Source organism: Triticum aestivum, chromosome 7D (genome assembly GCF_018294505.1).
Source record: "Triticum aestivum cultivar Chinese Spring chromosome 7D, IWGSC CS RefSeq v2.1, whole genome shotgun sequence".
Classification (NCBI taxonomy): domain Eukaryota; kingdom Viridiplantae; phylum Streptophyta; class Magnoliopsida; order Poales; family Poaceae; genus Triticum; species Triticum aestivum.
In genome coordinates this window covers 536,315,770-536,387,858 of record NC_057814.1, presented here as the reverse complement: position 1 = coordinate 536,387,858, position 72,089 = coordinate 536,315,770, and the positions used below count along the sequence as shown (strand labels likewise).

Sequence of the window (72,089 nt, the reverse complement as noted above, 5' to 3'; positions counted from 1 at the left end):
TATAATAAAGTGTGGCATTGCTAGGCCTAAAACCAAATAACCCCTGTGTCTGCCATAAAAAATGTGGCTAACAAAATGGGCACCACAAGTGTGGCAAGATTTGGCAAGAAGTTGAGTCTATGACATGTGCACCATGTATCTAGAAAAGTGTGGCAAGCCACAAGTGTAGCAATGAACCAAACACATGCCTAAGATATTGTGGCACGCCTAAGCTTAGGCATGGCAACCTTAGGCTGCAAACCAAACATCTATATATCTATACCCCTATATAGTGTGTGAATAACTTTGAAAGTTGGTCGTTGGATGAAGCCAATCCGACGGTACAAAGATGGCAAATCCGAGCACTACTTGCCGTTGGATATGATCTACATTCCACCAGATTTTGCCACATGTAGAATCTAGAAAACTCCACATGTAGAAGCATAATGCACAAACCACCAGAATCTCATGCGTGTCTGTGGTAGAAAGTTGATGGTCGCCGCAGTTCAGCTAGCCCGCATGTCACGCACACAAAGGCAGAGGAGCGGCGGGGCCGAGAGGGATGAGGCACACGTCGGGGGGGTGAGGATCCCCTGACACGAACAATCCTACCAGTCTCTCACTGACATGTGGGACCGCCAAGCGTGGGTCCCACCTGTCAGCGAAGGAAAGGCAGGGCAAGGCAGTGATAGCCATGTCAGAGGATCCATGTGCACGTCGGGGGACGTCGTGCTGTGGGTTGGAGCGGCCTCGTGGGAATCGCGTGTGGGTGTGGCAGTGGTAGAAACAAGAAATGTGATGGTCGCCGTGGTTCAACTTCCATGGACAAGCTGTCATGTCTGCTGACACATGTATTTAAAAACTAGAGTGTTTATATTTCAAGCACGTGAACAAGTATTATTCTACTCCCTCCGTCCCAAAATAAGTGTCTCAACGTTAGTACAACTTTGTATTAGAGTTATTATAAAGTCGAGACACTTATTTTGGGACGGAGGGAGTACTACTTTGGATCCATTGCAACGCACGGGCCAGCACATTGGTAGTAGTAGTGTCTATCTGTATCTCTAGAGGCCTACCCTCGTTCATCCTTTTCTCTCACAAGATAAACTACTCATACAAATGCATCTTGATGTTCCATGGAACGCACGAGGGTGTTTCCTTGGGGGTCTCTCCAGCGCGGTGTGGCCGTAGTTGCAAGTTGACGCCGCTTGAGATGCCGATGTTGAGGGGCACTCGGATTTCCTCCCATGAGCAGGTAAGATGAGTTTGATCACGTAGGAAATGCATTCTAAAGACTACTTCCGTGTCCATTTCCTAATTCTCCCCCTGCCCACTATTTCACGGGTTAGGCTCGGTGCGAGTGGAGTGAAGATTGGCCTGCATATCTACGGGAGGGTACCAACATCATTTTGCACAACATTTACAATGGTGACACCGTTCCCGTAGAACCTTTGTCCAACATTGGGATCAGCCATGCAACGGGCCACCGCATGAATTGGTACGATGGAACCACGGTGAGATTGAATAAGATAGCACGAACCTTGCACATGGTGGTCAAAGGCGGACCATGCTGTCTGCGGCCGATTTGTTGCCATACGAATACGAAGACGCTGTGCTCCTTTCTAACCGCATCTTCGCGGTGACAAACCAGGGGACTTATTTCGTATGGGACACATCCTACGATATACTCCCTCTCTCCCGGTTTATTTGTTTTGAATCTTCTCATTTTATAAGTTTCAAATTCAAATTTAGAGCTCCCCATCACATGTTGAGATTACAATGTTCATTAAAACGTTGCGTGCATGTAGAGTAAAGAAACAAATCTCGAGTTTGGCACAAGTTCATGCAGCGGTAGCACCACAGGGCCTGGCGCAGGAGTTACATTTCCCTCTCAGGGCCGTCGGGACTGAGCTTCAGCGCCTTACTACACCTGCCTTTAAGTCAATAACATGTGGACCCGATAGGTGACTAGTCCACGTGTAATGCTCCCAAAGGCAGAGGGGCATTGGGGCTGAGAGGGGTGAGCCGCAGGTCGGGGGACGTGTGGTGTCATGGGTTCGAGCGGCGTCGTGGGAATCGCGTGTGGCTGTGGTAGAAACTTGATGCTCGCCGCATTTTAGGTGGCCCACATGTCATGCACACAAAGGCAGAGGGGCGGTGCGGCCGAGAGGGGTGAGGCGCACGTCGGGGGACGTGGTGTTGTGGGTTGCAGTGGCGTCGTGGGAATTGCGAGTGGCAGTGGATGAGACATGATGGTCGCCGTAGTTGAACTTCCATAGACAAGCTGTCATGGCTATCGACACATGCACTGCATACCGATCAGTGGAAGGAGTAGCAGAGAAAGCTATATATGCGGATAAATAGTTCCTTATAGTCAAGCGGACCCACGCTACTAGTACTTTGTTCCAAAGACATGCACACCATCGAAATAGTCCATCTATATCAATATACACCGAGAGGGAATAATTTTTTTTACAAGAGAGGAAATAGTTCATCCATCCAGAATGCTCTCCTGCTGGTTCATCCATCCTACACTGATTTTGGCAAGGGAGTACAATAGTGATCTAGGAGTAGATCACTGGACAGCGGTCAAAATTATCCTTAGTGGAATAAGGAAATGTTTCTCGATTATGGAAGTGACAAAAGGTTCGTCGTAAAGGGTTACGTCGATGCAAGTTTTGACACTAAATCTAGATGACTCTAAAGTCTCGGTCTAGATACATATTGAAAGTGGGAGCAATTAGCTAGAGTAGCTCCGTACAGAGCATTGTAGACATAGAAATTTGCAAAATCCTTACGGATCTGAATGTGACAGACCCGTTGACTAAAATTATCTCACAATCAAAACATGATCACACCTTAGTACTCTTTGGGTGTTAATCACATAGCGATGTGAACTAGATTATTGACTCTAGTAAACCCTTTGAGTGTTGGTCACATAGAGATGTGAACTATGGGTGTTAATCACATGGTGATGTGAATTATTGATGTTAAATCGCATGGCGATGTGAACTAGATTATTGACTCTAGTGCAAGTGGGAGACTGAAGGAAATATGCCCTAGAGGCAATAATAAAGTATTATATATTTCCTTATATCATGCTAAATGTTTATTATTCATGCTAGAATTGTATTAACCGGAAACATAATACATGTGTGAATACATAGACAAACAAGAGTGTCACTAGTATGCCTCTACTTGACTAGCTCGTTAATCAAAGATGGTTATGTTTCCTAGCCATAGACATGAGTTGTCATTTGATTAACGGGATCACCTCATTAGGATAATGACGTGATTGACTTGACCCATTCCGTTAGCTTAGCACCCGATCGTTTAGTATGTTGCTATTGCTTTCTTCATGACTTATACATGTTCCTATGACTATGAGATTATGCAACTCCCGTTTACCGGAGGAACACTTTGTGTGCTACCAAACGTCACAACGTAAATGCGTGATTATAAAGGTGCTCTACAGGTGTCTCCAAAGGTACTTGTTGGGTTGGCGTATTTCGAGATTATGATTTGTCACTCCGATTGTCGGAGAGGTATCTCTGGGCCCACTCGGTAATGCACATCACTATAAGCCTTGCAAGCATTGTGACTAATGAGTTAGTTGCGGGATGATGTGTTACGGAACGAGTAAAGAGACTTGCCGGTAACGAGATTGAACTAGGTATCGAGATACCGACGATCAAATCTCGGGCAAGTAACATACCGGTGACAAAGGGAACAACGTATGTTGTTATGCGGTCTGACCGATAAAGATCTTCGTAGAATATGTGGGAGCCAATATGAGCATCCAGGTTCCGCTATTGGTTATTGACCGGAGAGGTGTCTCGGTCATGTCTACATAGTTCTCGAACCCGTAGGGTCCGCACGCTTAAACGTTACGATGGCAGTTATATTATGAGTTTATATGTTTTGATGTACCGAAGGATTTCGGAGTCCCGGATGAGATCGGGGATATGACGAGGAGTCTCGAAATGGTCGAGACATAAAAATCGATATATTGGACGACTATATTCGGACTTCGGAAAGGTTCTGAGTGATTCGGGTATTTTTCGGAGTACCGGAGAGTTACGGGAATTCGTATTGGGCCTTAATGGGCCATACGGGAAAGGAGAGAAAGGCCTCAAAAGGTGGCCGCACCCCTCCCCATGGTCTGGTCCGAATTGGACTAGGGAAGGGGGCGCACCCTTCCTTCTTTCTCCTTCCCCCTTCCCTTCTCCTACTCCCACAAGGAAAGGAGGAGTCCTACTCCCGGTGGGAGTAGGACTCCCCCCTATGGCGCGCCTCTCCCCTTGGCCGGCTGCCTCCCCCTTGCTCCTTTATATACGGGGGCAGAGGGGCACCCCAGAAACACAACAATTGATCCTTGAGATCTCTTAGCCGTGTGCGGTGCCCCCCTCCACCATATTACACCTCGATAATACCGTTGTGGAGCTTAGGCGAAGCCCTGCGTCGGTGGAACATCATCATCGTCACCACGCCGTCGTGCTGACGAAACTCTCCCTCAACACTCGACTGGATCGGAGTTCGAGGGACGTCATCGAGCTGAACGTGTGTAGAACTCGGAGGTGCCGTACGTTCGGTACTTGGTCGGTCGGATCGTGAAGACGTACGACTACATCAACTGCGTTGTGATAACGCTTCCGCTGTCGGTCTACGAGGGTACGTGGACAACACTCTCCCCTCTCGTTGCTATGCATCACCATGATCTTGCGTGTGTGTAGGAATTTTTTTGAAATTACTACGTTCCCCAACATGTATGTCACATGGGGCCTTAGTGTGGCTTGCCTAAGGTGTGGCTTGAACCAAACACTCACCTAAGTTAGTCAAACTTGCCTAACCTTACGTGTGGCAATCTTTGGCAATCTTAGTGGCTGTTTGGTTCCTAGCCACACCTTGCCACACTTTGCTACACCTAACCTTAGGCAAGTTTGACCAAGTTAGGTAGATGTTTGGTTCTAGCCACACCTAAGGCAAATATTTTTTTATGAGCAGTGAGCCCCACATGTCATAGACACAAAGGGGCTGTTTGGTTCTAGGCCTAGCATTGCCACACTTTGCCACACATTTTTGCCAAGCTTGCCTAAGGTTAGTTCATCAAAATGAGAGCCACAAGTTGGCAAACCTAAGGGAATCTTGCCACATTTTTTATGTGTATGCCATGTGGGGCCCAAGTGGGGCTTGCCTAAGATGTGGCTTGAACCAAACACTCACCTAAGTTGGTCAAACTTGCCTAACTTTAGGTTTGGCAATCTTTGGCAAAGTTAGTCACAAACCAAATAGGCCAATAACTATGTGGCAAGATTCCCTTAGGCAAGCCGAAGTGTGGCTAACAAAGCAACTCAACTAAGGCAAGTGTGACAAAAATCATGTGGCGATATATGGCAAAGATAGTCACAATTCAAACAGCCCTACTAACCAAACATCGCCTAACCTTAGGCAAGTTTGGGAACATTGTATAATAAAGTGTGGCATTGCTAGGCCTAAAACCAAATAACCCCTGTGTCTGCCATAAAAAATGTGGCTAACAAAATGGGCACCACAAGTGTGGCAAGATTTGGCAAGAAGTTGAGTCTATGACATGTGGACCATGTATCTAGAAAAGTGTGGCAAGCCACAAGTGTAGCAATGAACCAAACACATGCCTAAGATATTGTGGCACGCCTAAGCTTAGGCATGGCAACCTTAGGCTGCAAACCAAACATCTATATATCTATACCCCTATATAGTGTGTGAATAACTTTGAAAGTTGGTCGTTGGATGAAGCCAATCCGACGGTACAAAGATGGCAAATCCGAGCACTACTTGCCGTTGGATATGATCTACATTCCACCAGATTTTGCCACATGTAGAATCTAGAAAACTCCACATGTAGAAGCATAATGCACAAACCACCAGAATCTCATGCGTGTCTGTGGTAGAAAGTTGATGGTCGCCGCAGTTCAGCTAGCCCGCATGTCACGCACACAAAGGCAGAGGAGCGGCGGGGCCGAGAGGGATGAGGCACACGTCGGGGGGGTGAGGATCCCCTGACACGAACAATCCTACCAGTCTCTCACTGACATGTGGGACCGCCAAGCGTGGGTCCCACCTGTCAGCGAAGGAAAGGCAGGGCAAGGCAGTGATAGCCATGTCAGAGGATCCATGTGCACGTCGGGGGACGTCGTGCTGTGGGTTGGAGCGGCCTCGTGGGAATCGCGTGTGGGTGTGGCAGTGGTAGAAACAAGAAATGTGATGGTCGCCGTGGTTCAACTTCCATGGACAAGCTGTCATGTCTGCTGACACATGTATTTAAAAACTAGAGTGTTTATATTTCAAGCACGTGAACAAGTATTATTCTACTCCCTCCGTCCCAAAATAAGTGTCTCAACGTTAGTACAACTTTGTATTAGAGTTATTATAAAGTCGAGACACTTATTTTGGGACGGAGGGAGTACTACTTTGGATCCATTGCAACGCACGGGCCAGCACATTGGTAGTAGTAGTGTCTATCTGTATCTCTAGAGGCCTACCCTCGTTCATCCTTTTCTCTCACAAGATAAACTACTCATACAAATGCATCTTGATGTTCCATGGAACGCACGAGGGTGTTTCCTTGGGGGTCTCTCCAGCGCGGTGTGGCCGTAGTTGCAAGTTGACGCCGCTTGAGATGCCGATGTTGAGGGGCACTCGGATTTCCTCCCATGAGCAGGTAAGATGAGTTTGATCACGTAGGAAATGCATTCTAAAGACTACTTCCGTGTCCATTTCCTAATTCTCCCCCTGCCCACTATTTCACGGGTTAGGCTCGGTGCGAGTGGAGTGAAGATTGGCCTGCATATCTACGGGAGGGTACCAACATCATTTTGCACAACATTTACAATGGTGACACCGTTCCCGTAGAACCTTTGTCCAACATTGGGATCAGCCATGCAACGGGCCACCGCATGAATTGGTACGATGGAACCACGGTGAGATTGAATAAGATAGCACGAACCTTGCACATGGTGGTCAAAGGCGGACCATGCTGTCTGCGGCCGATTTGTTGCCATACGAATACGAAGACGCTGTGCTCCTTTCTAACCGCATCTTCGCGGTGACAAACCAGGGGACTTATTTCGTATGGGACACATCCTACGATATACTCCCTCTCTCCCGGTTTATTTGTTTTGAATCTTCTCATTTTATAAGTTTCAAATTCAAATTTAGAGCTCCCAATCACATGTTGAGATTACAATGTCCATTAAAACGTTGCGTGCATGTAGAGTAAAGAAACAAATCTCGAGTTTGGCACAAGTTCATGCAGCGGTAGCACCACAGGGCCTGGCGCAGGAGTTACATTTCCCTCTCAGGGCCGTCGGGACTGAGCTTCAGCGCCTTACTACACCTGCCTTTAAGTCAATAACATGTGGACCCGATAGGTGACTAGTCCACGTGTAATGCTCCCAAAGGCAGAGGGGCATTGGGGCTGAGAGGGGTGAGCCGCAGGTCGGGGGACGTGTGGTGTCATGGGTTCGAGCGGCGTCGTGGGAATCGCGTGTGGCTGTGGTAGAAACTTGATGCTCGCCACATTTTAGGTGGCCCACATGTCATGCACACAAAGGCAGAGGGGCGGTGCGGCCGAGAGGGGTGAGGCGCACGTCGGGGGACGTGGTGTTGTGGGTTGCAGTGGCGTCGTGGGAATTGCGAGTGGCAGTGGATGAGACATGATGGTCGCCGTAGTTGAACTTCCATAGACAAGCTGTCATGTCTATGGACACATGCACTGCATACCGATCACTGGAAGGAGTAGCAGAGAAAGCTATATATGCGGATAAATAGTTCCTTATAGTCAAGCGGACCCACGCTACTAGTACTTTGTTCCAAAGACATGCACACCATCGAAATAGTCCATCTATATCAATATACACCGAGAGGGAATAATTTTTTTTACAAGAGAGGAAATAGTTCATCCATCCAGAATGCTCTCCTGCTGGTTCATCCATCCTACACTGATTTTGGCAAGGGAGTACAATAGTGATCTAGGAGTAGATCACTGGACAGCGGTCAAAATTATCCTTAGTGGAATAAGGAAATGTTTCTCGATTATGGAAGTGACAAAAGGTTCGTCGTAAAGGGTTACGTCGATGCAAGTTTTGACACTAAATCTAGATGACTCTAAAGTCTCGGTCTAGATACATATTGAAAGTGGGAGCAATTAGCTAGAGTAGCTCCGTACAGAGCATTGTAGACATAGAAATTTGCAAAATCCTTACGGATCTGAATGTGACAGACCCGTTGACTAAAATTATCTCACAATCAAAACATGATCACACCTTAGTACTCTTTGGGTGTTAATCACATAGCGATGTGAACTAGATTATTGACTCTAGTAAACCCTTTGAGTGTTGGTCACATAGAGATGTGAACTATGGGTGTTAATCACATGGTGATGTGAATTATTGATGTTAAATCACATGGCGATGTGAACTAGATTATTGACTCTAGTGCAAGTGGGAGACTGAAGGAAATATGCCCTAGAGGCAATAATAAAGTATTATATATTTCCTTATATCATGCTAAATGTTTATTATTCATGCTAGAATTGTATTAACCGGAAACATAATAGATGTGTGAATACATAGACAAACAAGAGTGTCACTAGTATGCCTCTACTTGACTAGCTCGTTAATCAAAGATGGTTATGTTTCCTAGCCATAGACATGAGTTGTCATTTGATTAACGGGATCACCTCATTAGGATAATGACGTGATTGACTTGACCCATTCCGTTAGCTTAGCACCCGATCGTTTAGTATGTTGCTATTGCTTTCTTCATGACTTATACATGTTCCTATGACTATGAGATTATGCAACTCCCGTTTACCGGAGGAACACTTTGTGTGCTACCAAACGTCACAACGTAAATGCGTGATTATAAAGGTGCTCTACAGGTGTCTCCAAAGGTACTTGTTGGGTTGGCGTATTTCGAGATTATGATTTGTCACTCCGATTGTCGGAGAGGTATCTCTGGGCCCACTCGGTAATGCACATCACTATAAGCCTTGCAAGCATTGTGACTAATGAGTTAGTTGCGGGATGATGTGTTACGGAACGAGTAAAGAGACTTGCCGGTAACGAGATTGAACTAGGTATCGAGATACCGACGATCAAATCTCGGGCAAGTAACATACCGGTGACAAAGGGAACAACGTATGTTGTTATGCGGTCTGACCGATAAAGATCTTCGTAGAATATGTGGGAGCCATATGAGCATCCAGGTTCCGCTATTGGTTATTGACCGGAGACGTGTCTCGGTCATGTCTACATAGTTCTCGAACCCGTAGGGTCCGCACGCTTAAACGTTACGATGGCAGTTATATTATGAGTTTATATGTTTTGATGTACCGAAGGAGTTCGGAGTCCCGGATGAGATCAGGGATATGACGAGGTGTCTCGAAATGGTCGAGACGTAAAAATCGATATATTGGACGACTATATTCGGACTTCGGAAAGGTTCCGAGTGATTCGGGTATTTTTCAGAGTACCGGAGAGTTACGGGAATTCGTATTGGGCCTTAATGGGCCATACGGGAAAGGAGAGAAAGGCCTCAAAAGGTGGCCGCACCCCTCCCCATGGTCTGGTCGGAATTGGACTAGGGAAGGGGGTGCACCCTTCCTTCTTTCTCCTTCCCCCTTCCCTTCTCCTACTCCCACAAGGAAAGGAGGAGTCCTACTCCCGGTGGGAGTAGGACTCCCCCCTATGGCGCGCCTCTCCCCTTGGCCGGCTGCCTCCCCCTTGCTCCTTTATATACGGGGGCAGGGGGGCACCCCAGAAACACAACAATTGATCCTTGAGATCTCTTAGCCGTGTGTGGTGCTCCCCTCCACCATATTACACCTCGATAATACCATTGTGGACCTTAGGCGAAGCCCTGCGTCGGTGGAACATCATCATCGTCACCACGCCGTCATGCTGACGAAACTCTCCCTCAACACTCGGCTGGATCGGAGTTCGAGGGACGAGTTCGAGGGACGTCATCGAGCTGAACGTGTGTAGAACTCGGAGGTGCCGTACATTCGGTACTTGATCGGTCGGATCGTGAAGACGTACGACTACATCAACTGCGTTGTGATAACGCTTCCGCTGTCGGTCTACGAGGGTACGTGGACAACACTCTCCCCTCTCGTTGCTATGCATCACCATGATCTTGCGTGTGCGTAGGATTTTTTTTTGAAATTACTGCGTTCCCCAACAGTGGCATCCGAGCCTGGTTTTATGCGTTGATGCTATGCACGAGTAGAACACAAGTGAGTTGTGGGCGATATAAGTCATACTGCTTACCAGCATGTCATACTTTGGTTCAACGGTATTGTGAGATGAAGTGGCCCGGACCGACATTACGCGTACGCTTACGCGAGACTGGTTTCACCGTTGCGAGCACTCGTTGCTTAAAGGTGACTGGCGGGTGTCTGTCTCTCTTACTTTAGTTGAACCGAGTGTGGCTACGCCCGGTCCTTGCGAAGGTTAAAACAGCACCAACTTGACAAACTATCGTTGTGGTTTTGATGCGTAGGTAAGAACGTTTTCTTGCTAAGCCTGTTGCAGCCACGTAAAACTTGCAACAACAAAGTAGAATACGTCTAACTTGTTTTTGCAGGGCATGTTGTGATGTGATATGGTCAAGACATGATGTGATATAATTTGTTGTATGAGATGATCATGCTTTGTAACCGAGTTATCGGCAACTGGCAGGAGCCATATGGTTGTCGTTTTATTGTATGCAATGCAATCGCCATGTAATGCTTTACTTTATCACTAAGCGGTAGCGATAGTCGTAGAAACATAAGATTGACGAGACGACAACGATGCTACGATGGAGATCAAGGTGTCGCGCCGGTGACGATGGTGATCATGACGGTGCTTCGGAGATGGAGATCACAAGCACAAGATGATGATGGCCATATCATATCACTTATATTGATTGCATGTGATGTTAATCCTTTATGCATCTTATCTTGCTTTGTTTGACGGTAGCATTATAAGATGATCCTTCACTAAATTATCAAAGTATAAGTGTTCTCCCTGAGTATGCACCGTTGCGAAAGTTCTTCGTGCTGAGACACCACGTGATGCTCGGGTGTGATAGGCTCTACGTTCAAATACAACGGGTGCAAAACAGTTGCACACGCAGAATACTCAGGTTAAACTTGACGAGCCTAGCATATAATAGATATGGCCTCGGAACACAGAGACCGAAAGGTCGAGCGTGAATCATATAGTAGATATGATCAACATAGTGATGTTCACCGTTGAAACTACTCCATCTCACGTGATGATCGGACATGGTTTAGTTGATATGGATCACGTGATCACTTAGAGGATTAGAGGGATGTCTATCTAAGTGGGAGTTCTTAAGTAATTTGATTAATTGAACTTAAATTTACCATGAACTTAGTACCTGATAGTATTTTGCAAATTATGTTGTAGATCAATAGCTCGCGTTGTTGCTTCCCTGTGTTTATTTTTGCTATGTTCCTAGAGAAAAATTATGTTGAAAGATGTTAGTAGCAAAGATGCGGATTGGATCCGTGATCTAAGGATTATCCTCATTGCTGCACAGAAAAATTATGTACTTGATGCACCGCTAGGTGACAGACCTATTGCAGGAGCAGATGCAGACGTTATGAATGTTTGGCTAGCTCAATATGATGACTACTTGATAGTTTAGTGCACCATGCCTAACGGCTTAGAATCGGGACTTCAAAGACGTTTTGAACGTCATGGACCATATGAGATGTTCCAGGAGTTGAAGTTAATATTTCAAGCAAATACCCGAGTTGTGAGATATGAAGTCTCCAACAAGTTCTATAGCTAAAAGATGGAGGAGAATCGCTCAACTAGTGAGCATGTGCTCAGATTGTCTGGGTATTACAATCGCTTGAATCAAGTGGGAGTTAATCTTCCAGATAAAATAGTGATTGACAGAATTCTCTAGTCACCATCACCAAGTTAGTAGAACTTCGTGATGAACTATAGTATGCAAGGGATGACGAAAGTAATTCCCGAGCTCTTCGTGATGCTGAAATCGACGAAGGTAGAAATCAAGAAAAACATCAAGTGTTGATGGTTGACGAGACCACTAGTTTCAAGAAAAGGGCAAAGGGAAGAAGGGGAACTTCAAGAAGAACGGCAAGCAAGTTGCTGCTCAAGTGAAGAAGCCTAAATCTGGTCCTAAGCCTGAGACTAAGTGCTTCTACTGCAAAGGGACTGGTCACTAGAAGCGGAACTACCCCAACTATTTGGTGGATAAGAAGGATGGCAAAGTGAACAAAGGTATATTTGATATACAGATTATTGATGTGTACTTTACTAGTGTTTATAGCAACCCCTCAGTAATTGATACTGGTTCAGTTGCTAAGAGTAGTAACTCGAAACGGGAGTTGCAGAATAAACAGAGACTAGTAAAAGTGAACAAAGGTATATTTGATATACAGATTATTGATGTGTACTTTACTAGTGTTTATAGCAACCCCTCGGTAATTGATACTGGTTCAGTTACTAAAGAGTAGTGACTCGAAAACGGGAGTTGCAGAATAAACAGAGACTAGTAAAAGGCGAGGTGACAATGTGTGTTGGAAGTAGTTCCAAGATTGATATGATCATCATCGCACACTCCCTGTACTTTCGGGATTAGTGTTAAAACTAAATAAGTGTTATTTGGTGTTTGCGTTGAGCATGAATATGATTTGATCATGTTTATTGCAATACGGTTATTCATTTAAATTAGAGAACAATTGTTGTTCTGTTTACATGAATAAAACCTTCTATGGTCATACACACCAACGAAAATGGTTTGTTGGATCTCGATCGTAGTGATACACATATTCATAATATTGAAGCCAAAAGATGCAAAGTTAATAATGATAGTGCAACTTATTTGTGGCACTGCCGTTTTGGTCATATTGGTGTAAAGCGCATGAAGAAACTCCATACTGATGGGATTTTGGAATCACTTGATTATGAATCACTTGATGCTTGCGAACCATGCCTCATGGGCAAGATGACTAAAACGCCGTTCTCCGGAACTATGGAGAGAGCAACAGATTTGTTGGAAATCATACATACAGATGTATGTGGTCCGATGAATATTGAGGCTCGTAGCAGGTATCATTATTTTCTTACCTTCACAGATAATTTGAGCAGATATGGGTATATCTACTTAATGAAACAAGAGTCTGAAACATTTGAAAAGTTCATATAATTTCAGAGTGAAGCAGAAAATCATCGTAACAAGAAAATAAAGTTTCTACGATCTGATCGTGGAGAAGAGTATTTAAGTTACGAGTTTGGCCTTCAGTTAAAACAATGTGGAATAGTTTCACAAATTCATGCCACCTGGAACACCACAGCATAATGGTGTGTCCGAACGTCATAACCGTACTTTATTGGATATAGTGCAATCTATGATGTCTCTTACCAATTTACCACTAATCGTTTTGGGGGTTATGCATTAGAGACAGCTGCATTCACGTTAAATAGGGCACCATCAAAATCCGTTGAGACGACGCCCTATGAACTGTGGTTTGGCAAGAAACCAAAGTTGTCGTTTCTTAAAATTTTGGGGTTGCGATGCTTATGTGAAAAAGTTTCATCCTGATAAGCTCAAACCCAAATCGGAGAAATGTGTCTTCATAGGATACCCAAAGGAGACAGTTGGGTATACCTTCTATCACAGATCCGAAGGCAAGACATTCGTTGCTAAGTATGGATCCTTTCTAGAGAAGGAGTTTCTCTCGAAAGATGTGAGTGGGAGGAAAGTAGAACTTGATTAGGTAATTGTACCTGCTCCCTTATTGGATCACAGAAATCTGTTCCTGTGACTTCTACACCAATTAGTGAGGAAGTTAATGATGATGATCATGTAACTCTAGATCAATTTACTACCAAACCTCGTAGGTAAACCAGAGTAAGATCCGCACCAGAGTGGTATGGTAATCCTGTTCTGGAGGTTATGTTACTAGACCATGACGAACCTACAAACTATGAAGAAGCGATGGTGAGCCCAGATTCCGCAAAATGGCTTGAAGCCATGAAATCTGAGATGAGATCCATGTATGAAGAACAAAGTATGGACTTTGGTTGACTTGCCCGATGATCGGCGAGCCATTGAGATTAAATGGATCTTCAAGAGGAAGACGGACGCTGATAGTAGTGTTACTATCTACAAAGCTAGAATTGTCGCAAAAGGTTTTCGACAAGTTTAAGGTGTTGACTACGATGAGAGTTTCTCACTCGTATCTATGCTTAAGTCTGTCCGAATCATGTTAGCAATTGCCGCATTTTATGAAATCTGGCAAAGGGATAAACAAAACTGCATTCCTTGATGGATTTATTAAAGAAGAGTTGTATATGATACAACCAGAAGGTTTTGTCAATCCTAAAGGTGCTAACAAAATATGCAAGCTCCAGCGATCCATCAATGGACTGGTGCAAGCATCTCGGAGTTGGAATATACGCTTTGATAAGTTGATCAAAGCACATAGTTGTATACAGACTTGCGGTGAAGCCTGTATTTACAAGAAAGTGAGTGGGAGCACTACATCATTTCTGATAAGTATATGTGAATGACATATTGTTGATCGGAAATAATGTAGAATTATTCTGCAAAGCATAAAGGAGTGTTTGAAAGGAGTTTTTCAAAAGAAAGACCTCGGTGAAGCTGCTTACATATTGAGCATCAAGATCTATAGAGATAGATGAAGACGCTTGATAAGTTTCTCAATGAGTACATACCTTAACAAGATTTTGAAGTAGTTCAAAATAGAACAGTCAAAGAAAGAGTTCTTGCCTGTGTTACAAGGTGTGAAATTGATTAAAGACTCAAAGCCCGACCACGGCAAAAGATAGAAAGAGAATGAAAGTCATTCCCTATGCCTTGGCCATAGGTTCTATAAAGTATGCCATGTTGTGTACCAGATCTATTGTATACCCTACACTGATTTTGGCAAGGGAGTACAATAGTGATCTAGGAGTAGATCACTGGACAGCGGTCAAAATTATCCTTAGTGGAATAAGGAAATGTTTCTCGATTATGGAAGTGACAAAAGGTTCGTCGTAAAGGGTTACGTCGATGCAAGTTTTGACACTAAATCTAGATGACTCTAAAGTCTCGGTCTAGATACATATTGAAAGTGGGAGCAATTAGCTAGAGTAGCTCCGTACAGAGCATTGTATACATAGAAATTTGCAAAATCCTTACGGATCTGAATGTGACAGACCCGTTGACTAAAATTATCTCACAATCAAAACATGATCACACCTTAGTACTCTTTGGGTGTTAATCACATAGCGATGTGAACTAGATTATTGACTCTAGTAAACCCTTTGAGTGTTGGTCACATAGAGATGTGAACTATGGGTGTTAATCACATGGTGATGTGAATTATTGATGTTAAATCACATGGCGATGTGAACTAGATTATTGACTCTAGTGCAAGTGGGAGACTGAAGGAAATATGCCCTAGAGGCAATAATAAAGTATTATATATTTCCTTATATCATGATAAATGTTTATTATTCATGGTAGAATTGTATTAACCGGAAACATAATACATGTGTGAATACATAGACGAACAAGAGTGTCACTAGTATGCCTCTACTTGACTAGCTCGTTAATCAAAGATGGTTATGTTTCCTAGCCATAGACATGAGTTGTCACTTGATTAACGGGATCACCTCATTAGGATAATGACGTGATTGACTTGACCCATTCCGTTAGCTTAGCACCCGATCGTTTAGTATGTTGCTATTGCTTTCTTCATGACTTATACATGTTCCTATGACTATGAGATTATGCAACTCCCGTTTACCGGAGGAACACTTTGTGTGCTACCAAACGTCACAACGTAAATGGGTGATTATAAAGGTGCTCTACAGGTGTCTCCAAAGGTACTTGTTGGGTTGGCGTATTTCGAGATTAGGATTTGTCACTCCGATTGTCGGAGAGGTATCTCTGGGCCCACTCGGTAATGCACATCACTATAAGCCTTGCAAGCATTGTGACTAATGAGTTAGTTGCGGGATGATGTGTTACAGAACGAGTAAAGAGACTTGCCGGTAACGAGATTGAACTAGGTATCGAGATACCGACGACCAAATCTCGGGCAAGTAACATACCGGTGACAAAGGGAACAACGTATGTTGTTATGCGGTCTGACCGATAAAGATCTTTGTAGAATATGTGGGAGCCAATATGAGCATCCAGGTTCCGCTATTGGTTATTGACCGGAGAGGTGTCTCGGTCATGTCTACATAGTTCTCGAACCCGTAGGGTCCGCACGCTTAAACGTTACGATGGCAGTTATATTATGAGTTTATATGTTTTGATGTACCGAAGGAGTTCGGAGTCCCGGATGAGATCGCGGATATGACAAGGAGTCTCGAAATGGTCGAGACATAAAAGTCGATATATTGGACGACTATATTCGGACTTCGGAAAGGTTCTGAGTGATTCAGGTATTTTTCGGAGTACCGGAGAGTTACGGGAATTCGTATTGGGCCTTAATGGGCCATACGGGAAAGGAGAGAAAGGCCTCAAAAGGTGGCCGCACCCCTCCCCATGGTCTGGTCCGAATTGGACTAGGCAAGGGGGGCGCACCCTTCCTTCTTTCTCCTTCCCCCTTCCCTTCTCCTACTCCCACAAGGAAAGGAGGAGTCCTACTCCCGGTGGGAGTAGGACTCCCCCCTATGGCGCGCCTCTCCCCTTGGCCGGCTGCCTCCCCCTTGCTCCTTTATATACGGGGGCAGGGGGGCCACCCAGAAACACAACAATTGATCCTTGAGATCTCTTAGCCGTGTGCGGTGCCCCCCTCCACCATATTACACCTCGATAATACCGTTGCGGAGCTTAGGCGAAGCCCTGCGTCGGTGGAACATCATCATCGTCACCGCGCCGTCGTACTGACGAAACTCTCCCTCAACACTCGACTGGATCGGAGTTCGAGGGACGTCATCGAGCTGAACGTGTGTACAACTCGGAGGTGCCGTACGTTCGGTACTTGATCGGTCGGATCGTGAAGACGTACGACTACATCAACTGCGTTGTGATAACGCTTCCGCTGTCGGTCTACGAGGGTACGTGGACAACACTCTCCCCTCTCGTTGCTATGCATCACCATGATCTTGCGTGTGCGTAGGAAATTTTTTGAAATTACTACGTTCCCCAACATGTATGTCACATGGGGCCTTAGTGTGGCTTGCCTAAGGTGTGGCTTGAACCAAACACTCACCTAAGTTAGTCAAACTTGCCTAACCTTACGTGTGGCAATCTTTGGCAATCTTAGTGGTTGTTTGGTTCCTAGCCACACCTTGCCACACTTTGCTACACCTAACCTTAGGCAAGTTTGACCAAGTTAGGTAGGTGTTTGGTTCTAGCCACACCTAAGGCAAATATTTTTTTATGAGCAGTGAGCCCCACATGTCATAGACACAAAGGGGCTGTTTGGTTCTAGGCCTAGCATTGCCACACTTTGCCACACATTTTTGCCAAGCTTGCCTAAGGTTAGTTCATCAAAATGAGAGCCACAAGTTGGCAAGCCTAAGGGAATCTTGCCACATTTTTTATGTGTATGCCATGTGGGGCCCAAGTGGGGCTTGCCTAAGATGTGGCTTGAACCAAACACTCACCTAAGTTGGTCAAACTTGCCTAACTTTAGGTGTGGCAATCTTTGGCAAAGTTAGTCACAAACCAAATAGGCCAATAACGGTGTGGCAATATTCCCTTAGGCAAGCCAAAGTGTGGCTAACAAAGCAACTCAACTAAGGCAAGTGTGACAAAAATCATGTGGCGATATATGGCAAAGATAGTCACAATTCAAACAGCCCTACTAACCAAATATCGCCTAACCTTAGGCAAGTTTGGGAACATTGTATAATAAAGTGTGGCATTGCTAGGCCTAAAACCAAATAACCCCTGTGTCTGCCATAAAAAATGTGGCTAACAAAATGGGCACCACAAGTGTGGCAAGATTTGGCAAGAAGTTGAGTCTATGACATGTGGACCATGTATCTAGAAAAGTGTGGCAAGCCACAAGTGTAGCAATGAACCAAACACATGCCTAAGATATTGTGGCACGCCTAAGCTTAGGCATGGCAACCTTAGGCTGCAAACCAAACATCTATATATCTATACCCCTATATAGTGTGTGAATAACTTTGAAAGTTGGTCGTTGGATGAAGCCAATCCGACGGTACAAAGATGGCAAATCCGAGCACTACTTGCCGTTGGATATGATCTACATTCCACCAGATTTTGCCACATGTAGAATCTAGAACACTCCACATGTAGAAGCATAATGCACAAACCACCAGAATCTCATGCGTGTCTGTGGTAGAAAGTTGATGGTCCCCGCAGTTCAGCTAGCCCGCATGTCACGCACACAAAGGCAGAGGAGCGGCGGGGCCGAGAGGGATGAGGCACACGTCGGGGGGGTGAGGATCCCCTGACACGAACAATCCTACCAGTCTCTCACTGACATGTGGGACCGCCAAGCGTGGGTCCCACCTGTCAGCGAAGGAAAGGCAGGGCAAGGCAGTGATAGCCATGTCAGAGGATCCATGTGCACGTCAGGGGACGTCGTGCTGTGGGTTGGAGCGGCCTCGTGGGAATCGCGTGTGGGTGTGGCAGTGGTAGAAACAAGAAATGTGATGGTCGCCGTGGTTCAACTTCCATGGACAAGCTGTCATGTCTGCTGACACATGTATTTAAAAACTAGAGTGTTTATATTTCAAGCACGTGAACAAGTATTATTCTACTCCCTCCGTCCCAAAATAAGTGTATCAACGTTAGTACAACTTTGTATTAGAGTTATTATAAAGTCGAGACACTTATTTTGGGACGGAGGGAGTACTACTTTGGATCCATTGCAACGCACGGGCCAGCACATTGGTAGTAGTAGTGTCTATCTGTATCTCTAGAGGCCTACCCTCGTTCATCCTTTTCTCTCACAAGATAAACTACTCATACAAATGCATCTTGATGTTCCATGGAACGCACGAGGGTGTTTCCTTGGGGGTCTCTCCAGCGCGGTGTGGCCGTAGTTGCAAGTTGACGCCGCTTGAGATGCCGATGTTGAGGGGCACTCGGATTTCCTCCCATGAGCAGGTAAGATGAGTTTGATCACGTAGTAAATGCATTCTAAAGACTACTTCCGTGTCCATTTCCTAATTCTCCCCCTGCCCACTGTTTCATGGGTTAGGCTCGGTGCGAGTGGAGTGGAGATTGGCCTGCATATCTACGGGAGGGTACCAACATCATTTTGCACAACATTTACAATGGTGACACCGTTCCCGTAGAACCTTTGTCCAACATTGGGATCAGCCATGCAACGGGCCACCGCATGAATTGGTACGATGGAACCACGGTGAGATTGAATAAGATAGCACGAACCTTGCACATGGCGGTCAAAGGCGGACCATGCTGTCTGCGGCCGATTTGTTGCCATACGAATACGAAGACATTGTGCTCCTTTCTAACCGCATCTTCGCGGTGACAAACCAGGGGACTTATTTCGTATGGGACACATCCTACGATATACTCCCTCTCTCCCGGTTTATTTGTTTTGAATATTCTCATTTTATAAGTTTCAAATTCAAATTTAGAGCTCCCCATCACATGTTGAGATTACAGTGTCCATTAAAACGTTGCGTGCATGTATAGTAAAGAAACAAATCTCGAGTTTGGCACAAGTTCATGCAGCGGTAGCACCACAGGGCCTGGCGCAGGAGTTACATTTCCCTCTCAGGGCCGTCGGGACTGAGCTTCAGCGCCTTACTACACCTGCCTTTAAGTCAATAACATGTGGACCCGATAGGTGACTGGTCCACATGTAATGCTCCCAAAGGCAGAGGGGCATTGGGGCTGAGAGGGGTGAGCCGCAGGTCGGGGGACGTGTGGTGTCATGGGTTCGAGCTGCGTCGTGGGAATCGCGTGTGGCTGTGGTAGAAACTTGATGCTCGCCGCATTTTAGGTGGCCCACATGTCATGCACACAAAGGCAGAGGGGCGGTGCGGCCGAGAGGGGTGAGGCGCACGTCGGGGGACGTGGTGTTGTGGGTTGGAGTGGCGTCGTGGGAATTGCGAGTGGCAGTGGATGAGACATGATGGTCGCCGTAGTTGAACTTCCATAGACAAGCTGTCATGTCTATGGACACATGCACTGCATACCGATCACTGGAAGGAGTAGCAGAGAAAGCTATATATGCGGATAAATAGTTCCTTATAGTCAAGCGGACCCACGCTACTAGTACTTTGTTCCAAAGACATGCACACCATCGAAATAGTCCATCTATATCAATATACACCGAGAGGGAATATTTTTTTTTACAAGAGAGGAAATAGTTCATCCATCCATTATGCTCTCCTGCTGGTGCAGCCTTTTCTTCTTCTTCTTCTTCTTCTTCTTCTTCTTCTTGTTCTCATTTTCTGTGGGAGACGGCTTCGCAACAAGCTCTTTGGACCTTGCAGCTATCTCGAAACTCACACGGGCATCGAGGGCAGCATATTTTATCCGCAAATACGTCAAGGGATAATTCTCCCATCCAGACGACCTTAATGCCACCGTCTCGTCACCCTTCTGTAGATTTGTACCGAGCACAAAATTTGCTACGTCGAATAGGGATGGTGTCTGTTTATCACAATCTTCTACAGGAATTTTGATTCTGGTTTGTAGGTCAGCGATGCTTTTCAAATCAAGGTTGTACGGCCCCAGCTTCTGTTTTTCCCCTTCGATGGCTGCCCCACAGAAGTATACGTCCTCCTGAGACAAGAAATCATGAAGCTCACCTGGTATGGAGGGCGAGTGTATGATGTGGTACACCAAAACATCATCTTCGAGGCACAGCTGAAGGACGGCGGCGCATTGGATCTTCCCAGTGACACGCTCCGTGTACTCCGCGTCGAGACCGATGACCCTCATCTCTACCTTTTCGCGGGAGTTGGATACATTGTTGATCCACTACCGAACAACCCTTGGGTGGACGGTGACGGTGGCAACTATGATCAACGAGCCTTCGACGAGGACATGTTGGACGCTAAAAACCTGCATCTCGATCTTTCGCCATTTGGAACCGCTGGAACGGAGGGCTATGGTTTGGAGAATTAGGATTAGATGGCTAGTCTAACTGAAGTAGTAGATGATTATTTAAAGAGGTTAAAACAATGTGAACGCAGTGGGGTTTGGATGCAAATGAAGACGAAGGGGAGATGAAGAAGCCGAGGAAAATCGGTTCCCGATGGAGAAGTAAATGGGAGAAGTGGCGTGCAGGCAGTTGATTAGATGGCTAGGTAGACTAAACGAAAAGTCTATGCGGGTAGACTGACGAGTCATACCTGTTCGTGTACGTGCCCATCCTTCCTGATAGGTGGGACCTATGCAAACAGATAAAAATGTGTCGTAGCTGGTTCAGATGGATATTGGCGCATGAGTGGGAGACACAACATTCTCTGGTTAAGGAATACTCCCTCCGTTTAGGTGAGTAAGTCACCTTATGAAAATCAGGTTTTCCCAAAACCATTAGGCGTGGAGCATTAACTTCCTGCTTGATCCCCTGCCAGCCTCGTTAGCCAGCGTTCTCTTCCTCTGCTGCCGCGTTCTACCTTTCCATTTTTCCTCTTCTCAAATGTGGAACGATCTGCATGCCGTCCTTGATGCACCAGAACGACCACTGCATGCATCGCGGCAGGGCGTTGATTGGGCCTGCTTGGAGAGCTGAAAAGGCATCCCTATAACTACGTATTAATTGTTGATTTTGCTTCCATTTGTAATAGTGACGTGGTTGGAAGTTTTGCTCGTCCCGGTGCTCTTTCTCGTCCAATCTACAGCCACCTAGGTTGCGCTCACCTAGACGGAGGGAGTACACGGTTATCCTCATCAAAGGCCCATCTTCGTGCTTCCGCATGCACGAGAATTTGGTTCTGCTCGCAATATGGATGATACCTGGAGGATGAAGTGAACAGGCATGCTAGCACGGGAAACCTATTTCCGCTATACAATACTGGAGTACTCATGTTCCTACTACTACTAGTAGTAGTAGTAGTACAACTGTGGTACACTTGATGGTCAAAATACTATTCATCCGGTCCTCACAGTGAAGTGACAACACCCTGCCTGACACTAGTCCAGGCGGAGTGTTCGGGTTACCAAAGTCAGCCTCACCCTATGCACTGTGCATTCTGTTACCGCTGCTGTACAGCACATTGGCGCCTCGCCTCGCCTCCATCTCCAATTCTCCATCTCCTTCTCCGTCTCCGTCTCCATCTCACTGTGCCCCCGTGTACCGTCGCCTCGCTCGCCTCCCCAGTACCACTATTCCCTCGCTAGCCGCTCCAGCACCGACAGCCTTCTCCCCCATAAATCAAGCCCCCAAAAAACCCCACCTTCCAAACTCCACCATGGCCGAACGCGAACCGTGCAGCATCCATATGAGCCGCGATTGGAGCAATCTCCCCAGTGACATCCTCGACCTCTGTTGTTCGTGTATGGATATGTTGAGCGCCTTGCGGCTGGCTGCATGCTCGAGGGACATGCACACGGCCATCGTCAAAGCGAGGCCTAAGCTTTTCAAGACACCCTGCTTGCTGCTATCTGGTCTTGCGAGATTGGCTCACCATGCTACGGAGGCGTACATGATGCCCCTCGACTTCAATCCGATCTCCATTAGCCGAAACTTCTTTGCAGGTATGTAGTGGGTCGCCGTACATCATTTCCCTCGACTTTGATCCGATCACCATCGCCCAAAACTTCTTGGCAGGTATGTACTGGGTCGGCATGAACTCCCACTGGATGTCTGCCTTCAGAGAAAACGGTAAAAAGTTGGTGCTCGTGAACTTCCAGACCTCCCATGAAATTATCCTTCCTCCGTTGGATTATATAGAGTTTTACCATCGCGGTCCAAGTCATCTAGATTACCATGTCAGTTGGACGGACCTTGTTTTGCAGAAGATTGTAATCTGCCAAGTGCCCACACGACATGCGAATTACGCAGACTTCAAGCTAATTGCCTTGTTCGACCGCGGACTCGCCTATCTTTACGCCGGTGCCTTCTTTAGCTGGAGACAACTCAGCTCGCAGTGGATCATCGTCAAAGCTGATACACACTTCTGTGATGCTATTGAACACAATGGCATCATCTACGCGATCGACAAAGCAGATGGCACCACGTATTGCTGGGACGGCGCGTGTAAGTTGTTTCCATCTCATGTTAATGATGACGCCATGACACTGTTTGAACTTTTTGTGATGATTGGCATATCCCTGTTTGAGCAGAATTTGAGTAGAACTATGGCAATGTATTAGAGACGCCGTAAATCAGCTATATTTGGAATGAGTTAATTCATGCGATTGTGACCATGTCATTACAGCCAATTTGTACCCCTGAATAATCAAACGGTTAGGAATATATGGATATTATCCTTATTTTACAGTAATCTATATACTACTACTAAATATGAGTGTGTATCAATGGCCATGTTAGTTTCCACATATCAATGGTCATGTTAGTTTCCTCATTTTCATGATGTAGAAACATGCACCACACTGTTGGTTTCATCTAACCATACATTAGGGAAGTAAATGTGCATATGGAGAACTCTATATTTGGAAGTAGTGAAATCCTGCAATGCTTACCATGTGTACATACCTATATTCTCCCTTCAGTAATCAATGGCTAGAATAATATCCTCATAAAAAATTTGCCCACCGAACACGAGTATATAACAATGCATGGTCTGTTAGTTACCTTGAAGAATTTGTTTGTGAGGACAGAACATGATTACATAACATGCATGACATGGTAGTTTCGTGTGAAGAATCGATTGCGAGATAACATGAGTATAACCATGCATGGCACTTCTATATTTTCGAACCCAATATACATTTCCCTCTATTTTCCTCCCAGTTCCAACAGGGACATATCAATGTTGTTTCTTGCATTATCCTACTCATACTCTGAACAATGTTGATCTTACATTAACAATGCCTGTCCTTTTTGATATGATGCAGTGTGCCTACAGTTACTGCCCTTTGTAATCACACCACCTTTGCCAAAAACAGGGAAGCACAACTGGTTCCTCGCTCGATCAGAGGACGGCAGAAGACTGATGATCATTCGGACACATGAGCCGGAAAACTTATATTGCAAAAAACCCACTGTACACAAGCACCGTGAAATACGTGAGTATCCGGAGTGGCTGTTACGTCTATGAGCAGGATACCAGCTTGTTGGGGCCTTCAAGATTTTTTAGTTGGAGGCGGGTAAACAACATTGCTCACACTCCCTGTTTCTCAGACTCAATTATCCGATTAACCAGGTGATCACCGTTGGCAAGGACCTTGATGGCAGAGAGGCTCTGTTTGCTATGGAAAACTATATCTACACGGCGAGCCCTAGGAGTTCGGGAGCAAACTCCCCTGATTTTCAACGATACAGCCTGCAGCCAAAAGAAGGTGAGAATGACAAAGGCATCCGGATTAACTTTGATCCTTGGATGTCTCAATTACGACATGCAGTGATGTGCTTCAAGCCTTCAGGTTGATAGGTAATTGGGCTGTTGCATCAAAAGGGTGGAGTACTGGTGTCTCCGGATCACTGGTCGCTGAAGCGAGGCTGCAAATTATGATGGTGTTGGATATCTCTTCGAATGACTTTGTTGTCTTTGCTGCTGGTTCTGGATGGGTAGTTCTTTCTTTTGTTATGCATATTCCTTGTCATTTGGTCATCCTCGTCTATGTCACTCTTACTATGTAATAGTTGCCTCTGTTTAGAATGTCATTCTCGTCTGGATCACGAGAGTCTGAGCGCTGCAGATGGGTGCGTTCTGGTGGTGTAGCAAGACTTCTTATGAACTATCATGTCTTGCTGTTTATGTTAGTAGTAGTCACTAGTCAGTGTTTGAATGTTGTATATATCGTTGTTTCGAACTGTTTATTGTCTCGAACTACTGGTGGGCTAAATGAGGGCATCACCATTCTCCAGTGTTCAGAGTATATATCCTTTTTCAAGTTATATAATTTGAGCTCAGTGTCTTTTCGATGATGTACACTTGTTTGGGCCAGTGAGGTGTCGTTGAATATGGGCCGAGTAGTAACGCAATGCCAAACAGGTCAATTATGACTCTCAGGCCGGGCTCTCAAAAGATCCTAAAAAAGGCCGGGCTCTCCAAAAAAGAAAGAATAAGGACTCTTAGGCCGACATGTGGGCGCCACCGGTGTTTTCGTGCGCTTGCGCGCCGAGAGCATATTGGCGCGTGCTCGAAATTCATGCTACCTTTTCATCCCCAATCTCCCGCCCCTCCCCCACCTCTGGAATCTCGATTCCTACTCCAGTTCCCCCAAATCCCCCTCCTGTACTCCCTGTACTCAAGCGCACTATCATGTCGCCGGTCAACGCGGATCTCCGAGCCGGATATCCTGAGGTCCGTCCTGCCTTCGGTCGCTGCATGCTGTCGCTCAATAGTGGCATGGCGGCGCTTGACGACCAGTTTGCCAGCAAAGTGCTGATGGTAACCATCAACGGCGACCGGCCTCCCGTCTCGCCGGACGACCTTGTCAAAGCTCTTGGCATTGCGCATGGCATCCAAATAAGTGCTTGCTCGTCGAAGTCTGTCCGCCACCGGCTGATTTCTTCGTCAGGTTCCGGACAACTTTCGACTGCAGTCGTGTGTTCGAATCTTCCCGGCGTTTGTTCTGCGATGGCGCGCTGGTGAGCTTTGATCAGTGGCACCCAGGATGGGGCTCGGTGCCCTTTCAGCTTGAGTTTTTAACAAAGCTTACCTTCCAAGGCATGCCTCGACGTGCTTGGAACAGCGAGTCCATGAATGAGCTTATCAACGACCTTGGAGGTGAGCTCGTAAGTATGTTTGTTCCTCCAGACAGCTGGGCTCTGACGGTTATGGCATGGATGAAGAAGCCGTCCACCATACCGAAGGTGATTGGTGTTGAGATACCGATGCAGGAACCGGGGTTGTACTATTCGTCGCCACCAAGGCCGCCGCGGACCACGTTAGGGATGTACCTGTATCAAGTGTTCGTGCATGTCGAAGAAGTGGTCAATCCATCAATCGAAGTCCTGCCGCCGACGCTGGTGCCAGGGTCTGTCGACGACGTCCATTACAGGAGTCAACGTCAGACTTTCCCCGTGTTGCTCGGAACGATGGATGGCATAGGGCCTACTCCATCGCGCGGCGGAGGCCACTGCTTCTTTGGGAGAAGAGGCGGGGCTGGCTACCTGTATGTGCTCTAATTTGAGGTAACAACTGAATCTTGTTAGATACTAGTTAAATCCGAGCTATGGGTGTGAAGCACTGATATGCTAGTACATTTGATTGTGACATGTTCTAATTTTGTACCTGAACTTTTTTTAGAAAGGGTTGTACGTCAACTTAATGTGCTAGCAGAACTTATTGTGTTGTCTGTTTGTTTTCTTTGCACAGCATTCAAGATATTTCCCCGTCATTGATAAAGACGATGAACCGTTATGTACGACTTCATTGGTTTCAACATAGCCCTACCCGTAGCGATCCACTGCTTCCATCCTGATTGTGCCGCCTGCGTGAAATTTTTGTATGCAAGTTCTGTGTCCTATGATGTTCTATATGATTGTGTCAACTATATAAGTTTTTACTGAGCATTAGCAACGCATATGGCTGAAAGATGTATTTACGAGCATCGGCCGATGGGTCTCTATCTCTCTCTCTCTCTCACACACACACACACGCACAAGTGGGACCCGTTGAATTATTTATTTGCTCGTGACAACTTTTAATTAGGTTCCAATGTAATCTAACTTTTTTCTTAAGTTATTAATTGAGCTCAGTGACTTCAAAAAGTTGTACATAAGCCTTGTTTGGGCCTTTCCGGCGTCGCTGAATGTGGGCTGAGTAGCCATGTTAGGTTGTACTGTACTACACAGGCCTTTTTTGTTCAACATCAGCAATGCAACTGGGCCGACAATTGTACACAATATCCGGGTCAACTTGTTATTCTCCGCCCCGCTGGGCTGCAAACTTTCCTAGGAGGTATGCATTAGGCTTAACAAGAAAATGGACTTTAAGAAATAATAAATGGGATGTAATTATAATAACTGGGTAGTAACTATGCACCAAACGCGTAATTAGTTTAAAAAATATATTATTTTTGGAATTTGAAAATTTTAATTTCATTACTTGTTGCGCGCGCAATATTTCGTTGGATTTTAACGTAATACAACTTTATTTTGAAATTATATTTAACCTGACTAGAAATTTCGGATAAAAATGTTTTGGATCCCATCAAAATGTGAGAATTTTTTTTTGAATTCTGTTTTGAGCGGTTGTTTGAAACTATTAATCGTTGTCCTAGCTAGAAGTTGGGCTGTACTTTTAACAAACTGTAAATGGGCTGTAGTAAATTCCATTAGAATTAAAAAATGGGCTGTACATTCTTACAAATCGCAAATGGGCTATATGTTCTCTGCCAAATCCGAGCCGTGGGCCTACTAATTTGACGCGTACCAAGGGCTTTGTCAACTTAGTCAATATAAACGATTCTAGCTGCAGTGACCGTACGATGTCCATTCAACGGCCGTAGTGCTTCTTCAACCTCTGGTCTTCTTGCTCCAGCCGCCCAAAGCAGCGCCGGTCGTGCCGCGTGATCCTGCCTCCCATGGCCGGCTGTGATGCCACGGAGGCCTCACCGCCCCGTACTACTCCCACCGCTGGCCAGGCCATCCCTCTACTCACCCACACCCCCTGTTATTCTGCGGCGACGACAGCCTCACACCGCAGCCGAACCAGTGAACCCTCGTACTCCTTTCCGCGCGGGCTTCCACTGCTGCGTCTTCCCCGGCTCCGCGTCGTCCCCTTCCTAGGCCTCGTCGTCGTCCACCGCCCTGGTGCTCTCAGCGCGGTGTGGTCAACGACCGACTTCCATCGGAAGAGTACTGTACGTGGAGAGGCTGACAGCTGGGTCCACGGCGGCCGCAAAGAAGTGCCTCCTTATTACGCGCAAAATAATTATTCCTCCACCTGACAGCAGGGACCCACCGGATGGGCCACCTTATTTCACGAAAAAAACACGTCCCCCTGACTACTGGGACCCACCGGACGGGCCACCGTATTTTGCGAGAAAAACGTTCCCCCCGCTGTCAGCTCGGACCCACCGGAAGTGCCTCCTTATTACGCACAAAAAAATGAATACTCTCCCTGCTAGCTGGGACCCACCTTGGTGGGAGGCTGACTTGTGGGCCTCCTAAGTTGACGGGGACGGAGGGCGTTGTCAACTTAGTCAATATGAACGATTCTAGCTCTAGTGACCGTACGATGTCCATCCAACGGCCGTAGTGCTTCTTCAACCTCTGGTCTTCTTGCTCCAGCCGCCCAAAGCAGTGCCGGTCGTGCCGCATGCTCCTGCCTCCCGTGGCCGGCTGTGCTGCCGCGGAGGCCTCACCGCCCCCTACTATTCCCACCGCTGGCCAGGCCCTGCGGCGACGGCGGCCTCACACCGCAGCCGAACCAGTGAACCCTCATACTCCTCTCCTCGCGGGCTTCCACTGCCGCGTCTTCCCCGGCTCTGCGTCGTCCCCTTCCTAGGCCTCGCCGTCGTCCACCGCCCTGATGCTCTCGGCGCGGCGTGGTCAACGTGGTCAAGGAACGACTTCCATCGGACGTGGACTGTACGTTGAGAGGCTGACAGCTGGGTCCACGGCCGCAACAAGGAAGTGCCTCCTTATTACACGGAAAATAATGATTTCTCCACCTGACAGAAGGGACCCATCGGACGGGCCACCGTATTTCCCGAAAAAAATGTTTCCCCCCTGACTGCTGGGACCCACCAGCTACATCTTCGCACGCAAGGAAGTGCGTCCGGGCAAAAAAAACGATTCGCCCCCTGACTGCTGGGACCCACCAGCTACATCTTTGCACACAAGGAAGTGTCTGACAGTCGGGACCCACCTGGTCGGAGCGTACGTAGCGTTGTCATTCTGGTCACGAACGTGTACGTACATATATATTGGTCGATGTAGAGGCGTGCACGTAGCATGTACATGTACATACAATGGACAGGGTGCAAGAAAGAAAATACGGCCATGTACGTACATACGGGCGGGGTCTCGAACGCCTACTCGCGCATACGTACGGCCAGGGCTCGTGTACATGGCTGGGTCGGAACGGAGAAATAGTGTCGTCGTCGTGTTCATGGGGAGGCAACGGAATGCGTCGTGTTCATGGGGAGGCAACGGAATGCGTCGTGTTCATCGGGAGGCAACGGAACGCGTGGGAGCCAACCGGCTTGGACGGAACAGGCGATGGAAACGAGGCCTGGCGTACCGCAGAACGGAGGAAACGGCCTTGTGTTCGACCGGCCACGGTGGAAACGGGATCCTGTTCATCGGGAGGGGTCTGGCATACCGCAAAACGGAGGAAACGGACTTGTGTTGGACCTCCTACGATCGAAACGGGGTCCTATTGATCGGGAGGGGTGTGGCATACCGCAAAACGGAGGAAACGGACTTGTGTTGGAGCGCTACGGTCGAAACGGGGGTCCTGTTCATCGGGAGGGGTGTGGCGTACCGCAAAACGGGACTCCACGGGCTACTGTTCATCTCCACCGTCGACCTCCTCCAGCCTCCACGGGCTACTGTTCATCCACCGTCGACCTCCTCCAGCCTCCACCAGCGACTGTTCATCCACGGGATCCTGTTCATCCAGCCTCCACCACGCGCTACTCCACCGGCTACTGTTCAACCACCCCTCTCCACGGGCTCCTGTTCAACCAGCCCTCCACGGGCTACTGTTCATCCACCCCTCCACCATCTACTGTTCATCCAGCCCTCCACGCGGTCGTCCTGTTCATCCAGCCCTCCACGGGGTCCTGTTCGTCCAGCCCCAACCGGCTCGATCGATTGGGGTCCTGTTCATCTAGAGGCAACGCCACAGGGTCCTTTTCATCCACCCCCACCGCTCACTGTTCATCCAACCCCCCCCCCCCACAACGCTCACTGTTCATCCAGAGGCAGCATCGATCGGCTTCAGTTAGCAGCAGTAGCGAAGGAATCGCTCAATCGGGTTCAGTTAACAGCCATCGATCGATCGCTCGGGTTCAGTAACGTGTAGCCTACAGTGCAATCGCTCGGGTTCAGTTAGGGCCCAACGCCTCGCTCGGGTTCAGTTAGAGCCAACGCCTCGCACACATGCGCGTACATGTACGAGAGAAACGCGCATCGCTCGGCCCCGACCACCCACTATGACCGGGAACTCCCCGAAATTTTCCTCGCCCTCGCTTCTACCACGGTTTTTCCGTCATGGACAGCCCAAAGAATGTCATGCAGCTGCGTCTCCCGCCCGCCCAGGACGAAAAGCCCGTTTATCTGTCATGATTTTTTGTCATAGAAGTAGGAGCCCACCACATCTATGATGATACCGGGTTTTGTCACAATTATCGTCATAGAAGTGTCATAAGTATGACAGAAAAAATTTCGTTCGTCCCAAAATGTCAGGGATGTGTCTTTTTTTTGTAGTGCATGGTTCTCTTTCTTTACCGTACTTCCTAGCAACAAAGTCTCTTTGATCATAATGTTTATTCTTTGATTGTGGGTTATCAAGATCAACAGCAGGTTCATTCTCTACATCATTATTATTGCTAGGTTGAGCATCAACATGAACATTATCATTAACATTGTCACTAGGTTCATGTTCATCACCAGATTGTGTTTCAGCATCAGAAATAGAAATATCATTGGGATTCTCAGGTGTGTCTACAACAGGTTCACTAGAGGCTTGCAAAGTCCTATCATTTTTCTTTTTCTTCTTTTTAGAAGGACTAGGTGCATCTAAATTATTTCTCTGAGAATCTTGCTCAATTCTCTTAGGGTGGCCTTCAGGATACAAAGGTTCCTGAGTCATTTTACCAGTTCTAGTAACCACTCTAACAGCAAAATCCTGTTTATTATTTAATTCATCGAGCAAATCACTTTGAGCTTTAAGTACTTGTTCTGCTTGAGTGGTAACCATAGAAGCATATTTGCTAATGAGTTTAAGTTCACCTTTAACTCTAGCCATATAATCACTCAAGCGTCCAATCATGTAAGCATTACTCTTTAATTCTCTACCAACATAAGCATTGAAATTTTCTTGTCTAGCCATAAAATCATCAAATTCATCCAAGCATTGGCTAGCAAACTTAGTAGACAGGATTTCAACTTTATCATATCTATAGAGAGAATTTACCTTTACTACCGGTGACGGGTTATCAAGACCATGTGTTTCTTTGATAGGTGGTAGATTAAGATCATGTATTTCTTCAATAGGAGGTAAATTCTTAACATCTTCAGCTTTAATAACTTTTTCTTTCATTGATTTCTTTGCCTCTTGCATATCTTCAGGACTGAGAAATAGAACTCCCCTTTTCTTCGGAGTTGGTTTAGGAATAGGCTCGGGAATTGGCTCAGGAGTTGGTTCAGGAAGTGTCCAATTATTTTCATTAGTCAACATATTATTCAATAGCAATTTAGCTTGATCGACTGTTCTTTCCCTGAAAACACAACCAGCACAACTATCCAAGTAGTCCTTGGAAGCATCAGTTAGTCCATTATAAAAGATATCAAGTATTTCATTCTTCTTAAGAGGATGACCAGGCAAAGCATTAAGTAATCGGAGAAGCCTCCCCCAAGCTTGTGGGAGACTCTCTTCTTCAATTTGCACAAAATTATATATTTCCCTCAAGGTAGCTTCTTTCTTATGAGCAGGGAAATATTTAGCAGAGAAGTAATAAATCATATCCTGGGGACTACGCGCACAACCAGGATCAAGAGAATTAAACCAAGTTTTAGCATCACCCTTTAATGAGAACGGAAATGTCTTAAGGATATAATAGTAGCGAGATTTCTCATCATTAGTGAACAGGGTGGCTATATCATTTAACTTAGTAAGATGTGCCACAACAGTTTCAGATTCATAGCCATAAAAAGGGTCAGATTCAACCAAAGTAATTATCTCAGGATCGACAGGGAATTCATAATCCTTATCAGTAACAAAGATAGGTGAAGTAGCAAAAGCAGAGTCATATTTCATTCTAGCATTTAGAGATTTCTGTTTAAGTTTAACTAATAACTTCTTAAGATTAGATCTATCATTGCAAGCAAGAATATCTCTAGTAGTTTCTTCATCCATAACATAACCCTCAGGAACAACAGGCAATTCATACTTAGGGGGAGAACCTTCATCATCACTATCTTCAATAATTTCATCTTCAATAATTTCATTCTCTCTAACCCTAGCAAGTTGTTCATCAAGAAATTCACCTAATGGCACAGTAGTATCAAGCACAGAAGTAGTTTCATCATAAGTATCATGCATAGTAGAAGTGGCATCATCAATAACATGCAACATATCAGAATTCATAGCAGTAGCAGGTTTAGGTGTCGCAAGCTTACTCATAACAGAAGGAGAATCAAGTGCAGAGCTAGATGGCAGTTCCTTACCTCCCCTCGTAGTTGAGGGATAAATCTTAGTTCTTTCGTCTTTCAAGTTCTTCATAGTGACCAGCAGATATTAATCCCAAGTGACTCAAATAATAGAGCTATGCTCCCCGGCAACGGCGCCAGAAAATAGTCTTGATAACCCACAAGTATAGGGGATCGCAATAGTTTTCGAGGGTAGAGTATTCAACCCAAATTTATTGATTCGACACAAGGGGAGCCAAAGAATATTCTCAAGTATTAGCAGTTGAGTTGTCAATTCAACCACACCTGGATAACTTAGTATCTGCAGCAAGGTATTTAGTAGCAAAGTAGTATGGAAGTAACGGTAACAGTGGCAAAAGTAACGATAGCAGTTTTGTAGTAATTGTAACACTAGCAACGGTAAAGTAAATAAGCAAAGCACAATATGTGTAAAGCTCGTAGCAATGGATCAGTGATGGATAATTATGTCGGATGCGATTCCTCATGTAATAGTTATAACATAGGGTGACACAGAACTAGCTCCAGTTCATCAACGTAATGTAGGCGCGTATTCCAAATATAGTCATACGTGCTTATGGAAAAGAACTTGCATGACATATTTTGTCCTACCCTCCCGTGGCAGCGGGGTCCTAATGGAAACTAAGGGATATTAAGGCATCCTTTTAATAGAGTACCGGACCAAAGCATTAACACATAATGAATACATGAACTCCTCAAACTACGGTCATCACCGAGAAGTATCCCGATTATTGTCACTTCGGGGTTGTCGGATCATAACACATAATAGGTGACTATAGACTTGCAAGATAGGATCAAGAACTCACATATATTCATGAAAACATAATAGGTTCAGATCTGAAATCATGGCACTCGGGCCCTAGTGACAAGCATTAAGCATAGCAAAGTCATAGCAACATCAATCTCAGAACATAGTGGATACTAGGGATCAAACCCTAACAAAACTAACTTGATTACATGGTAAATCTCATCCAACCCATCACCGTCCAGCAAGCCTACGATGGAATTACTCATGCACGGCGGTGAGCATCATGAAATTGGTGATGGAGGATGGTTGATGATGACGACGGCGACGAATCCCCCTCTCAGGAGCCCCAAACGGACTCCAGATCAGCCCTCCCGAGAGAGATTAGGGCTTGGCGGCGGCTCCGTATCGTAAAACATGATGAAACTTTCTCTCTGATTTTTTTTCTCCGCGAAAGCAAATATATGGAGTTGGAGTTAAGGTCGGTGGACGTTCAGGGGGGCCCACGAGGCAGGGGGCGCGCCCAGGGGGAGGGGGCGCGTCCCCCGCCCTCGTGGACAGGGTGTGGGCCCCCTGACGCTATTTCTTTCGGCAGTATTTTTTATTAATTCTGAAAAGTTGCTCCGTGGATTTTCAGGTCATTCCGAGAACTTTTATTTCTGCACAAGAATAACACCATGGCAGTTCTGCTGAAAACAGCGTCAGTCCGGGTTAGTTCCATTCAAATAATGCAAGTTAGAGTCCAAAATAAGGGCAAAAGTGTTTGGAAAAGTAGATACGACGGAGACGTATCAGCCAGCTGTACGGGGAGTACGCGGCAGGGAGGACAATGGTTATCGACCTCTCCAGCGACACCGACGGCGGCGACTACTCTGGACCCTATCCTATGATCGATGACTGAGTAGAGTGGATTGGAGGAGGCTCGAGAACAAGTTGGATAGGGAGTAGTTTTAGTAAGTTTCAGTCTAAATTTTGGTTAACTTATCTAAAATAGTTATGTAAAATATTCGCACTGAATTTCGGTTTTGTAAGTTTTATGTAGTAGTTTGAACCAAATTTATGTTTATGTGCACCGAATCTATATTTTTGACACACAATTTCTTTTACTCGGCTAAGTATTCGAGATGGCTTAGAAACGACCATTTTTTATAGGAGCAAATGTAGTCCACTAAAGGATACTTGGCCGTAATCCTCCTCTAAATTTTAAGAGGTCGATTTGAGATGCCCTAACCACATATAGGACGTAGGGTCCATGTAAGCCCTTGCAATCAGAGATGGTATCCGTCTAGCGCTCAGTTTGCGCCTCCGCAAGATCGCTGTTAAGAATGATTCTCTAGAGGTTGTTCGGATGATCACATCAGTGACTTTGAACGGGCTGACATCTCATCATATGTTATGAGATACAGAGAATGGGAACTGCGTTTGAATCCTTCTCTCTTAAACGTATCAACCGAAAAGCAAACGAGGCTGCACATAGATATGCAAAACAGGCTAATTATGATCGTAGAAAATGTGTTTGGGTAAGTATACTCCCTCCTTTCTTCTCGGATGTATTCAGATTCATTGTCATTCTCCAGAGTAATTGATAAAGCATGTGTTGATTTGAGGGAAAAAATGATAGTAAGAGAATGTGCACGTGTCTTCTTCTAGTCGGCCGCGGCGACTTGTACCAGCTGCTAAGTGACGGAGTAGTACGTGTGAACCACCGCCCGAATATCAAACTCCATGACGGCGCCCTACCAAGAACTCTCAAACAAGTAAACCTTGGTTGCTTGTGCACGAATCTCATGCCCATTCTTCAATAGTGGATTGTGTGATCTGATGGAGACTCTTCACAATAATTGGAGGCATGTGTAGTGCCTGGCCAGTGGCCAGAAAAATAACAAACCGGATTCCCTGTCAATGCCACCAGATCCCACCTTGCTTCAGAAGGTAGCCTGTTGTGCTGTGTTGATATGTCATGCAATTTATTTTCATGAAGCCTACAGAGTACTAATTTATAACAATTTGATGTTGTGGACGTTGGTCGTAATTTTTATCATATATAGGATAATTTTTAAAATCAGTTATTGTAACTATAAAGCTTTACACGGGCAATGCTAGACGTACGTAAAAAAAAGGTACATAAGCTAATGGGCTGTCCAACGTGGAGGGTTCTTAATGGGTGTGGAGAGGGAGAGACCCGTCCCCTGAAAATCGGAGGGGGGGGGGGGGGTGATTAATTGGTTGGAAGAATTACGTCAAGCTGAAGTTAAGTAGGTGTGGTATTATCGGTTTTACGCCTTCCATTCTAGAATATGAGGTGTTCTAAAATTTTCAGAAGCCACATTTCATAAAGTTTAACAAAAATATAAAAAATGTCAACATCTGCACTATTAATTAAATGAAATGTTAAAATATATGTCACGACGGATCTAATGTTACTAATTCAGCGTTGTAGATAAGCTTGACTTGTAAAAAAAAAGAATACAATTATATTTGAGAACAGAGCAAGTAGGTACTTAAATCAGATTCTTTTATACTTCTTCCTCACATATCTATTGTAATATCATCTTATATTATAAGACAGAGGGGGTACTCTTTTGAAAGAAATTGAGTACAAGTATTTTAGAAAGATATATAGCCTATTGTCGAAAACAGAACTTTGACTGATTTTTTAGTTTCTTTCCTGTGTCGTACGCCGAACTACACGAAGGAAGCAATGGTGGCCGCCGCTGTGCTTGTGCCCTGGCTAGCATAGCTCGTCGTCTCTCTATCTCCTCAATCTCCTCGCGCATGCGCTCTCCGGCCTCCCGCCGGGCCCCCAACCACTGCCGATCATCGGCAGCCTCCACCTTTTCGGCGACAAGCCGCACCGCTCTCTTGCCCACCTAGCCAAGATCCACGGCCCGCTCATGTCAATCCGCCTCGGCGCGGTCACCACTGTGGTCGTCTCCTCCCCCGCCATGGCCCGGGAGTTCCTGCAGAAGCTTGACTCTGTGCTCGCCACCCGGTCCGTGCCCGACGCCACCGGCAAGCACGCGGCGGGCTCCGTCCCCTGGCTGCCCGCGGAGCCGCGGTGGCGCGCTCTCCGCAAGATCATGGCCACGGAGCTCTTCGCGCCGCACCTGCTCGACGCGCTCACGGACCACGTCGCGCGGCTGGGGCGCGAGGGCACGGCGGTGAACATCGGACGCGTGGCCTTCACGACCAGCCTGAACCTTATCTCTCGCACCGTCTTCTCCATTGACTTCACGAGCCTGGACGACATGAGCAGTTCCAAAGAGTTCCAAGAGGTGATCACGGCCATCATGGAAGGCTTGGGGACCCCGAACATGTCCGACTTCTTCCCGGTGCTCGCCCCGGCCGACCTGCAGGGCATGCGCCGGCGGCTGGCGCGGCTGTTCGCGCGGCTGCACGCCATGTTCGACGCCGAGGTGGACCAGAGGCTGCGCGGCCGCGACGCCGGCCAGCCCAGGAAGTACGACTTCCTCCACGTGCTGCTCGATGTGGCAGCGCGTGAGGATGGCAAGGACTTGCTCGACCGTGAGACGCTACGCTCACATTTCACGGTAACCTACAACTTTCTTTTCTGCGGTTATAAAAGAGAAAAAATACTCTGTTTTTGCGAGGAAAAAGGGAAATCCATTAATTAAGTGGCAGCCATGTCTGCATTACATAGGTCCGGAACCTCGTCCGGCCCAGAACGAAGCCACACCGCAGTGCACTTCTTTATTCGACCAAAGTTAACTAAAAAGTGACTAACAGCGTTTTGTTCACGCCTCACAAGATTAACTAAGAATTCACCATGTTCCCGAAGACGCGAAGTAATCTCGCGGATCAACATCATATGCTCCGATCGGTCGCCAATACCTCCTTCGATTAGTTTTACCACTTCTGCGCAGTCCGTTTGAATCACAAAAGGCAGCTCAGACCACTGGGTAGCCAGGGAGATGCCTTCTGAACATGCAGCAAGTTCAGATTCTAGTGGTGATGCACACTGCCTTAGCTCACGGCAAGACGAAAAAATAATATCTCCATGTTCATCCCGGAGGACCATGCCAGCTCCTGCAGTTCCGTCCTTGGCAGAAAAGGACCTGTCGATGTTGAGCGCAGCCCAGCCGGCCGGCGGTGCCTCCCATCCAAGTGTTGATGGCCTCTCATGCTCTACATGTGATAACAATTTCCTGCTGTACAAAGGCGCAGCCACCATTTTTCCTTTGATGTGATCTCCATGAGGGTACGCCTGGATGGCTAGCAATGAGTTGATATAGCTGGTTAGGAATCTGGTCGAGGCTTCGATCGGCGGTGGTCGTTTGTCGTGGACGATCTCATTCCTCACATGCCAGCAACGCCAAATCGTCATGAGCGTATACATCCGCTCCTCTGGTGACAAGTCCGCAAGCACATGAAAAAGCCACTTTGGCCCAGTGTGCATGACTCGACGGATGTCCGGAATATTCCATTGCCGCGCCATAGCTTGCCACAAGGCGACCGCTTGAGGACATCTGCAAAGAGCATGAAAAGTATCCTCCGGTTCGGTAGCACACACAGGACACAAGTTAGATACTTCAAGGCTACGAGCATGTTTATTAGTCCATGTGGCCAGGCAGTTCGTCGCCACCCGCCAAGCAAACACACGCACCTTAGGAGGAGCAGGGCACCTCCATAAAAAAGCCCAGACGGCTCGTCGCCCGTCCGGTGCCTTGCTCGCCGCGACTGAAGATGGACGAAGACGTTCATCAAGCGCAAGCCGGTACGCGCTCCGAACCGTGAAGATACCATTACGCTCCGCTTCCCAAGCAAGGACATCCTCTTCGAGCCGTGGAGAAGTCCGAATTTTAACAATCTGCTCGACATCTACCGGATTGAAATATTGTTGTAAAAGGTCCATACGCCATGCACCGCGTTCATCCAGCAGCTCGGAAACTCTTCTTAGACGGCATCGCCCCTGCACGGTGATTGGTTTGCCGGAGCCACCGTTCGGGATCCAACGATCTCTCCATATACGAATGGATTGCCCATTGCCTACCCGCCATAAAATACCATTCTTCAGAAGCTCCAGCCCATGCGCCACTGCTTGCCAAGTTGGTGAAGAGTTGGACGGGAAAACAGTGTCAACAAGGAGACCAGATGGAAAATATTTAGCTTTCATCACTTGTGCGCATAGACTGTCCGGGTTAGAGAGGATTCGCCAAGCTTGGCGTGCCAGCAAAGCTTAGTTGAACAAGCGGAACTCACGGAACCCCATGCCTCCATGTGACTTCGGTCGGATCAGCTTCTCCCATGCACGCCGATGCGTTTTCCGCCGCCCTTTTTCAGCATCCCACCAGAAGTTACGCACCATGCGGGTGAGATCATCACAAGTTGACGCAGGCAACCTGAAGACGCTCATTAGATATGTAGGTACTGCTTGGGCAATGGACTTTATTAGCACCTCTCTCCCGCTTTGATTCCATAGACCGCACATTAGCCTGCTGGGGATCAAAGCACATGGCCAGCCTAGCCGGCTGAGCCTCCGGGGGGTCGAACAAATGGTGGCAGATGGCCAGCCAATATATGGCATCGAGATCAGGAAATGAAAAATTAGAACTTCAAAGTACAAATTTTGGAGTTACCAATTTGCTTCCATTCTATCCTTTGAGGCCCTGATTATACAGACTTAGAAACACAACATGGACACAAAAATAATTGTGGTGGCATCCACACTAGTATGCTACCAGAAACATGGACACATATAACTTAAAATTACCATCATTTCGATACTCATAGATATATCTCTAAAATTCCTGCAGAATAGTGTCGTCATGGGAATTTTATTGGAAGCATGACATGTCATGTTTTCTATTTTGCGAATCATGACATGTCGTTGTTATTCATGTGTGACAAAGAACTGAATTGTCTAAAACTCATTCGGAATTTTCCTCTACAAGAAAACTCGAATTCTTATGGGTTTTTTTCCCGTTGTTTCAAACCAATCATATTGTACTTTGCCGCATTTCAAAATTTCCACTATGGCTCTCAGATAGATTGCACTTCACCATCGGTCGGCGAAAGGAAATATTGGATCAAGAACAATGGCTTCTACTATAATCCAATGAAATGAATACCAAATCTCATGTTATATATGAACGAAGTATATATTGCAAATATGATCCATCCGCGGTATAGTATCGCAATGTGCAATTCAAAGAAATTTCAATTCTTCTATAACGCATTTAGCAAATAATTCATTCTACTTTGTGTGACACTTGTTTAGTTTATCAAAATATCTACATTTACTACTAGACTATATATATTAATGTAATATTATGTTCGCATGTTAGGATTTGTTTGCTGCCGGTAGTGACACAAGCTCTAGCACAGTGGAATGGGCAATGACTGAGCTTCTCCAAAACCCATCATCATTGGCTAAGGTCTGCGACGTGCTTGCACAAATTAGCGGCTCAAGAAGAAACATTGAAGAAGTTGATATTGTTTGATTGCCCTACCTCCAAGCTGTCATAAAAGAGACTTTTTGACTCCACCCTCCCGCTCCACTCTTGTTGCCACGCCAACCAGAGATGACGGTCAAAATAGCAGGTTGCACAATACCTAAAGGTTCACGCGTGTTCATAAACGCATGGGCGATAGGTCGAGATAAAGATGTATGGACTGAACCTGAGAAGTTTATGCCGGAGGGGTTCTTGTGTTCAGCGATTGACTTTAGGGATGTGAATTTTGATCTCCTTCCATTGGTGTTGGGCGTCGGATCTGCCCTGGAATGGCATTGGCAAATAGGATGGTGCACGGGATGCTAGCTCCACTATTAAATCAGTTTAAGTGGAGTCTCCCTGTTGAGCTGGAACGGGGTGGGATTGATATGAAATATCAGTTTGGCCTGACACTAGCGAAGGTCGTGCCCCTCTGTATAATGGCAACACCCATTTGAGCCAATAACTGCAACATTGTTAACAATGGTTTAGATGTTGTTGATGTGTAATAATTTAAATGTAATAGCCTTGTCATTTATACCATTATTTATGTGAAAATTTTCATATTATCTCAGAGTATAAACATTTCATACCTTCATTACACAAGTAGAAAACGGGGCATACGTTCGGGCCAGATAAGCCCATTAGCCCTCGTCGCCGTCGCCGTCGCCGTGCCCTGCCTCCTCGTCGACGTCGCCGTGCCCTGCCACCTCGTCGCCGCCCCCAGCAGAGTGAGCTCGCGCCACCCTAGTAAGCTCATTCTCCTCGTCGCCGGCCGCCCTCTGTAGATGGATGATGATGATTTTGTCCTTATATTTTATTTAGAGTTCATTTTGATGTTCATTGTGATGAATTTTACTAAGTTTAGATGCATTTTCCTAATTAAGTTTAGATGCGTAGTTATATTTATTTAGATGTGTAGTTAATTTAGATGTAGTAATTTGTTCATAAAAATTGTGCAATTTTGTATAGAAACTTCATTTTTTTCATATGTACAAAAATGTAGAGTGAAAACAAAAACAAACATATAAGAAAAAACAAAGGAAAAAATGAAGAAGGAAAAGAAAACCGCCCGGCCTGGCCACCACCGCATTTTCATAAAGTGTTTCCACCGAGTCCACGTCGCACCAAGCACCCGTGGCGAAGCAAGTCTTTTTTCTAAGGTAGTTTCTTTGTTAAAGTGAGGGGTGCTACGTCTTGAGCTTGCATTGGTTTTCCTTGAAGAGGAAAGGGTGATGCAGCAATAGTAGCGTAAGTATTTCTCTCAGTTTTTGAGAACCAAGGTATCAATCCAGTAGGAGACTCCCCAAAAAGTCCCACACACCTACACAAACAAACAAAGAACTCGCAACCAACGCAATAAAGGGGTTGTCAATCCCTTCACGGTCACTTGCGAAAGTGAGATCTGATAGAGATAATATGATAAGATAAATATACTTTTGGTATTTTATAATATAGATTCGAAAAGTAAAAGATGCAAATAAAAGTAGATGGCAAACTTATATGATAAAAGATAGACCCGGGGGCCATAGGTTTCGCTAGTGGCTTCTCTCAAGATAGCAAAAGTATTACGGTGGGTGAACAAATTACTGTCGAGCAATTGATAGAAAAGCGAATAATTATGAGATTATCTAGGCATGATCATGTGTATAAGCATCACGTTCGTGACAAGTAGACTGACTCCTGCCTGCATCTACTACTATTACTCCACACATCGACCGCTATCCAGCATGCATCTAGAGTATTAAGTTCATAAAGAACAGAGTAACGCATTAAGAAAGATGACATGATGTAGAGGGATAAACTCATGCAATATGATATAAACCCCATCTTTTTATCCTCGATGGCAACAATACAATACGTGCCTTGCTGCCCCTACTGTCCCTGGGAAAGGACACCGCAAGATTGAACCCAAAGCTAAGCGCTTCTCCCATTGCAAGAAAGGTCAATCTAGTAGGCCAAACCAAACTGATAATTCAAAGAGACTTGCAAAGATAACTTAATCACACATAAAAGAATTCAGAGGAGATTCAAATATTTCTCATAGATAAACTTCATCATAAACCCACAATTCATCGGATCTCGACAAACACACCGCAAAAAGAGTTACATCGAATAGATCTCCAAGAAGATCGAGGAGAACTTTGTATTCAGATTCCAAGAGAGAAGAAGCCATCTAGCTAATAACTATGGACCCGAAGGTCTATGGTAAACTACTCACAACTCATCGGATGGGCTATGGTGTTGATGTAGAAGCCCTCCGTGGTCGATTCCCCCTCCGGCGGAGCGCCGGCGAAGGCTCCAAGATGGGATCTCACGGATACAGAAGGTTACGGTGGTGGAAATAGTTTTTCGTGGTCGCCTCGGGTGGTTTCGGGGTACGTGGGTATATATAGGAGGAAGAAGTAGGTCGGTGGACGCCCGAGGGGCCCACGAGACAGGGGGCGCGCCCTCCACCCTCGTGGCCTCCTCGATTGCGTCTTGACGTGCACTCCAAGTCCTCTGGATCACGTTCGTTCCAAAAATCACGCTCCTGAAGGTTTCATTCCGTTTGGACTCCGTTTGATATTCCTTTTCTTCGAAATACTGAAATAGGTAAAAAACAGCAATACGGGCTGGGCCTCCGGTTAGTAGGTTAGTCCCAAAAAATGATATAAAAGTGTAAAGTAAATCCCATAAACATCCAAAACAGGTAATATAATAGCATGGAACAATCAAAAATTATAGATACGTTGGAGACGTATCAAGCATCCCCAAGCTTAATTCCTGCTCTTCCTCGAGTAGGTAAATGATAAAAACGAAATTTTTGATGTGGAATGCTACCTAGCATAATTCTCAATGTAATTTTATTTATTGTGGCATGAATGTTCAGATCCAAATGATTCAAAATAAAAGTTCATATTGACATAAGAAATAGTGATACTTCAAGCATACTAATCAAAGTAATCATGTCTTCTCAAAATAGCATGGTTAAAGAAAGTTATCTCTACAAAATCATATAGTCTGGCTATGTTCTATCTTCATCACACAAAGTATTTAATCATGCACAACCCCGATGACAAGCCAAGCAATTGTTTCATACTTTAGTAATCTCAAATTTTTCAACCTTTCACGCAATACATGAGCGTGAGCCATGGACATAGCACTTATATGGAATAGAATGGTGGTTGTGGAGAAGGAAAAAAAAAAAGATAGTCTCACATCAACTAGGCGTATCAACAGGCTATGGAGATGCCCACTAATAGATATCAATGTAAGTGAGTAGGGATTACCATGCAACGGATGCACTAGAGCTATAAATGTATGAAAGCTCAACAAAAGAAACTAAGTGGGTGTGCATCCAACTCGCTTGCTCACGAAGACCTAGGGCATTTTGAGGAAGCCCATCATTGGAATATACAAGCCAAGTTCTATAATGAAAATTCCCACTAGTATAAGAAAGTGACAACATAGGAGACTCTCTATCATGAAGATCATGGTGCTACTTTGAAGCACAAGTGTGGTAAAAAGGATAGTAGCATTGTCCCTTCTCTCTTTTCTCTCATTTTTTTATTTTATTTGGCCTTCCCTTTTTTTATTTGGCATTTCTCTCTCTTTTTTTATATATATTTTTAGTCCGAAGTCTCATCCTGACTTGTGGGGGAATCATAGTCTCCATCATCCTTTCCTCACTGGGACAATGCTCTGATAATGAAGATCATCACACTTTTATTTATTTACAACTCAATACTTAGAACAAGATATGACTCTATATGAATGCCGCCGGCGGTGTACCGGGGATATGCAATGAATCAAGAGTGACATGTATGAAAATTATGGAGGTGGCTTTGCCACTAATACGATGCCAACTACATGATCATGCAAAGAGCAATATGACAATGATGATGCGTGTCATATAAACGGAACGGTGGAAAGTTGCATGGAAATATATCTCGGAATGGCTATGGAAATGCCATAATAGGTAGGTATGGTGGCTATTTTGAGGGAGGTCTATGGTGGGTGTATGGTACCGGCGAAAGTTGCACGGCACAAGAGAGGCTAGCAATGGTGGAAGGCTGAGAGTGCGTATAATCCATGGACTCAACATTAGTCAAAAGAACTCATATACTTATTGCAGAAAATCTACAAGTCATCAAAAACAAAGCACTACGCGCATGCTCCTAGGGGGATAGATTGGTAGGAGAAGACCATCGCTCGTCCCCGACCTCCACTCATAAGGAAGACAATCAATAAATAAATTATGCTCCGACTTCATCACAAAGCGGTTCACCATACGTGCATGCTACGGGAATCACAAACTTCAACACAAGTATTCTTTGAATTCATAATCACCCAACTAGCATGACTCTAATATCACTACCTCCATATCTCAAAACAATTATCAAGTATCAAATTGATCATAGCATCCAATTCACTTTCTATGATAGTTTTTATTATACCCAACTTGGATGCCTACCATTCTAGGACCAATTTTATAACCATAGAAAATATCATGTTGTTCTAAAAGACTCTCAAAATAATATAAGTGAAGCATGAGAGACTAACAATTTCTACAAAATTAAACCACCGCCGTGCTCTAAAAAAATATAAGTGAAGCACTGGAGCAAAAACTATTTAGCTCAAAAGATATAAGTGAAGTTCATAGAGTATTCTAATAAATTCTAAGCATGTGGGTTTCTCCCAAAAGGTGTGTACAGCAAGGATGATTGTGGCAAACTAAAAAGCAAAGACTAATATCATACAAGACGCTCCAAGCAAAACACATATCATGTGGTGAATAAAAATATAGCTCCAAGTAAAGTTACCGATAATCGAAGAAGAAAGAGGGGATGCCTTCCCGGGGCATCCCCAAGCTTAGGCTTTTGGCTATTCTTGATTATCTTGGGGTGCCATGGGCATCCCCAAGCTTATGCTCTTGCCACTCCTTATTCCATAGTCTATCAAATCTTTACCCAAAACTTGAAAACTTCACAACACAAAACTCGACAGAAATCTCGTAAGCTCCGTTAGCGAAAGAAAACAAAACACCACTTGAAGGTACTGTAATGAACTCATTATTTATTATATTGGAGTTAAACCTACTGTATTCCAACTTCTCTATGGTTATAAACTATTTTACTAGCCATATATGCATCAAAATAAGCAAACAACACACGGAAAACAGAATCTGTCAAAAACAGAACAGTCTGTAGTAATCTGTAACTAACGCAAACTTCTGGAACTCGAAAAATTCTACCAAAATAGGACGAACTAGATAATTTGTTTATGATCTACTGAAATTGGAATCAATATTTTATCACGTTCTAGTGATTTTAAACAATTGTTTTCGTGAACAGAAAGTTTCTGGAATTTTCAGCAAGATCAAATAGTTATCATCCAAGGAAATCCTATAGGTTCTACTTGGCACAAACACTAATTAAAACATAAAAACACATCTAAACAGAAGGTAGATGATAAATTATTACTAAACAGAAACAAAAACAAAAAACACAGAGAAAATTGGGTTGCCTCCCAACTAGCGCTATCGTTTAACGCCCCTAGCTAGGCATAAAAGCGAAGATAGATCTAAGTAGTGCCATAATAATAAGATAGATCACGAAATCTCATCTCATATTCTCTACGTTCCGCAGCAAGTTTTCTTTGAGGCAAGCTAAAGTACTCAAAAGTGCTAAATTTAATGGGACAAAAGTCCCCAAGATCAATCTCAGGAGGTACAGGTTCCTCCTTCGGCCCTTCATATTGCACAACCAATTCATCATTATAAGCATTCTTTTGGCAGAACTTCATAAGCCTATACTCAAGAGAATATCCTAACTCATTGTTTCGAATAGCAAAATTATTATTAAGTTCGGAAATTCTATCAACTTGAACATTAGTAGGGACCTTTTTTCTAAGGTTCTCATTAAAAGCAACATAGTCCAAAGATTGAAAACGCATAATTTCCTCTTGATCAAAGAGGATCACCTCTATGGGAGGACGACCGGCGTCCACCCTATAGTGCGCGAAGATTTCTTTGGCTTCTTTTATTATAAATCTAAACTCATGCGCCAAAAAGATAGTAGCTGCGCGCTTAACAGAAGAATGCTCAATATTAGAAAATTCTAGGAAAATTCTTTGTATGCAAGGATGCATGTGCATAAATTGTCTTTCAAGTTCATAAGCATGGCAATAGCATCTGCAAGACTACTAGTTCTATGCAAGATAGAGCTACCCATAGAAGGTAAAGCACCGGCACAAGTAAAGAAATCTTGAACAACCCCTTTTCCAATAATATTACCACTACTGATTCGAAACTTTTTAGTATGCAAGATAGGGGGTTCTTCAGCAAGAGCATCAGAATTTTCCATGTTATCATTATCGTCCATATTGACGATAGTCTCCCCAATTTCATACATAATAGCAAACAAACGCGAGGAGGAAGAAGGCAAGCGAACGAGAGAGGAGATTGGGAAAGAGAGGGCGAATAAAACGGCAAGGGTGAAGCGGGGGAGAGGAAAACGAGAGGCAAATGGCAAATAATGTAAATGCGAGGGAGATGAGTTTGTGATGGGTACTTGGTATGTCTTGACTTGAGCAAAGACCTCCAACAGCGCCAGAAATCGCACGTTGGCGGGAGATCGAATCTTGACTTGACTTGAATTGATGGAAGCCTCCCCGGCAACGGCGCCAGAAATCCTTCTTGCTACGTCTTGAGCTTGTGTTGGTTTTCCTGGAAGAGGAAAGAGTGATGCAGCAATAGTAGCGTAAGTATTTCCCTCAGTTTTTGAGAACCAAGGTATCAATCCAGTAGGAGACTCCCCAAAAAGTCCCATACACCTACACAAACAAACAAACAACTCGCAACCAACGCAATAAAGGGGTTGTCAATCCCTTCACGGCCACTTGCGAAAGTGAGATCTGATAGAGATAATATGATAAGATAAATATATTTTTGGTATTTTATAATATAGATTGGAAAAGTAAAATATGCAAATAAAAGTAAATGGCAAACTTATATGATAAAAGATAGACCCGGGGGCCATAGGTTTCACTAGTGGCTTCTCTCAAGATAGCTTAAGTATTACGGTGGGTGAACAAATTACTGTTGAGCAATTGATAGAAAAGCGAATAATTATGAGATTATCTAGGCATGATCATGTGTATAGGCATCACGTCCGTGACAAGTAGACCTACTCCTGCCTGCATCTACTACTATTACTCCACACATCGACCGCTATCCTGCATGCATCTAGAGTATTAAGTTCATAAAGAACAGAGTAACGCATTAAGAAAGATGACATGATGTAGAGGGATAAACTCATGCAATCTGATATAAACCCCATCTTTTTATCCTCGATGGCAACAATACAATACGTGCCTTGCTGCCCCTGCTGTCCCTGGGAAAGGACACCGCAAGATTGAACCCATAGCTAAGCGCTTCTCCCATTGCAAGAAAGGTCAATCTAGTAGGCCAAACCAAACTGATAATTCGAAGAGACTTGCAAAGATAACTTAATCACACATAAAAGAATTCAGAGGAGATTCAAATATTTCTCATAGATAAACTTCATCATAAACCCACAATTCATCGGATCTCGACAAACACACCGCAAAAAGAGTTACATCGAATAGATCTCCAAGAAGATCGAGGAGAACTTTGTATTCAGATTCCAAGAGAGAAGAAGCCATCTAGCTAATAACTATGGACCCGAAGGTCTGTGGTAAACTACTCACAACTCATCGGATGGGCTATGGTGTTGATGTAGAAGCCCTCCGTGGTCGATTCCCCCTCCGGCGGAGCGCCGGCGAAGGCTCCAAGATGGGATCTCACGGATACAGAAGGTTACGGTGGTGGAAATAGTTTTTCTTGGTCGCCTCGGATGGTTTCGGGGTACGTGGGTATATATAGGAGGAAGAAGTAGGTCGGTGGACGCCCGAGGGGCCCACGAGACAGGGGCGCACCCACCAGGGAAGGGCGCGCCCTCCACCCTCGTGGCCTCCTCGATTGCTTCTTGACGTGCACTCCAAGTCCTCTGGATCACGTTCGTTCCAAAAATCACGCTCCCGAAGGTTTCATTCCGTTTGGACTCCTTTTGATATTCCTTTTCTTTGAAATACTAAAATAGGTAAAAAAACAGCAATACGGGCTGGGCCTCCGGTTAGTAGGTTAGTCCCAAAAAATGATATAAAAGTGTAAAGTAAAGCCCATAAACATCCAAAATAGGTAATATAATAGCATGGAACAATCAAAAATTATAGATACGTTGGAGACGTGTCAAGGGGGGACGTCAGACATTACATGAGGGGGGACGTCGGACATGACATGAGGGGGGACGTCGAAAAAAATAAGAAGAGCAAGAAAAAAAAGAGGAGAACAAGAAGGAATGAGGAGTGGAAATCTATTTTTTCTTCTACTCCTCTATTCCTTCTTCTTCTCCTCTTTTTTTTCTTCTTCTTTTTTTATCGGGAATGAGGGTGTCGATTTTTTTTAGTAGATGATGATGATGATATATGAAAACTTGGTCAATTTTTTCTGTTGTAATTTTGTTCGATGAATGTTTTCTGTTAAAACTCGTATTAAGTTTGTTCGATGAATGTTTCATGGGAGAGAGGGAGTAAAAAATCATCAGACATGAGGGTGGAGGAGTCCCCCTCCGGTTCCTAACTCCCTCGGGAATCCAACATATATTCAACATGAGGGGGGGGTCGATACCCCCTCCCCGATAACTTCGACATGAGGGGGGGTCGATATACCCCTGTAGCGACCCGACCTCAGACGGCCAAGTCTCTGTGCTTAAGTGTCATCCCAGGATCGGTATACTGACACACACAGTACTCAAGGATTTATAACAGAGGTAAGTCACATGTATAAAGTAACGTAAATACTATTACCTCAATTCATATAGCGGAAGTAACAACAAGGTTGTGGAGTTCCCAACAACACCAACGGCAAAGTTGAGTGTAGACATCGTAACCCTAACGTATCACTTACTCGTCGTAAGATACCTGCAACATGAGACGTTGCAGCCATGTAGGTCAGTACATTGAATGTACTGGCAAATTCACACCATAGGATAATGATGAATAATAGCTATCACTACATGCATATTTGGCTGGTGGAGGCTCTAAGATAAATTTTTGCATAAAGCTAATTTTTTCCTACAACAAAGGAATAAATTTTATTTAACTACCAAGTTGGTTGAAAATATTGAGAAGGTTCCTCCAACTCAAACCCAAAGTAATAATTATAACTCAACAATTTCATTAAATAGAGTGATGAGATCAAATCAATAATTCAAGTACCAGATACTCAAGATGTCCATAACCGGGGACACGGCTATTCATGAATAGTTCGTACACTCTGCAGAGGTTTGCACACTTTTCCCCACAAGACTCGATCTCCTCCGTTGAATTTCTCACACTTCATGATGTTTGAGAAACAGATGACCGAGACACAGTATTTCAAAAACATTAACTCTTTACTCTGGGTGGATAGTTACACCTACTTTCCCCTACATCTTCTATCCCACCACTGAAAGAGGTCATGCAACATACTCAACTATGCTAGAGCCCATAATAGCTTGTGGCTGCACACGGAAATTTTTAGCATGAAAAATCTTATGATCCCTTTGAGCCTGGGTGGCATTCCATAGGGTGATCACACGGGTACTCCGGGATCCCCTTGGGCAAGCACTGGGTTCTCCAGGTGCCCTGGCAAACCACCGGGTGCTCCAGGGTGCCCCAACCAATCCACCCAGATGTGTGTTAAAGTAGCCACCTTAAGTTAAACCTTAAATTAACAATAACTCTCACATCTTTCATGAATTCTCTCAAAACCAATCCACGTCTACGAGCATAGCATAGCAGTATAAGCATAACGTAGTAACACCCAAGGGTTTGAATATAAGACAATAGGTTCCTACCTCATCAACTACTTCCCAGTACCCACATGTTATCAAACCTACTCATGCAATGTTTGAGGGTTGAAACTAATGCATAAAAACTGGGAAATAAAAGGATATGATCAAAGTGTGAACTTGCCTTGTACTGTTGATCAAGATCCTTTGCACTCACAATTCCTGATAGTTCTACTCGTCACACTTTGTTCAATCTATCATGAGCAAGCAATTACATACATAAGCACTCAAGCAAAAGATGCAAAGGGAAATCGAGGAAAGATCCAAATAAACTCAGAAACAAGCAAATAACGAATCTAAACAAAAAACAAATTTTAACATCATTATATTTATGTGGATTTGGTCTTAACATTAGGTACATGTGATTAGCTACGATTTGCAAAAAGAATCAACTCAAACGGAGTTACAAAACTCAAGAAACAGACGAAACAAGATCGAATATTAATCTGAACTAAACTCAAATTTTAAATTGTCAAAAACATGTTCAAGTTGGTTTACTGAACAGAGGGGACCGTTACGAATATTTAGGCGTTGATTTCAACGAAAATGGAGGTACGGATAAAAAGATATGATCAAAAGAAGTTTGAGTATGAATCTGAACAAATTTTGAAATTTGAAAGTTGTAAAAAGTTTATTTGATAGATTTATTAGATAGGTGGAATCAAGACGAAAATATTGGCGTTGGTTTCGTCTAATTTAGACGAACGAGTAAAAAGTTATGGCTATTTAAAAAATCAGGGCCAAGCTATTTTACGAAAGAAAAAGGACTATGGCTAAAAGAAATTCTAGTCTTAAAATGTAAATACATGGACTAATTTAAAATCTAATTATTCTACCGTATACTAGTCTAAATATAATAAGCTATGGAAGTATATATAAAAAAATATGAAGAAAGGTACCTATTAGATAGAGAAAAGATGACTTCGAAGAGAGGAGACAACTTCTAAAATTTTCGCCGGAGAGGAGAAATAATATTTATTTTTGAGAACTAGTCAAACCAAAATATTAATTTAACCCGAATTAGATGATTTCTGAAGGCTCTATGGGTCTATATTTAAAAGTGGAAGAGAAGCATAGGGGGTCAAAGGCTAGTCAATGTGGGACTAAACATATACGAAAGGAGGAGAAAAGAAAGAAAAAGCACCCTATGGGCCTTTTAGTTCGGCCGGCCGCGCGTCTACCTTTTTTAATTTATTTATTTTTGATTTTTTTAAGAAAAGAAAATATTTTTGAAAACAATAATAATAATTCCTCAAGCATAACCGAAAAATAAAAATAATATAGTTAAGGGCCAGCCTGCTGACTATGATGCGCACGCGGGCGATGGATAATTATAGGCCGCACATGCAGTTTTTTTTAATCAAAACAGAAAAGGAAAAACCGAATAATGAAAATGAAAATAGAACTTTATATAGGCATATTGGATATCAAAATTTCAGAAAAAGATTTTATACAACTTGAACATTTTCCTAGAGTCAAATAAATTCCACACAAATTCCAATAAAGCAAACAGTGCGACTGTTGCGATTAAACCTCATAAAAATCATTTTAAAAATACTAAAATGATTTCAAATTTAGTTCTCTCCATTTTTATAATGTAGGGAATCATTTTACGCTAATTTCCATATATTTTATTTTTGGAGAAAAATAATTTGAATAAAACCCAAATAACTCCAAATTGAAAATAATTTCAAAGGGGCTTTAAATTTGAATTCTTTGAAACTTTCAACTCATATTTCATATGTTTTGAAGAAGTCATTTTATCTTCTCTCATGAAAATCATTGAGTTGCTTAAAGTTTCTGAATTGAAAAAATATTTCCAAATAAAATTCAAATCTTTTCAAAACCCTTTTTCATTTAATTAAATGGAAGAAGTCATATCATCTTCTCTCTAGAGTTTTGTATTTGAAAAGAATTTGAATTCATGGAGATCATAAAAGCAAAATGAAAGTTTTGGGAAAGTCATTTTATTCCCTCTCATTTAACTTTCAAAAAAAAGTTTCATGTTACACTTAATTTCACACAAGCAACCACACCACAATCAAACAAACAATCAAGACTATCTATTTAATATAACATTACAAAATTTAGAATTTTGGGATGTTACAAACCTACCACCCTTAAAATGAATCTCGTCCTCGAGATTCGGAGAGGCTAGCAAGAATTAGGTTGGGTTCGAGGGTCTCCTCAAAAACCATTGATCGTCACAGAGGGCCTGGGGTGCTACCACCCTTAGAAACATGGTTACGGTTCTATCAAAACTCATATACTCCATCCTTATTGTTGACAGTGTCGATCTTCTCAGATCTTCAGGATAATTCCTTCTCTGGGCTCTTTCGATAGTGGCATAACCTTTTTCCTCAATTCTTCTATCCTTTTATCTTGGTAAGGTTCTTCCGTGACCGGGTCTTCTTAGCTGACAGGCCTGGCGCCAATACTAAACAACTATCGATATCTCATGGCGGTCAACAATTTATGGTTTCTCTGTAGGAGATGGGTCTGGGCTTCATTTCTCACCATATGACCTACGATTGGCAACAGCTGCCTTGTACAAGGGAAAACTTGTCATATCATTCTAAGGTTCAACAAGGTTTTCACCGTCGTCTCTCTACTATGGGCAGGTCACTCAGATTTACCATCCCATACAACAGAGGCGAATAATAAGAGTAAGTCGGTATGGTGATCAGTCCATCCCGCACCCAAATCATTACCTTGTATATGGTTTAGCGAATCTCGCATTCTAACACTCGGTCTTCCTCACAAGCATTGCAGAATTTCTCTTGTCGACGAACCAAGTTCGGATAAATCCATGAATTCTGCAAGCCAAACAAACATCTATCGTTCCTTCACAACTCTCAGGTTTTTCGTTACACCTATAAGATCGTCTGTTGTTAAAGTCGTAACTTCTTCCAGGGTTTTTCCTTCAGCAAGAGTGTGCTTGCTTCTTGGCAGGTCCTAAAGCCTGTGGGTTATGGCCCATCTCATCACTTGTAAACCTTGAACTCATCATTGGGGCAACTGATCATTATTCCAACATCCAGCTTCCTAGCATTCTTAAATCCATCCGATTCTACTGTCTCCCTTCCTTCTGTTGGTACTAAACTAAGACGTGATTACTCAAACTCATCATGGAGTTACAATTGCTCAATATTACCAACATTGTACCTCCTTTATATCCAATAGTACTTCATCCCTCTTGGGGTATCCCACATATCAAGATAGAACTCGTACTTATTTTGTTCGTAGTCCACTTCATGGAATATCATTATCTTATCTAGGGGTCAAGGGTCCTCACAGGGTACTACCACCCTTGAAATGCACAAATTCATCCATAGACCATATTTCTCATATCCTCGAAAATGGTCAAAATCTTTCTCCATGGAGCAACTACTCATAAAATCCAAATCAGTACCAACGACAGTAACTTTATTGATTCTCAAATTATTACAACCTCCTGCATTTCCATTACATACCTCAACTCAACACTACTGCTACTATATTTCCTTATTGCAAACTCAACTATTTAGCACAAGACTCCTTCTTATTGGGACAATCTCTGGCAAAGTGCCCTACTTCATTACAACGAAACATATTACTTATGACAAGTCTCGAGGTTTCCTGGTGATTACATAGCCTTCTTGGGTCCTCGGCTTTCTCTTTGGGCAATAGCTGAAGGAGTGCCCTGACTCCTTGCACCTGAAACAGGTGATATGACTCGGGTCCTTGGAATCCAATCTATTTCTCTTCCTGGACTTTTCTATTCCAATCAGAGCTTCTATTTCCTGTGGGTCATACTCTACTTCCTCTGTCGGGAATTCTACTAGATCCCCATTCAGACAATTTTGGGAGATGTGTCCTTCTTCTCCACATGAATAGCATGACTTGGTGCAGGGTTTAATTGGGTCTTCTTCGGGTGTGTCCTCCACCTCTTCCTTCATCACAGGTTCTTCTAAAATTTCCATGAGGGCTCCTTTCATCGCTTCCTTCTTGTGCTGAATGGTTCTTTGTACCATGGGGTAAATGTGACACTGAGCAAGGTAGTGGGTAGTTCCTTCACACAAGAAACAAGTAATCTGCCTAGTTGGGCATTCTTCAGCTAGGTGACTTTCTTTGCAATGTGGACATTCATCCTTGTGTTCTTTATGGTCTGTCCTATTTCTCCACAGAGCTTGCATGCACAAGGTTTCGTCATATCATTTCCATAATGCTCCAATTTCTGGGACACAAACCGAGACTTTGGCAAAGTCAACTTAAATTCTTTCCAAGTGGTTACTCCTTGCCATCCATTGATGGTTTGGTACATCCTCCACCAAGTAGCAGCACCTCTTCCAAAGCACTGAAGAGCATGCTGGGTCATATCCTTTCCGACTATAGGGTTATTCTCCATATGCTTCCATGTTCCGAATCCATCGGTCCATGTCCAATTGAGTCATCGGTCCAGATAATATGAGCTTATCTCCATTCATCCTCTATTGGGTCCAGGGGTTTTGGGGGTGAGATAAGAGAGATAGGGAGGGATACACACAATACAAACAATAGTTTTGAAAAGGCATTTTATTTTGTGGCTGTCGGAAAAACATCAAACAAAAGACAGCTCACAATCGTCGCATCTAATGTAAGTATATAACAGGGGTTTGGTCTTCTAACGGTCAATAAATCTTTAAAGTCGCAAACTCTTCAAGTCTTGATCATGTCTCCGATGGCTTCTTCCGATCGTGCTGGTCCTCCTCAAGTTCTTCTGCCAGATCATCTCGGTTGACGCGAAGTCTCTCGTGACGTCCTTTAATATTCTGAAGTTGCGCTCCAAACTTCTGGGTTTCAACATCCTTGGCATGAACCATGGTCCTACTGTCCTTCGTTTCCTGACGAATCTCCGGTATCTATAGGTTTTGCTTCTCCAGCTTGCCTACTTTTAGCTTTTGGGTCCTGAGTTCTTCACGAAATGCTTCCTTGTCAAATACGGATTCCTGAGGGTCCATCTTAAACTTCTTGATGTAATACTCCAGATTCTGGTGATACACCAGCTAAGGTTAAAACTTCGTCTTTCGCTCGTTAGTCAAGGCAATAGGCATTAGCCTTCTACCATCCAATCCTTCCGATGAAATGTATGCTTAACTCAGTATGGCACAAGTGGGCGATAGCATCATGGATAACCGTGTTTCTTTCCTTGTCATTGCCATGAGCTATCATTCCATAGTTCATATCTCCAGCCATGGGGCTTTCTTGACAAGAACCTTAAGTTTTAACGTTCCATGTTCCGGTCTTTCTCCGACACACCATCATCTCGGATATTGACAACTTTAATAGTCCAACAAGTTCCATAAGGGTAGCCTTCCTAGGTCATACCAATCTGGAAATTCTACAGAGCCTTCAAATTCTCCTAGTCTTCGGAGTCTTCAACCGTTCTAGTTTCCATTACTATAATGCACGGTAAAATCTTCTTCATTCCGAAGTGGCCTTAGTTGTCCGGTATCTTGTACTTCTTGGAGTGGTCTCATCAGTCGCATCTTCATGTGGTCAAAAGGGGAAAGGGGTATGGTCTAACTAAAACGAAATATTTCATAAATCTCATAAAAGAAGAGAGGTAAAAGATCTTTTTGAAAATAAAGTTTTTAGACAAAATCTTTCCTATGGGCTTGCCAGTCTCTAGGGTCACGTCCTACAGTCAACATGTGCTCTGATACCATCTTGTAGCGACCCCACCTCAGACGGTCAAGTCTCTGTGCTTAAGTGTCATCCCTGGATCGGTATGCTGACACACACAGTACTCGAGGATTTATAACAGAGGTAAATCACATGTATAAAGTAACGTAAATATTATTACCTCAATTCATATAGCGGAAGTAACAACAAGGTTGTGGAGTTCCCAACAACACCAACGGCAAAGTTGAGTGTAGACATCATAACCCTAACGTATCACTTACTCGTCGTAAGATTCCTGCAACATGAGACGTTGCAGCCATGTAGGTTAGTACATTGAATGTACTGGCAAATTCACACCATAGGATAATGATGAATAATAGCTATCACTACATGCATATTTGGCTGGTGGAGGCTCTAAGATAAATTTTTGCATAAAGCCAATTTTTCCCTACAACAAAGGAATAAATTTTATTTAACTACCAAGTTGGTTGAAAATATTGAGAAGGTTCCTCCAACTCAAACCCAAAGTAATAATTATAACTCAACAATTTCATTAAATAGAGTGATGAGATCAAATCAATAATTCAAGTACCAGATACTCAAGATGTCCATAACCGGGGACACGGCTATTCATGAATAGTTCGTACACTCTGCAGAGGTTTGCGCACTTTTCCCCACAAGACTCGATCTCCTCCATTGAATTTCTCACACTTCATGATGTTTGAGAAACAGATGACCGAGACACAGTATTTCAGAAACATTAACTCTTTACTCTGGGTGGACAGTTACACCTACTTTCCCCTACATCTGCTATCCCACCACTGAAACAGGTCATGCAACATACTCAACTATGCTAGAGCCCATAATAGCTTGTGGCTGCACACAGAAATTTTTAGCATGAATAATCTTATGATCCCTTTGAGCCTGGGTGGCATTCCATAGGGTGATCACACGGATACTCCGGGATCCCCTTGGGCAAGCACTGGGTTCTCCAGGTGCCCTGGCAAACCACCGGGTGCTCCAGGGTGCCCCAACCAATCCACCCAGATTTGTGTTAAAGTAGCCACCTTAAGTTAAACCTTAAATTAACAATAAATCTCACATCTTTAATGAATTCTCTCAAAACCAATCCACGTCTATGAGCATAGCATAGCAGTATAAGCATAACGTAGTAACAACCAAGGGTTTGAATATAAGACAATAGGTTCCTACCTCATCAACTACTTCCCAGTACCCACATGTTATCAAACCTACTCATGCAATGTTTGAGGGTTGAAACTAATGCATAAAAACTGGGTAATAAAAGGATATGATCAAAGTGTGAACTTGCCTTGTACTGTTGATCAAGATCCTTTGCACTCATAATTCCTGATAGTTCTACTCGTCACACTTTGTTCAATCTATCGTGAGCAAGCAATTACATACATAAGCACTCAAGCAAAAGATGCAAAGGGAAATCGAGGAAAGATCCAAATAAAACTCAGAAACAAGCAAATAACGAATCTAAACAGAAAACAAATTTTAACATCATTATATTTATGTGGATTTGGTCTTAACATTAGGTACATGTGATTAGCTACGATTTGCAAAAAGAATCAACTCAAACGGAGTTACAAAACTCAAGAAACAAACGAAACAAGATCGAATATTAATCTGAACTAAACTCAAATTTTAAATTGACAAAAACATGTTCAAGTTGGTTTACTGGACAGAGGGGATCGTTACGAAGATTTAGGCGTTGATTTCAACGAAAACGGAGGTACGGATAAAAAGATATGATCAAAAGAAGTTTGAGTATGAATCTGAACAAATTTTGAAATTTGAAAGTTGTAAAAAGTTTATTTGATAGATTCATTAGATAGGTGGAATCAAGACGAAAATATTGGCGTTGGTTTCGTCTAATTTAGACGAACGAGTAAAAAGTTATGGCTATTTAAAAAATCAGGGCCAAGCTATTTTACGAAAGAAAAAGGACTATGGCTAAAAGAAATTCTAGTCTTAAAATGTAAATACATGGACTAATTTAAAATCTAATTATTCTACCGTATACTAGTCTAAATATAATAAGCTATGGAAGTATATATAAAAAAATACGAAGAAAGGTACCTATTAGATAGAGAAAAGATGACTTCAAAGAGAGAAGACAACTTCTAAAATTTTCGCCGGAGAGGAGAAATAATATTTATTTTTGAGAACTAGTCAAACCAAAATATTGATTTAACCCGAATTAGATGATTTTTAGAGGCTCTATGGGTCTATATTTAAAGGTGGAATAGAAGCATAGGGGTCAAAGGCTAGTCAATGTGGGACTAAACATATATGAAAAGAGGAGAAAAGAAAGAAAAAGGCACCCAATGGGCCTTTTACTTCGGCCGGCCACGCGTGCACCTTTCTTTATTTTTTTTAAGAAAAGAAAATATTTTTGAAAATAAAAAAATCCTCAAGCATAACCGAAAAATAAAAATAATATAGTTAAGGGCCAGCCTGCTGACTATGATGCGCACGCGGGCGACGGATAATTATAGGCCGCACATGCAGTTTTTTTAATGGAAACAAAAAGGGAAAAACCGAATAATGAAAATGAAAATAAAATTTATAGGCATATTGGATATCAAAATTTTCATAAAAAGATTTTTTACAAACTGACATTTTCGTAGAGTCAAATAAATTCCACACAAATTCGAATAAAGCAAACAGTGCGTCTGTTGCGATAAAACCTCATAAAAATCATTTTGAAAATACTAAAATGATTTCAAATTTATTTCTCTCCATTTTTATAATGTAGGGAATCATTTTACCCTAATTTCCATATATTTTATTTTTGGAGAAAAATAATTTTAATAAAACCCAAATACCTCCAAATTGAAAATAATTTCAAAGGGGCTTTAAATTTGAATTCTTTGAAACTTTCAACTCATATTTCATATGTTTTGAAGAATTCATTTTATCTTCTCTCATAAAAATCATTGAGTTGCTTAAAGTTTCTGAATTGAAAAAATATTTTCAAATGAAATTCAAATCTTTTCAAAACCCTTTTTCATTTAATTAAATGGAAGAAGTCATATCATCTTCTCTCCAGAGTTTTGTATTTGAAAAGAATTTGAATTCATGGAGATCATAAAAACAAAATGAAAGTTTTGGGAAACTCATTTTATTCCCTCTCATTTAACTTTTAAAAAAAGTTTCATGTTTCACTTAATTTCACACAAGCAACCACATCACAATCAAACAAACAATCAAGATTATCTATTTAATATAACATTCAAAATTTAGAATTTTGGGATGTTACAACCCCCTCCCCGATAACATTTTTTCCATGTATGTATGTCGTCGTTGTCGATATACCTCCTCCTTTACAAAGTTAAAAGAGCATTGTCGTCGAGGCCACCCGAACCCTTTAAGCGTTGTCGAGGCCACCCCAAACCCTAGAGAAGCGTCGAGGCCATTAATTAATACAATTCCTTGTTGTGAATAGCTATAGCTAGGTCTACGTTTGCCACTAATATATACATTTGTCATGTTTGTATAATAATTGCCATGTTGTAATATTTGTAGAAAATATGGTGCACGGCCGAGACGAGGAAGCAGAACGGGTGTTGGGGGACATAATCGCAGCCGGAGCTGATGTCATGTCGTATCTCAACGAAACCAATGGTCTGGAAGGAGAGGGTGAAGAAGCAGGCTACGGTCCTCGAACAACGGAGGAGACCGTGACCGGTGACTAAATGCCGGTGCAAGAAGGAGGCCGTGATGACGGCTCTGATGACCGAACAGAGTCCGACCAGGTATATATATTAATTAAGCCTGTGCTGACTATAGCTAATTGATGCATTCATTGTTTTGGTATCTACACATATTAACTCTCGTCTTTCTTCTTATTTCTAGCCCTCCGGATCGAGCACAACTTCGGTAAAGAGACGAGGCCCGAAGAAAAAGTTGCGATCAGATGAAAGGTTCACAATCACAGCAATCGCGCGCGATGGCCAACCGATTGAACCCCTCCGGACCAAGGAGTCATTTACTGCTCAGTGCGGGGTTCTTGTTAGGGACATGATCCCGATCAGCATAGAGCTATGGAATCAGCCTAAGGATGAAGAGCTTCAAGTTTCTTTTGTCGAAGATAGACAGAAAGCTGATCTTTGGAAGGGACGTTCGTTCTAGACAGAGAGAAGGACGAGCTCACAATGGCCCTCGGGAATCCTGAGCACCCTGGACGGACACGAGGCATGCCAGGCTCCGTTCCGTGGAAGGCTGGGTTTCCGGACGCCGGCGGTTACAAATGCCAAGAGAGGAGGAGGAAGGTGGAGCATAGCGAACTGCAGGAGCTGCACGCAAGGGTACAGAAGCTAGAGGAACGAGATGCAGTTCGAAGCAAGCGACCCGCCGAAGCTACCCCCGAAGCTACCCCGCCATCTCAGCGGAGAAGCAGCGTGGCTTCCACCGAGCAGCTTCAGCTGGAGCCTGTCTTCACAGCTCCTGCTAGCTACCCCGTGGATGCTATCATGGAGTCTCAACATTGCCACCTTACGACGCAATGGCAGAAGTACCAAGTCAAGGCGGCTGTCGGCTCTGTTCGACCTCCTGAACCCGGCGCAACTTTTCACTGCTGTCCAATTCCAGAAGGATATGCTAGGGTGACGGTGGAAGAAATAACGGAGGGATTTGAGGAGCTCGTGCTTGACCACCCTACCGGTGAAGGGGAGACTCGGCTGGGTTCTGCTTTTAAGACTCCATGCCTATGGAGGAAGGAGCTCATCAACCTTCCGAACTGGACGCCTCCGCCTCCTCCTCCTCCTCCGGTGAGTCAGGGCACTCCGCCTCCTCCTCCTCCTGCTTCTCCGGCGAGTGATCAGGGCACTCCGCCTCCTTCTCCGGCGCGTGGTGGCACTCCTCCTCCGCCTGCTCCTCCGGCGAGTGATCAGGGCACTCCGCCTCCTTCTCCGGCACGTGGCGGCACTCCGCCTCCTTCTCCGCCTGCGCCGGCGCGCCCGACCAGCCAGCCTCCTCCTTCTCCGCCTCGTCAGCAAGGGCGGAAGAGACCCGCCGCCGCTCCGGCTGCTCCGGCACGTCGCAGTCCTTCTCCTCCGCCTCGTAAGCAACTAAAGAAGAAAGCCGCAGCCGCTCGGCCTGCTCCGGCGTCTAGCAGTACAGGCGGGAGGCAATACAGATTCGGTCCATCTCTCAAGACTCCAGAGAAGTTACCATACGAGATGACCGAGAAGGAAAACGAGGAGATCTGTCAAGCCCAAGTGAGGGACTACTTTGCAACGCAAAGAGCTAAGAGACATCCACCTCCGGAGGAGAAGATAGATCCGGTGAAAGCGAAGCGCACTTTGGATGCCCTACAGCGACCACCACCGTCTCCGTCGCAAACCCACTATGAGCGCATTACTGAAAAGACATATAAGGAAGCGAAGCGGTCGGGAAGTACTTGCAGTGACAAAAGGTTACAAGAACGAAGAACTGGGAAAAAAATTCCCCAGCTCGGCGAACAAGCGAACCAATCGTGCCCCCCGCTCAAGGTGTCTAGCGATATCGTCGCTAATCATCCGGGGGTCTTGCCCGGTACCAATCCTGGAGATTACGATGATGCACATTTTGATATAATGGAGGTGGACAAATTCAAATACGAGTACGGGAAGCCTCTCGTCAAAGATGGAACTACTCTAACAACGATGATGCGAAGATTCCATGATTGGTACATGGAAACCTGTAGAAAGGCGCAATCAGCTAGGAATAAAATCGATACTTTGACGCTGAAAGTTAAAGAGGATTAACACGACCTCGTTGGAATTGAGGAGTTGTCTGTTCCATTTAAGGAGTTCTTCCAGTTTTTCAATCTAAAGGCCCTCGATAAATTAACGGTCACTTGCTACTGTCTGTAAGTACTACTTCTGTCATTAAGTCTCTATATAGAGCTCAGCTCTTTCATTCCATGTATATATAATTATCCTCACTATATTATGCAGATTGAAGATTGTCGAATGCAGAAAAGCTGAAATGTATGATATTGGGTTCATTAACACAAATCTCATAGATGAATTTACGGTTAAATTTCATGCCGAAGAAACCGAGCAGAACTTGCTACGATCGTTCGTAATAAATCGAAACAAAGATACAATACTCTTTCCTTACAACTTCAAGTGAGTGTTACTGTCTTGTGCATATTTGGTTTCCCTTAATTATTACTCGAGGTTATAGTAATTAATGTAACTGATGAGTTATATGCATGCGTGCGCAGTTTCCACTATATTCACCTAGAGATTAAGCTTGAGCAGGGACTAGTAAGCGTCTTAGACTCGAGATGAAAAGATCGCAAGGAATATGCGGACATGTCTAAAATGCTCAAGAAGTAAGTTGAATCGATCATTATCACACCATATCGGCAACTTTGTTCATTTCATGATATCAAGTAATTGTTTTCTTTGTCTCGCAGTGCTTGGAGAGTATTCACCGCACAAGTTTCGGGACTGCCGCGAGATCTGCGATGGAAATTCCCGAAAGTAAGTACTACTAGCTAGCTAGTTCCGCGCATCTCCCGTTGATTCTAGCTACTTTCATCAATGCCATTTATAATGCTTCATTATCAGTTTGATTGGCCTCTATTTCTCGTAAAGTGCTTGTGGCAGGAACCCGGGAATAATTACTGTGGATACTACGTCTGCGAGTTCATCTACAATGTGACGGCCAAGAATAGGTGGGGCTACTCTAAAAGACAATATGAAGTGCGTAAGCAAAAATATTCACAAGTTTATTTTATTACCATCATTTCTGTTGAGTTTCATTCATATATATGTATTGACCCCCTTATTCAAATTAGATGTGGGAGATGCGGAATGAACTCCTACCACAAGATCGCATGCGAGCAATTCAAGAGGAATTGGCTGGATTCTTTCTTGACCACGTCATCAATAAAGCCGGAGAATACCACCATGCATGTGGAAGTTGAGTTCATATGTTAGGGTATTGTAAGAGATCTTACACATTGTATATATATATGTAGCCAGTGTCATCGGTAAGATATACGAAAACTTGTTGTTCGACCAATCTCTCGGAGAGAAGGAGAGGTCGATCACTTCTCTCTGTATATGTTCATGACGATCTTCTGTACTTAATAGTTTCCTTCATTTGCTTACTAGCTAGCTAGCGTGTCGAGTCCTCTCTATACGTAGCGTCGACCAAGCACGGAGATAAGAGAGGACACTTCTCTCTATTAGCTAGCTAACACAATATATGAAACCCCTAAATTAACCCTATAAAACCCCCCACCCCCCCCCCTTCAGAAAAAAAACAAAAAACCCAGCCCCTGAAATGCTGACATGTTGAAGCCTTTTGGTCCCGATTGGTGGCACCAACCGGGACAAAAGGCCCCACCTGCCCGGGCAAGCGGCAGTGGCCACGTGGAACCCCATCTGTCCCGGTTCCTGGGCGAACCGGGACTAAAGGGATAGGGCTTTAATAACGACCCTTTAGTCCCGGTTCGTGAACCGGGACAAATGGCCCTCACGAACCGGGACGAATGGGGGTTTTTCTACTAGTGTTAGTCAATCATTTTTTGCCAAAAACATGAGCAAGCACAAATTTCAAAATTTGACATTCAAATCTAATACGAAAAAACCACGTTGGCAAACTAGATGCATTGACAAGCCAATTTTTGACCTGGACAATATAAACCAAATTTCCACATTTTAGTGTATAGAGAACAAACAAATTATATTAAACAAATTCTAGATCTTTGACCAGGAAATATATGAGCAAACAAATTTGGATCCACATCATAATAAATTAGGTGGTCAACTAGGCTATAGTGCTTTTGGATTGTGACTGTGGCATCAGGATAATATATTAGGTGGTCAACTAGGCTATAGTGCTTTCAAATGGTGTCAGTGATGTCTAAGGATGGAAACAAAGCAAAAACTTTTTGGATTTCCTCCAAAAAAAGGGGTAACAAAGAGAAAATATGAAAAAAAAATTGGAATTTCTTATGTGGAAACGATAAAGAAATGGCATTTTCTGATGGAACAACCAAGGAAATGCAATATTCGTTTCCATGAATATGAAATGTTTCATTTTTTTACCATGGCTATATTAGGACCCAATCCAACACTCAACAAAACTCATACTGTGGCCAAAAGGACAATACTAATACCTAACATAATCCCCAAGTCCAGGAGCCTCCATGTGTTGCGGCTGGTTTACGAGTTATGACATCGTCTTAGGAGTCACCGAAAGATGTTCTAGTAATATTATTTGAAATAGTTTGCTAGTTTTCTTGTGATTTTCTTAATTGTTCAATGGTTTTTTTGTTCCCGCGAACATCTGATTTTCTATCCGCTCTGTGTTGTTTTCTCTTTGTATTTGTTTTTGGTAGTATCTGTTTCCTTATTCACTTTCGTGGATTTCATACTCATTCCCATTTGTGAGAAAAATATGAAAACAAATGTCACAACACTTAGTTTCGTTCATTTCCGCTCTATTTTATTAGGCGGTCCACTAGGCAACAATGCTTTTGGATGGCGCTGGTGACGTCAAGATAATATATTAGGGAGTGAGCTCCACTTGAATGCTTTTCGATTGTGGTGCACAGAGATACGCAATTTTAAAGTTCTTCTTTAAATAACATAATGAACCAAATAACCACAACTGAGGAAAAAGAAGAAGAAGAAGAATAAGCTGAGTATTGGCATGAACTGGCCACATATTGCCAAAGGCCAATACATCGGCCACTTAAGATTCTCCAAGTTTCATCACATGCAAGTCTCGCCATGTCTTTTCGTTCTCCTTGTAACTATGAACGACACAAAGATGACATGATCTAAAAAACATGTTTTAACTTTTAATATTTTGTAAGACCCCACAACAACATGCTGACATTGTGTCACTAGTAGAAAACGGGCCATTAGTCCCGGTTTTAGAGGGCCTTTAGTCCCGGTTCTGGAACTGGGACTAAAGGGTCGAGACTAAAGCCCAAACCTTTAGTCCCGGTTTTCTTACGAACTCGGACTAAAGGAGCTCCACGTGGCCGCTGTCTGGAGCTCCACCTTTTACCAACCGGGACTAAAGGAATTTTTTCGAAATTTTGTTTTCCTGAATTTTTTGAAAAAAAATTGTTGAGTTTTTTTTCTTATTTTCAAATTTCTGAATTATTTGACAATTTAATCTCTAATCACCCCTCATCACTGCTCACTGCTCAATTATGAATCACTCATTTCAAATCGTCTAATTTCCCAGCAGGTCACCCATCCTCTCACTACTCCAGCCCGAGCACGCTTAACTTTCGAGTTCTACTCCCCCTAGTTTCCAAGTCTACACTTGTTGTTTACCTAACAATACTAAGCTGAATCCTATTAACCCTCAGGAGTTGAACTTGAGCATTAAGCACAATTTGAGTTTGCAACTATTATTCTAAAAAAAAAATGATTATTTAGTAACACTAATATTTCTTGAATAAGTAGTTTGACCATAGTTTGACCAGATTTGACCACAGTTTAACCAAAAGCCAAAAAAAGAAAAATAATTATTTATTAACACTAATATTTCTTGAATAAGTAGTTTGACCATAGTTTGACCACAGTTTGACCAGATTTGACCATAGTTTGACCAAAAGTCAAAAAATATTTATTAACACTAATATTTCTTGAATAAGTAGTTTGACCATAGTTTGACCAGATTTAACCATAGTTTGACCACAGTTAGACCAAAGTCAAAAAAATAAAAATAATTATTTATTAACACTAATATTTCTTGAATAAGTAGTTTGAACATATCTTTTTTTCCATAGTTCGACCACAATTTAACCAGATTTAATGAAAAGTCAAAAAAAATGAACTTTGAGCATATCTTTTTTTTCCTTTCAGAAATCGAGGATTCTATAAATTTGCAATCAGGCCTACGGCAGTCAAAATCGAATGCGTATTTTCGTGCTGATTTTTTTGATATATTATGCGTTTTTTTCGACATCGTATGCAAAAGATATGCCCGTTTTACTTTTTCATAACACTTTTTTGCAAAACATGTCCAAATTTAAGTTTTTTAATTTTCCTAACTAGTAGATTGATACGTCTCCAACGTATCTATAATTTTTTATTGTTCCATGCTATTATATTACCTGTTTTGGATGTTTATGGGCTTTACTTTACACTTTTATATCATTTTTGGGACTAACCTACTAACCGGAGGCCCAGCCCGAATTGCTGTTTTTTTGCCGATTTCAGTGTTTCAAAGAAAAGGAATATCAAATGGAGTCCAAGGGGATGAAACCTTCATGAGCGATATTTTTGGAACAATTGCAAACCAGGAGACTTGGAGTGGACGTCAAGAAGTGAACGAGACGGCCAGGAGGGTGCCCGGCGCGCCCCCCACCCTCGTGGGCCCCTCATGGCTCCACCGACCTACTTCTTCCTCCTATATATATCCACGTACCCCGAGAACATCTGGGAGCACCACGAAAACCTAATTCCACCGCCGCAACCTTCTGTATCCGTGAGATCCCATCTTGGAGCCTTCGCCGGCGCTCCGCCGGAGGGGGAATCGACCACGGACGGCCTCTACATCATCTCCAAGGCCTCTCCGATGAGTTGTGAGTAGTTTACCACAGACCTTCGGGTCCATAGTTATTAGCTAGATGGCTTCTTCTCTCTCTTTGAATCTCAATACCAAGTTCTCCTCGATCTTCTTGGAGATCTATTCGATGTAACTCTTTTTGCGGTGTGTTTGTCGAGATCCGATGAATTGTGGGTTTATGATCAAGTTTATCTATGAGAAATAATTGAATCTTCTCTGAATTCTTTTATGTGTGATTGTTATCTTTGCAAGTCTCTTCGAATTATCAGTTTGGTTTGGCCTACTAGATTGATCTTTCTTGCAATAGGAGAAGTGCTTAGCTTTGGGTTCAATCTTGCGGTGTCCTTTCCCAGTGACAGCAGGGGCAGCAAGGCACGTATTGTATTGTTGCCATCGAGGATAAAAAGATGGGGTTTATATCATATTGCTTGAGTTTATCCCTCTACATCATGTCATCTTTCTTAATGCGTTACTCTATTCTTATGAACTTAATACTCTAGATGCAGGTAGGAGTCGGTCGATGTGTGGAGTAATAGTAGCAGATGCAGAATCATTTCGATCTACTTGTTGCGGACGTGATGCCTATATACATGATCATGCCTAGATAATCTCATAACTATGCACTTTTCTATCAATTGCTCGACAGTAATTTGTTCACCCACCGTAATACTTATGCTATCTTGAGAGAAGCCACTAGTGAAACCTATGGCCCCCAGGTCTATCTTTTATCATATAAGTTTTCCATCTACTTTTATTTGCATCTTTTACTTTCCAATCTATATCATAAAATACCAAAAATATTTATATTATCGTATTATCTCTATCATATCTCACTTTCACAAGTTTCCGTGAAGGGATTGACAACCCCTTTATCGCGTTGGTTGCGAGGTTCTTGTTTGTTTGTGTAGGTGCGTGGGACTTTTGAGGAGCCTCCTACTGGATTGATACCTTGGTTCTCAAAAACTGAGGGAAATACTTACGCTACTTTGCTGCATCACCCTTTCCTCTTCAAGGGAAAACCAACGCAGTGCTCAAGAGGTAGCAAGAAGGATTTCTGGCGCCGTTGCCGGGGAGGTCTTCGCTCAAGTCAAGACATACCAAGTACCCATTACAAACTCATCTCCCTCGCATTACATTATTTTCCATTTGCCTCTCGTTTTCCTCTCCCCCACTTCACCCTTGCCCTTTTATTCGCCCTCTCTTTCCCGTTCTCCTTTCTCTTTCGCTTGCCTTTTGTGTGCTTGTGTGTTGGATTGCTTGTCACGATGGCTCAAGATAATACCAAATATTTGACTTTTCCAATACCAATAATAATGATTTCCTTAGCACTCCGATTGCTCCTCTTAATGATGCTGAATCTTGTGAAATCAATGCTGCTTTGTTGAATCTTGTTATGAAAGATCAATTCTCCGGCCTTCCTAGTGAAGATGCCGCTACTCATCTAAACAACTTTGTTGATTTGTGTGATATGCAAAAGAAGAAAGATATGGATAATGATATTGTTAAATTGAAGTTATTTCCATTTTCACTTAGAGATCGTGCTAAAACTTGGTTTTCGTCTTTGCCTAAAAATAGTATTGATTCGTGGAATAAGTGCAAAGATGCTTTTATCTCTAAGTATTCTCCTCCCGCTAAGATCATCTCTCTTAGAAACGATATTATGAATTTTAAAAAACTTGATCATGAGCATGTTGCCCAATCTTGGGAAATAATGAAACTAATGATTCGCAATTGCCCTACTCATGGCTTGAACTTATGGATGATCATACAAAAAATTTATGCCGGATTGAATTTTGCTTCTAGAAATCTTTTAGATTCAGCCGCGGCAGGCACTTTTATGTAAATCACTTTAGGAGAAGCTACTAAACTCCTTGATAACATTATGGTTAATTATTTTCAATGGCACACCGAAAGATCTACTAGTAAAAAGGTTCATGCGATAGAAGAGATTAATGTTTTGAGTGGAAAGATGGATGTACTTATGAAATTGTTTGCTACTAAGAGTGCTCCTATTGATCCCAATGATATGCCCTTGTCTACTTTGATTGAGAATAATAATGAATCTACGGATGTGAATTTTGTTGGTAGGAATAATTTTGGTAACAACGCGTATAGAGGAAACTTTCCTAGTAATTCCTCTAATAATTATGGTAATTCCTACAACAACTCTTATGGAAATTTTAATAAGATGCCCTCTGATTTTGAGAATAGTGTTAAAGAATTTATGATCTCTCAAAAGAATTTTAATGCTTTCTTGAAGAAAAATTGCTTAAAGTTGATGAATTGGCTAGGAACGTTGATAGACTTTCGCTTGATGTTGATTCTTTGAAACTTAGATCTATTCCACCTAAGCATGATATCAATGAGTCTCTCAAAGCCATGAGAATTTCCATTGATGAGTGCAAAGAAAGAATCGCTAGGATGCGTGCTAAGAAAGATTGCTTTGTAAAAGTGTGTTCTTCTAGTTTCCATGAAAATAATGATGAAGATCTAAAAGTTATTGATGTGTCCCCTATTAAATCTTTGTTTTGCAATATGAATCTTGATAATGATGGGACTGGAGATGAGTCAACTTTAGTTAAAAGGCGTCCCAATGATTCGGAGTTTTTAGATCTTGATGCTAAATTTGGTAAAAGTGGGATTGGAGATGTCAAAACTTTACATAGCATTGAACCCACTATTATGGATTTCAGGGAATTTAATTATGATAATTGTTCTTTAATAGATTGTATTTCCTTGTTGCAATCTGTGTTGAATTCTCCTCATGCTTATAGTCAAAATAAAGCTTTTACCAAACATATTGTTGATGCTTTGATGCAATCTTATGAGGAAAAACTTGAATTGGAAGTTTCTATACCTAGAAAACTTTATGATGAGTGGGAACCTACTATAAAAATTAAAATTAAAAATCATGAATGCTATGCTTTATGTGATTTGGGTGCTAGTGTTTCCACGATTCCGAAAACTTTATGTGATGTGCTAGGTTTCCATGATTTTGATGATTGCTCTTTAAACTTGCACCTTGAGGATTCCACCATAAAGAAACCTATGGGAAGGAGAAATGATGTTCTTATTGTTGCAAATAGGAATTATGTGCCCATAGATTTTATCGTTCTTGATATAGATTGCAATCTTTCATGTCCTATTATTCTTGCTAGACCTTTACTTAGAACGATTGGTGCAATTATTGATATGAAGGAAGGGAATATTAGATTCCAATTTCCATTAAGGAAAGGCATGGAACACTTTCCAATAAAGAAAGTCAAATTACCTTATGAATCTATCATGCGTGCCACTTATGAATTGAATGCCAAAGATGGCAATACTTAGATCTATTCTCGCTTTTATGCCTAGTTAGGGGCGTTAAACGATAGCGCTTGTTGGGAGGCAACCCAATTTGTTTCTTGCTTTTTACTTCTGTTTAGTAATAAATATTTCATGTAGCTTCTGTTTAGAGGTGGTTTTATGTTTTAATTAGTGTTTGTGCCAAGTAGAACCTATAGGATAACCTACGGTGATAGTTAATTTGATTCTGCTGAAAAACAGAAACTTTTGCACGCACGAGAATAATTTTAAGAAATCACAGAAACGTGCTTTTGTGTTGATTCATTTTGCAGTAGATCAACTGACAAATTTCCCAGGACTTCCTATTTTGGTAGCATTTTTAGAGTTCCAGAAGTATTCGAAAGTTACAGATTGCTACAGACTGTTCTGTTTTTGACAGATTCTGTTTTTCGTGTGTTGTTTGCTTATTTTGATGCATCTATGGCTAGTATCGGGGGTATGAACCATAGATAAGTTGTAATACAGTAGGTTTAACACCAATATAAATAAAGAATGAGTTCATTACAGTACCTTATGTGGTGGTTTTTCTTTCTTGCACTAACGGAGCTTATGAGATTTCCTGTTGAGTTTTGTGTTGTGAAGTTTTCAAGTTTTGGGTAAAGATTTGGTGGACTATGGAATAAGGAGTGGCAAGAGCCTAAGCTTGGGGATGCCCATGGCACCCAAGATATCCAAGGACCACAAAAATCCTAAGCTTGGGATGCCCCGGAAGGCATCCCCTCTTTCGTCTTCATTTATCGGTAACTTTACATGGAGCTATATTTTTATTCGCCACATGATATGTGTTTTGCTTGGAGCGTCTTGTATGATATTAGTCTTTGCTTTTTAGATTACCACAATCATCCTTGCTGTACACACCTTTTGGGAGAGACACACTTGATTTGGAATTTATTAGAATACTCTATGTGCTTCACTTATATCTTTTGAGCTAGATAATTTTTGCTCTAGTGCTTCACTTATATCTTTTAGAGCACGGCGGTGGCTTTATTTTGTAGAAATTGTTGATTTATCATGCTTCACTTATATCATTTTGAGAGTCCTATAAAACAGCATGGTATTTGCTATGCTTATAAAATTGGTCCTAGAATGATGGGCATCCAAGTTGGGTATAATAAAAACTATCATATAAAGTGAATTGGATGCTATGATCAATTTGATGCTTGATAATTGTTTTGAGATATGAGGATGGTGATATTAGAGTCATGCTAGTGGAGTAATTATGAATTTGAGGAATACTTGTGTTGAAGTTTGTGATTCCCGTAGCATGCACGTATGGTGAACCGCTTTGTGATGAAGTTGGAGCATAATTTATTTATTGATTGTCTTCCTTATGAGTGGCGGTCGGGGACGAGCGATGGTCTTTTCCTACCAATCTATCCCCCTAGGAGCATGCGCGTAGTACTTTGTTTTCAATGACTTGTAGATTTTTGCAATAAGTATATGAGTTCTTTATGACTAAATGTTGAGTCCATGGATTATACGCACTCTCACCCTTCCACCATTGCTAGCCTCTCTTGTGCCGCGCAACTTTCGCCGGTACCATACACCCACCATATACCTTCCTCAAAACAGCCACCATACCTACCTATTATGGCATTTCCATAGCCATTCCGAGATATATTGCCATGCAACTTTCCACCGTTCCGTTTATTATGACACGCATCATCATTGTCATATTGCTCTTTGCATGATCATGTAGTTGACATCGTATTTGTGGCAAGGCCACCTTCATAATTCTTCCATACATGTCATTCTTAATTCATTGCATATCCCGGTACACCGCCGCAGGAATTCATATAGAGTCATATTTTGTTCTAAGTATCGAGTTGTAATCTTGAGTTGTAAGTAAATAAAAGTGTGATGATCTTCATTATTAGAGAATTGTCCCAAGTGAGGAAAGGATGATGGAGACTATGATTCCCCCACAAGTCGGGATGAGACTTCGGACTTTATAAAAAAAGAAAAAAAAAAGAGAAAGGCCAAATAAAAAAAGAGGCCAAAGAAAAAAAGAAAGAAAGAAAAAATAAAAAAATAAAAAAATGAGAGAAAAAGAGAGAAGGGACAATGCTACTGTCCTTTTACCACACTTGTGCTTCAAAGTAGCACCATAATCTTCATGATAGAGAGTCTCATATGTTGTCATTTTCATATACTAGTGGGAATTTTTCATTATAGAACTTGGCTTGTATATTCCAATGATGGGCTTCCTCAAAGCGCCCTAGGTCTTCCTGAGCAAGCAAGTTGGATGCACACCCACTTAGTTTCTTTTGTTGAGCTTTCATACATTTATAGCTCTAGTGCATCCGTTGCATGGCAATCCCTACTCACTCACATGATATCTATTAATGGGCATCTCCATAGCCTGTTGATACGCCTAGTTGATGTGAGACTATCTTCTCCTTTTTTGTCTTCTCCACAACCACCATTCTATTCCACATATAGTGCTATGTCCATGGCTCACGCTCATGTATTGCGTGAAAGTTGAAAAAGTTTGAGAATACTAAAGTATGAAACAATTGCTTGGCTTGTCATCGGGGTTGTGCATGATTAAATACTTTGTGTGATGAAGATAGAGCATAGCCAAACTATATGATTTTGTAGGGATAACTTTCTTTAGCCATGCTATTTTGAGAGGACGTGATTGCTTTGTTAGTATGATTGAAGTATTATTATTTTGATGTCAATATGAACTTTTATTTTGAATCATTTGGATCTGAACATTCATGCCACAATAAAGAAAATTACATTGAGAATTATGCTAGGTAGCATTCCACATCAAAAATTCTGTTTTTATCATTTACCTACTCGAGGACGAGCAGGAATTAAGCTTGGGGATGCTTGATACGTCTCCAACGTATCTATACTTTTTGATTGTTCCATGCTATTATATTACCTGTTTTGGATGTTTATGGGCTTTACTTTACACTTTTATATCATTTCTGGGACTAACCTACTAACCGGAGGCCCAGCCCGAATTACTGTTT

At 43.2% G+C, this 72,089-nt stretch overlaps 1 pseudogene; it reads left to right on the top strand.

The window, feature by feature from the left end:
* The first annotated feature begins 35,907 nt into the window (after window positions 1–35,907).
* On the top strand, window positions 35,908–40,116 carry LOC123169731 (geraniol 8-hydroxylase-like; annotated as a pseudogene).
* Window positions 40,117–72,089: the final 31,973 nt, after the last annotated feature.